General features: G+C 44.8%; 3 protein-coding genes across 7 annotated transcripts in view; 2 read left to right on the top strand and 1 right to left on the bottom strand.

Annotated features, from left to right (window-relative positions):
• ap4e1 (adaptor related protein complex 4 subunit epsilon 1) overlaps window positions 1-3,496 on the top strand; it is a 22,569-nt gene extending 19,073 nt beyond the window's left edge. Inside the window, exons 21-22 of the mRNA XM_029685697.2 lie at window positions 688-851; window positions 1,035-3,496. Of these exons, the coding sequence (XP_029541557.1) occupies window positions 688-851; window positions 1,035-1,207 (337 nt within the window). The 3' untranslated portion in view covers window positions 1,208-3,496. The remainder of the gene's footprint in view (window positions 1-687; window positions 852-1,034) is intronic.
• Window positions 3,497-35,851: 32,355 nt separating this feature from the next.
• On the top strand, window positions 35,852-58,573 carry LOC115144681 (acyl-CoA Delta-6 desaturase-like). 5 transcript variants are annotated; one of them, XM_065002942.1, is made up of 14 exons: window positions 35,854-35,967; window positions 36,688-36,782; window positions 36,882-37,183; window positions 41,078-41,188; window positions 42,666-42,863; window positions 43,093-43,194; window positions 44,909-45,034; window positions 45,568-45,628; window positions 45,737-45,813; window positions 46,451-46,548; window positions 46,710-46,806; window positions 48,133-48,212; window positions 57,065-57,190; window positions 57,414-58,573. In XM_065002942.1, the coding sequence occupies exons 3-14, from the start codon at window positions 36,947-36,949 to the stop codon at window positions 57,463-57,465; spliced, it is 1,365 nt and encodes a 454-aa protein (XP_064859014.1). In that variant the 5' UTR covers window positions 35,854-35,967; window positions 36,688-36,782; window positions 36,882-36,946; the 3' UTR covers window positions 57,466-58,573. The 5 variants fall into 5 exon arrangements, with proteins under 5 accessions (XP_064859017.1, XP_064859014.1, XP_064859013.1 ...); XM_065002941.1 differs by having other exon boundaries at window positions 36,872-37,183; XM_065002944.1 differs by lacking the exon at window positions 36,688-36,782.
• A 1,741-nt stretch (window positions 58,574-60,314) lies between these two features.
• LOC115144680 (aromatase) lies at window positions 60,315-70,484 on the bottom strand. The gene is made up of 9 exons (XM_065002946.1): window positions 70,339-70,484; window positions 69,368-69,518; window positions 68,997-69,151; window positions 67,416-67,592; window positions 66,750-66,864; window positions 66,472-66,586; window positions 66,174-66,370; window positions 65,663-65,945; window positions 60,315-65,425 (listed from the first exon to the last, which is right to left on the bottom strand). The coding sequence occupies exons 1-9, from the start codon at window positions 70,445-70,447 to the stop codon at window positions 65,186-65,188; spliced, it is 1,542 nt and encodes a 513-aa protein (XP_064859018.1). The 5' UTR covers window positions 70,448-70,484; the 3' UTR covers window positions 60,315-65,185.
• Window positions 70,485-71,599: the final 1,115 nt, after the last annotated feature.

The raw sequence follows: 71,599 nt of genomic DNA, 5'->3' as shown, positions 1-71,599 counted from the left end.
ACTCCATCTTCACAGGTCAACTCCTACTTCACAGGTCAACTCTTACTTCACAGGTCAACTCCTGCCCCTGTTTCAGAGGTCAACTCCTGCCCCTGTTTCACAGGTCAACTCTTACTTCACAGGTCAACTCCTGCCCCTGCTTCACAGGTCAACTCCTGCCCCTGCTTCACAGGTCAACTCCTGCCCCTGCTTCACAGGTCAACTCCTTCCCTGCTTCACAGGTCATCTCCTTCCCTGCTTCACAGGTCAACTCCTTCCCCTGCTTCACAGGTCAACTCTTTCCCCTGCTTCACAGGTCAACTCCTTCCCCTGCTTCACAGGTCAACTCCTTCCCCTGCTTCACAGGTCAACTCCTTCCCCTGCTTCACAGGTCAACTCCTTCCCCTGCTTCACAGGTCAACTCCTTCCCCTGCTTCACAGGTCAACTCCTTCCCTGCTTCACAGGTCAACTCCTTCCCCTACTTCACAGGTCAACTCCTTCCCCTACTTCACAGGTCAACTCCCGCTCCTACTTCATAGGCACTATGGCAACAATTCCATCTGGCCTATCATAGGGCAAGATGGAACTACCACACTATTGCTTACATCTCAGATCTACACATAGTGCCTAGTGGGCCTCTGTTAGCCACTACTACTTCCTGTGTGTGCACACTGTTGATAATCTACTTCCTGTTTGTGTTTATGCAGGCCGTTGACTGTGTCCACAGGGGATTATGGGAAAATGTGGTTGTCTTTCTCTCATGACTTGAAGCAGAACCTTCGACTGGTAACAACAGAACACCAAGAACCTCTGACGGCCACACTGGACGCGCTGAAGGGCAAACTACACCTCCACGTTGTGGACATCATAGGTCAGCAGGTGGCACGCTCTCATCTTAATGTTTTAACCCAGCCCTGACCAGTTTAGAAAATCTCATGCCTATCATAATACTGTTATTGTACATCTTACTGTCATACACGGTTGTTAAGGCCACTTCATCATGAAGTAATGAGTAATGGAAGTTTATTACTTTTTCCCTTTCTTTTCCCTTTAGGGTCGGAGGGCATCGTGGCGTGCCGGCTGCTTCAGGGTCCAGGTCAGGGTCAGCCATGTCTGCTTCACTGTCGTGTCCACGCTGACTCTCTGGCCGTGTGGCTGCGCTCCCCTGTCCCTGAGCTGCCTGACTCCCTCCTCTACCACTGTCAGAAAGCCCTGACGGAGACCTGAGCCGGGCCGTGTCTCATTCCAGGAAGTTGTTCCCTTCCCTCTGCCTTCGTTCACCTCACTGATCATTTTTTAAAAAGTTATATGGCAGTGACTAAGGATGTGCTTAGACAGGCAGCCCAATTCTGATTTAAAAAAAATCACTAATTGGTCTAATCCAATCAGCTCTGAAGATCTGATGTGATTGGTCAAAAGACCAATTAGTGGAGAGGGAAAAAAAGAGAATTGGACTGCCTGTCTTTGGTTTACACCTGACCAGTTGTTTGTCTCATCGGTAAAGGAGAGTCGACAAGGACGAAGGGGAGGAAACCACTTTATGGAATGAAGTGCAGCCCTGCGCTCACAGGCCCCCAAGCACCACCACTGAGGGGCCCAACGGAAGTACATAGTATCTCTCATTGAAGCAATCACACAGAGACATACAGTGGAAAGCAGCTGTTGTTATGTGTCCTTGTCTTTGCAGTACAGTGTTTGCTATATATTTTTCTCAACAGTGGTTTTATTTTTATGCTCATGTATTTAATGCGTTTTTAACGGGAACATCTAATTGTTCTTATCGCTTCACATAGCTCTTTGTGAAAACGTGAGCTGTGAACCTCAGAACGAACTAGAAGGAAAGCGTGCTCTGTATTAGACACCCTCTAGAAATAAACACTTATTAAATGAGGAGTTCAGTGGTCTCTCAGTTCTACCAGCTTTGACTTGACTTAATAAGCTTCACTATCTGTGTGAGAAGGAAGCCCAGGAAGTCTAGAAGTCATTGGATTCTTGGCCATGTTTCCCATTTGATCTTTTACCTGATCATTGGTCTCCTTGATTGTTTCCCTCACTCCCTCCTCTCTCCCTCTCGCTCTCTCCCTCTCTATTCTTCCTCTCTCTCTTTCTCCTCTCGCTCTCTCTCTCTCTCTTTCTCTCTCCTCTCGCTCTCTTCCTCCTCTCTCCCGCTCTCTTTCTCCTCTCGCTCTCTCCCTCCTCTCTCCCTCCCTCCTTTCTCCCTCCTCTCTTCCTCTTTCGCCCTCCTCGCTCTCTTCCTCCTCTCTCCCGCTCTCTTTCTCCTCTCGCTCTCTCCCTCCTCTCTCCCTCCCTCCTTTCTCCCTCCTCTCTTCCTCTTTCGCCCTCCTCGCTCTCTTCCTCCTCTCTCCCGCTCTCTTTCTCCTCTCTCTTGTAGCTATGACACTAGTTGAGCTGCTGTCGAATGGCTCACAAAAGCTTCAGTAGTTTAATTACATTCAGAAAGGTGTTATCAAGGCAGAAATGTTTCAGTTTAACAGTACATGTTATACTGAACTGTCATTGTCCTGCATGTTACGTTCTCCAGACGCTGCATCTAATCATTCATGATCTACTAACAGTATGCATTTGATTGATTTCCAATACACAGGCAAGAGCTGAAACCCAGGAGTCATCGATGATTATATTTTTATAACAATGCAGCATTTCAAACTTATTTATTAGATATTCTTATAGAATATATTTGGTTATCTTGTAAAATACAAGATAAAAGAGCTTTAAGTCAAAACATTTTTGCTTCATGTGTTCCCCTCAGATATCAGTTAGTTAGTTAGTCTAACGTTAATCTGTTCCACGACACACGTCCTCCTCATGCTTGCTGTGCGCCATAGCCAGGGGACGAAGGTCATCTGTTAGTCTAACGTTAATCTGTTCCACGACACACGTCCTCCTCATGCTTGCTGTGCGCCATAGCCAGGGGACGAAGGTCATCTGTTAGTCTAACGTTAATCTGTTCCACGACACACGTCCTCCTCATGCTTGCTGTGCGCCATAGCCAGGGGACGAAGTACATCTGTTAGTTTTCAATGATATTCAATGTGTGTTCAGATGCAAATTATTTTTTGCCTTTTCGTTTTGTAAAAGCGGATACATTTTTCTGTATGGAACTGAATAATTGTATGTAACTTGAATGCTAACACAAAGATAACCAACCAAAAACACCTTATGTTCTGATGCCAAGGAGACATGTTCATTTTGTGCCTGTAGTACAAAGAGACCAGTGTACTTTAGTGCCTGTCTGCAATTCTGCTTACTTTAGTTAATAAACCTGACATTTTAACCTTTTACTCGTCTATTTAGGTAACCATTCATTACTTTGAACATGCAACACACAGTAACCATGTGAAAAGAAGTTTAAGATTCAAGACTTGTATAAAGAATTGTTTGTATCGTGTGCATAACTACTGTAACCATTTACTCAGTAAAATAGGAATTGTGTATAAATATCTTTGTAAAAACTAGAAATTGTAAGTGTACAATAAAACAAGAGTGTATGCTTCAGCTGTGAACGTATTTTTATTGTAGTGGAAGGACTTTAAAAGTTTTTGAAATGTTTAAAAAACCAACACAAACTAATGTTAAAATGTAGTCTAGTGTAGCAGTAATGTATTACAGATGTAGGATAATAGCCTTTAAACAGGAGAAGTAGTGACTATTCATAGTTGTGGGATAGTAGCCGTTAAACAGTAAAGTAGTGACTGTATCTCTGCGTTACCTGGTTCCGTGTTTGTGTAAAATACTACATGTAGGCCTAATTTAATCAACCAACGACCTTGTTAAGAAAGTGAGAAGCAATCAGTTAATTTCACTCTTACTATCATTGCAACAGGTTGGTGATTGTTGTCATATGCTAAAAATCACACTTCCTGTTTCCCTCAAATTGGCTGGTAAAATCACACTTCCTGTTTCCCTCAAATTGGCTGGTAAAATCACACTTCCTGATTCCCTCAAAATGTTGGCTGGTAAATCGCTTTTAGGAGCTCTGTATGGATAGCATAGAAGTTTCTCATCAACAATATTTCCATGACTTGTTCAACTCGGATTTCTTAACTTCTGGATTTAGACTGACCTCCTGTGGCTATTCTAAAACTGCAGAGTTGCATGTAAGTTTCACGAGAAAGAGCACTAAATACACAAGCCCTCCCTTTACTGTGCTTTGTCATCTTTACTTTCGTAATGGTTCATACCAGTGAATGTATTTAACCTAGAAATAAACGATACAAGCCCAGGTGTTCTGACCACGTTCCCAACCCCCCAGACTTCACACCTTAGGAAACTAAATGGATCTCTGGTGCCACCAGGTGGCCATTACAGGGTACTCCAGTTAATTTGTGGCAGCAGTGCTACCACATATATTTTATGTAAGGTAATAATTTCTGGCAATACAATTATCTCCAAATTTCACAGAATGTGTACTTATTTGATAGGTTATTCTTCCAACTTAGCTCTTAATCTGATTTTATTTATAATTTCCAATTGGCGGCAGGATGACCAGGTGAATTTGGTCGTTGGTTACTGTCAAAAGTGGTTATTTCCACCAATGTTTTTAAAACATCAGCTTTGCTATTTGGTGGAAAGCAAACAGAGCATATTTTGGTGTACGGGGCAGGAGAGGATTTTAAGGTAGATAGGTCAAGTGTTTTATTGGCAAGGGCTGTGCAGGGATTTTAAACTGACTGACTGACTGTTTTAAAACCCTGCATCCAAGAGATGAGGGCTTCACCTGGACCAGTGGTGGCGGCACCAGAGCCTCTCACATCGACTATCTGTTTACCCGGGACTGTCCCCCAACTGATGCTAGAATAACCCCTGCTTTCTTCTCAGATCACGTAATGCTGTACCCTTTCACTGACCTCGGGTGTCACTGTGGGAAGAGGGCCCTGGAAATGGAACTGCACCCTTCTAGAAGACGATAGAGTAGTTAGTCAGTACAGGAAGCAGCTCAGCTAGAGGACTTCTTTAGAGAGATAGGAACCCTTTTAGAAGACGATAGAGTAGTTAGTCAGTACAGGGAGCAGCTCAGCTAGAGGACTTCTTTAGAGAGATAGGAACCCTTTTAGAAGATGATAGAGTAGTTAGTCAGTACAGGGAGCAAGTGTGTGTTTTACATGGAAGATGTTAACATTTTATGCACTAACCTTTTATCTGGCGACAGGCCCCTGGACAGGACTGACTGGCTGACAGGACTGACTGACTGGCTGACTGACTGGCTGACTGGCTGGCTGACTGGCTGACTGGCTGGCTGGTATGGACAAGCCTTTGGGGCGAGACTGAACGGAGGCCCAATTCTTCGGACAGTGGGCAGACCCATACTTGACCAGACTACCACTGACTATTAACATTACTGACATAATGAACAAAAATATCAACGCAACATGTAAAGTGTTGGTCCCATGTTTCATGAGCTGAAATAAAAGATCCCAGAAATGTTCCATACACAGAAAAGCTTATTTCTTTCAAATGTTGTACACAAATGTGTTTACATCCCTGTTAGTGAGCATTTCTCCTTTGCCAAGATAATCCATCTACCTGAAAGATGTGGCACATGAAGAAGCTGATTAAACAGCATGATCATTACACAGGTGCACCTTGTGCTGGGGACAATAAATGACTGCTCTAAAATGTGCAGTTTTGTCACACAACACAATGCCACATATGTCTAAAGTTGTGGGAGTGTGCAATTGGCATCTAGACTGCAGGAAGGTCCACCAGAGCTGTTGCCAGATCATGTAATGTTAGTTTCTCTACCATAACCCGCCTCTAATGTCCTTTTTGAGAATTTGGCAGTACGTCCAACCAGCCTCACAACCACAGACCATGTGTATGGTGTTGTGTGGGCGAGTGGTTTGTAAACAGGGTGCCCCATGGTGGCTGTGGGGTTATGGTGTGGGCGGGGTCATAAGCTACGGACAACAAACACAATTGCATTTTATCGATGCCAATTTGAATGCTCAGAGATACCGTGATGAGATCCTGAGGCCCGTTGTCGTGCTATTCATCCACCCGCCATCATCTTATGTTTCAGCATGATAACGCACGGCCCCGTGTCGCAAGGACCTGTACACAATTCCTGGAAGGTGAAAATGTCCCAGTTCTTCCATGGCCTGCATACCACTAGACATGTAACCCATTGAGTATACTTGGGATGCTCTGGGTCGACATGTGCGATTCCACAGGCCTCAATTTAACAGCCTGATCAATGCAAAGGAGATGTGTCGTGCTGCATGAGGCAAATGGTGGTCACACCAGATACTGACTGGTTTTCTGATCCACACCCCTACCTTTTTTAAAGGTATCTGTGACCAACAGATGCATATCTGTATTCCCAGTCATGTGAAATCCATAGATTAGGGCCTAATGAATTTATTTGACCGATTTTCTTAAATGAACTGTAAATCAGTCAAATCTTTGAAGTTGCTTGTTGCATTTATATTTTTGTTCAGTCTATATGATCCTGTTGCATTTGACTTTTCTAATGTTGTAAACTTAATGTCCCAATCTTAAACTATATTAGCTAGCTGGAAATTGTGCATGTCCTAAAATAAAACTCAGCCAGTTTACACACTCAGAAGACCAGCTGTCTCTCATAGCCTCTAACTGAAATCGGGACAGACCATAATCTCTCACATACTGTAGCCTATCATAATATTAACTCTTGCAAAATTAAGCATTTTTTTTGTAGTAAAATTATACACGAATAGGAGTGGAGAAATACGATAGATTTATTTCTGCATATTGAGAGAAATTAGCGGTTATGGATCGATCAAATAGTAGTATTTAAAGAGTTTTCAGAAGAAGAGACGTCTGTCACCATCAAATCAAATGTTATTTGTCACGTGCGCGGAATACAACAGGTGTAGAACTTACAGTTCAATGCGGAATACAACAGGTGTAGAACTTACAGTTCAATGCTGAATACAACAGGTGTAGAACTTACAGTTAAATGCTGAATACAACAGGTGTAGAACTTACAGTTCAATGCTGAATACAACAGGTGTAGAACTTACAGTTAAATGCTGAATACAACAGGTGTAGAACTTACAGTTCAATGCTGAATACAACAGGTGTAGAACTTACAGTTAAATGCTGAATACAACAGGTGTAGAACTTACAGTTCAATGCTGAATACAACAGGTGTAGAACTTACAGTTCAATGCTGAATACAACAGGTGTAGAACTTACAGTTCAATGCTGAATACAACAGGTGTAGAACTTACAGTTAAATGCTGAATACAACAGGTGTAGAACTTACAGTTCAATGCTGAATACAACAGGTGTAGAACTTACAGTTTAATGCTGAATACAACAGGTGTAGAACTTACAGTTCAATGCTGAATACAACAGGTGTAGAACTTACAGTTAAAAGCTTACAGTATGGTGGTTCCAACTCACCTGCTCCAGATGGTGTATCTGAACACTCACCTGCTCCAGATGGTGTATCTGAACACTCACCTGCTCCAGATGGTATATCTGAACACTCACCTGCTCCAGATGGTATATCTGAACACTCACCTGCTCCAGATGGTATATCTGAACACTCACCTGCTCCAGATGGTATATCTGAACACTCACCTGCTCCAGATGGTATATCTGAACACTCACCTGCTCCAGATGGTGGATTCTGACCACTCACCTGCTCCAGATGGTATATCTGAACACTCACCTGCTCCAGATGGTGGATCTGAACACTCACCTGCTCCAGATGGTATATCTGAACACTCACCTGCTCCAGATGGTGGATCTGACCACTCACCTGCTCCAGATGGTGGATCTGACCACTCACCTGCTCCAGATGGTGGATCTGACCACTCACCTGCTCCAGATGGTGAATCTGACCACTCACCTGCTCCAGATGGTGGATCTGACCACTCACCTGCTCCAGATGGTATATCTGAACACTCACCTGCTCCAGATGGTATATCTGAACACTCACCTGCTCCAGATGGTGGATCTGAACACTCACCTGCTCCAGATGGTTGTTATGAACACTCACCTGCTCCAGATGGTATATCTGAACACTCACCTGCTCCAGATGGTGTATCTGAACACTCACCTGCTCCAGATGGTGGATCTGACCACTCACCTGCTCCAGATGGTGGATCTGACCACTCACCTGCTCCAGATGGTGGATCTGAACACTCACCTGCTCCAGATGGTGGTAATGAACACTCACCTGCTCCAAATGGTATATCTGAACACTCACCTGCTCCAGATGGTGGATCTGAACACTCACCTGCTCCAGATGGTGGTTATGAACACTCACCTGCTCCAGATGGTATATCTGAACACTCACCTGCTCCAGATGGTGTATCTGAACACTCACCTGCTCCAGATGGTGTATCTGAACACTCACCTGCTCCAGATGGGCTGCTTGAGATACCCGGATGTGTTGTGATGTAATGAACAAGACTGGTTACTCGCATCAATGCCTCTGTCTCGTCATTTAACATTCAAACAAGTGCCACCTCTACTAAAAAGATTCTCAGGAGTCTTTTGTGAGAAGGAAAATGGCCAAGAAGAGTGAGGGAGAGGAACCTTGTGGCCATGGCATGTACTTCCATCCTGGAGCCACAGTTTGGCCTCAGCTGGGTTGATCTAAATGTTACCAACAATGGGAATGCAGAAGAATGATCTGAAGAAGACACAAACGGGTATATTCTTTTATCCCATGACTTTATCTCCATTGTAGACTTATTTTGGGCCCTAGAAAATCAAAAACGTTCATCTCGAGTGGACAATCCCTTTAAATGTATTCAGCAGGAAGTCACTAATTTTCAGTAGTTAGACACAGATGCTGGACTCGTCTTCTGGGCTAAAAACAAAAACCGATTCCCACAGGCACACACATTGTCAATGTTGGTCTTGTCATTCCCTGCCTCCTCAGCAGAGATGTTTTTAGCAGAGGGGGGCTCAACATGACACCCCACCGCGCTCGTTTAGGTCATAGAATGGTCACTGCACTTGCGTTTCTAAAATGCAGTCACGCCCTCTTGTAGTTGACCTCTGGAAAGAGCCACAACCCCTCCATTCACGTTACTCAAGCAATTCAAATGATGGGCACGAGATAATGTGTGAGATGCAAACAACTTGGCCGGGTAGGAGATGGCTTCATTGAAACTGGTGATGTGATTTGAAAAGCCAGCAGTATGTATGTACATGTAACAGTATAACTTTAGACCGTCCCCTCGCCCATACCCGGGTGTGAACCAGGGACCCTCTGCACACATCAACAACAGTCACCCACGAAGCATCGTTAATGTGGCCCTTGCAGAGCAAAGGGGAACAACTACTTCAAGGTCTCAGAGCAAGTGACGTCACCGATTGAAACGCTATTTAGCGCACACCGCTAACTAAGCTAGCCGTTTCACATCCGTTACATTACAGTCCTGTGGAATGAATGAAAACATTGGCCTTATGACAAGATATGAGATCAATTATGAGATATGAGATCGGCCTTGTCTCAGGATGGTAAGTTGGTGGTTGAAGATATCCCTCTAGTGGTGTGGGGGCTGTGCTTTGGCAAAGTGGGTGGGGTTATATCCTTCCTGTTTGGCCCTGTCCGGGGGTGTCCTCGGATGGGGCCACAGTGTCTCCTGACCCCTCCTGTCTCAGCCTCCAGTATTTATGCTGCATTAGTTTATGTGTCGGGGGGCTAGGGTCAGTTTGTTATATCTGGAGTACTTCTCCTGTCCTATTCGGTGTCCTGTGTGAATCTAAGTGTGCGTTTTCTAATTCTCTCCTTCTCTCTTTCTTTCTCTCTCTCGGAGGACCTGAGCCCTAGGACCATGCCCCAGGACTACCTGACATGATGACTCCTTGCTGTCCCCAGTCCACCTGGCCATGCTGCTGCTCCAGTTTCAACTGGCCTGGGCCCTAGGACCATGTCCCAGGACTACCTGACATGATGACTCCTTGCTGTCCCCAGTCCACCTGGCCATGCTGCTGCTCCAGTTTCAACTGTTCTGCCTTACTATTATTCAACCATGCTGGTCATTTATGAACATTTGAACATCTTGGCCACGTTCTGTTATAATCTCCACCCGGCACAGCCAGAAGAGGACTGGCCACCCCACATATGCTCTCTCTAATTCTCTCTTTCTTTCTCTCTCTCGGAGGACCTGAGCCCTAGGACCGTGCCCCAGGACTACCTGACATGATGACTCCTTGCTGTCCCCAGTCCACCTGACTGTGCTGCTGCTCCAGTTTCAACTGTTCTGCCTTATTATTATTCGACCATGCTGGTCATTTATGAACATTTGAACATCTTGGTCATGTTCTGTTATAATCTCTACCCGGCACAGCCAGAAGAGGACTGGCCACCCCACATAGCCTGGTTCCTCTCTAGGTTTCTTCCTAGGTTTTGGCCTTTCTAGGGAGTTTTTCCTAGCCACCGTGCTTTTACACCTGCATTGTTTGCTGTTTGGGGTTTTAGGCTGGGTTTCTGTACAGCACTTTGAGATATCAGCTAATGTACGAAGGGCTATATAAATCAATTTGATTTGATTTGATTTGATTTGAATTGAATATTTTGAGTCGGTGTTGAAATAACCGGATTAAATCTTTTTCCACTTGTGTGTTTTATTAATCGTTAATGATAATAGTAGTTCCTTATAAATCTCTTCTCCACTTTTACAATCATCAATGTTTTGAAGTTGTGACAATAAGTATGTCCTGTGAAAGGAAAATATTGGATTTATGATTTGAATATATTACAAATGACATATTAGCTATTTATACCAGTAGTATATACCACAAGCACTGGTTTTCACATTTTATAGCCTACATTGTAGTAGCCATTTTGGCTTGCCTGGCTGTCATTTAATGTGTTGGGTATGTTGTCTGTCTAGGGATGTTTTAACTTGTTTTGTACACGAGAGGGCGCTGTTGGGCCACTGGTCACATGTATATAGGTCTGCGTTCACACAGGCGGACCAATTATGATATGTAATTCCACTCATTGTTCTTTTGACCAATCACATCAGATATATTTCTGTGCTGATCTGATTGGTCAAAAGACCAATTAGTGGGGTAAAAAAATAACAGAATTGGGCTGCTTGTCGAAATGCAGCCTAGGTAGCACAGAAGTCTGGTGTGACTTTTAACCACACATCAGGTGCCAATGGAGTCCTGATGGGGACATGATATGTATGTACTGACACAGGTTGAGAGCAGGGCATGATGCAAGTCAGTCACGAAATGCACTTAAAAAAAAAAATTTGATAAAAGGATTGGCTTCTGTCATTTAGTAAATAATCCAGATTAAGGGGATTTAGTGTCTAACAAATCCATATGTTTTTTGGAAATATTAACAAAGGAATAAGGTTAATTTAGATGTCTAATTATGGTCTTAATATGTTGGTGATCTGAGAATCACAACTACAGCTACAGAGGTGAAGTGGCTACTTTCAGCAAACAAGTAGCAAATTGACACAAGCTACTGGGGAATGCACGCCCGGCAACTTCCTTGTTCTCTTTGACTCCAATAGCTGGACGCAGCTCTGGCCTGGTGGGAGTGTCGCCACCGTGTGGTCTCTCCACAGCTGACTGGCCAGTGCTCTGCTGGGATCTCCTCGTGTTGAGATTGGATCCGGAGGTAGCTGCTCCTTCACCTTCTGTTCTGTCTCCCTCTACGGTGGCTTCTACTTAGGGTTCAGATCTTTAGAGCTGTCCCCCATTGGACCTCAAAGGTGTCTGAGACTCCGGGCCCCTTCATCAGCCACGGTGGATTCTACGGCTGGCTCGGGTCCACCGTGCCCCTCCTCCAATCGGTCATCGAGGGGGTCTCCTAAACCATTTGAGGCGAAAGACTGTCCGGACCTTCTAAGCCGTTTCACGAGCTGTCATCATCGACAGCTATATAATAAGAAACATCTTGGTTCCCAGGGCAAAAACCCTGTACTCTCCTGGAGCACGAGGCTGATGGGGCTGATGCTGTCGTAGTGCATGTGGGGTCAAACAACATTAGGAGGGCTGAAAATTGATTTTAAAGGACTGATTCTAGCTCTGAAAGATTCAAATGATTTCAGTCCCGGTACCATCACTGGGCCGCAGCTTTGAAAGATTCAGCAAGCTACTGGCATTACACACCTGGCTAAAAGACTACTGTAGCTGTGTTGACATATTTTAGATACAAAATACACCTGTATTTCGGGCGTTTCTCCCATTCTTCTCTACAGATCCTCTCAAGCTCTGTCAGGTGGGATGGGGATCATTGCTGCACAGCTGTTTTCAATTGGATTCAGTGGCCCAGCTCCCAACTCTGACTGGGGCACTCAAGGACATTCAGAGACATGTCCCAAAGCCACTCCGGTGTTGTCTTGGCTGTGTGCTTCGGGTCATTGTCCTGTTGGAAGGTGAACCTTCGCCCCAGACCTGAGCGCTCTGGAGCTGGTTTTCATCAAGGAACTCTTTGTATTTTGCTCCGTTCATCTTTCCCCCGATCCTAACTGGTCTCCCAGTCTTTGCCGCTGAAAAACATCACCACGGCATGATGCTGCCACCACCATGCTTCACTGTAGGGAGGGTGGCAGGTTTAATGCAGACATGACGCTTTGCATTCAGGCATTCACCAGACAAGAGAATCTTGTTTTCATGGTCTGAGTATTCTTTAGGTATATTTTGGCAAATTCCAAGCAGGCTGCTATGTGCCTTTTACTGAGGAGTGACTTCCATCTGGTCACTCTACCATAAAGACCTGATGGGTGGTGCTGCAGAGATGGTTGTCCTTCTGGAAGGTTCTCCCATCGGCACAGAGGAACTTTGGAGCTCTGTCAGAGTGACCATCAGGTTCTTGGTCACCTCCCTGACCAAAGCCCTTATCCCCGATGCTCGGTTTGGCCTTGCGGACAGCTCTAGGAAAAGTCTTGGTGGTTCCAAACTTCTTCCATTTAAAAATGATGGAGGCCACTGTGCTCTTGGAGACCTTCAATGCTGCAGACATTTTTTGGTACCCTTCGCCAGATCTGTGCCTTGACACAATCCTGCCTCGAAGCTCTACGGACAATTCCTTCGACCTCATGGCTTGGTTTTTGTTCTGACCTGCACTGTCAACTGTGGGACCTTATATAGACAGGTGTGTGCTTTTCCAAATCATGTCCAATCAATTGAATTTACCACAGGTGGACTCCAATAAAGTTGTAGAAACATCTCAAGGACGATGAACAGAAACAGGATGCACTTTGAGCTTTAATTTCGAGTCTCATATCAAAAGGGTCCGAATACTTATGTAAATAAGGTATTTCTGTTTTTATTTTTTATACATTTACAAACATTTCTAAAAACCTGTTTTTGCTTTGTCATTATGGGGTATTGTGATGTCATTATGGGGTATTGTGTGTAGATTGATGAGGATAAAACAATGTTATCCATTTTAGAATAAGGCTGTAACGTAACAAAATGCTGTAAAAGTGAAGGGGTCTGAGTACTTTCTGAATGCACTGTAAGTAACTTAATTTATGACCCTCTTAACTCCTCTGTGAATCCTACAGCTATTCTATGCAGTAATCATGTGCCTAACCTGAGTTATATGGTTAGCACTGAGGCGGTTTGCCCTATTAGGAAATGCACTGTGTGCAGCTCACCCTGCACTATGAGCTCAAACATAAATATCACTGTCATGCCTACTTTTTGATAAGCCTCCAAGTAAAGCAATAAAAACATTCCCAGAAAAGTGCTAAAAATAGCCCACATGAACATATGTAGCCTAAGAAACAAGGTTCATGAAATCGATAACTTGCTGGCAACAGATAACATTCATATACTGACTATCTCTGAAATCTCCCTTACATAATACCTTTGATGATACATTCGTAGCAATATATGGTTTCAACATCTTCAGAAGAGACAGGAATGCCATTGGTGCAGGTGTTGCCATTTATGTTCAGAGTCTCTCCAACATAATCCAGGTAGAGTCAGGCAATCCGCAGGGCAGCTGTTTAGGCCCTTTACTTTTTTAAATATTTACTAATGACCTGCGACTGGCTAGGAGTAAAGCCTGTGTGTATGTATGCTGATGACTCAACACTATGTACGTCAGCTACCACAGCAATTGTAATCACTGCAACACAACGAGTTACAGTCAGTTTCAGAATGGGTAGCAAGAAATAAGTTAGTCCTAAATATTTAAAAAACTACAGTAAAAGCATTGTATTTGGGGCAAATCATAACCTAAACCTCAACTAAATCTTGTAATGAATAATGTGGAAATTAAGAAAGTTGAAGAGATTAAACTGCTTGGATAACCCTGGATTGTAAACTGTTGATGCAACAGTAGCTAAGATGGGGAGAGGTCTATCCACAATAAAGCGCTGCTCTGCCTTCTTAACAACGCTATCAACAAGGCAGGTCCTACAGGCCCTGGTTTTGTCGCACTTGGACTGAGTGATTGAATTCATCACTTCATGTATTTGTAAGAAGTATTGACATGTTGAATGCACCAAGCTGTCTGTTTTAAAATACTAGCACATAGCTCAGACACCTATTCATACCCTACCAGACAGCAGAGGTCTCGTCACAGTCTCCAATTCCAGAACAAACTATAGAGTACCACAATATGAGCCACAAAACACATAAAACCTAGTGGTCAAACAAGGAAGGACTGTGTTTCGTGTAGGTTTACCCTGGCGAGACGTTTTGATAACCGTGGAAATCTCTCTAGGACTAGGTGACTTTTATCTATATATTCGCTTGAATTGCTGGAGCCCAGGAAGGGTAAGCCTACACGAAACACAGCCCTTATTTTAAGTGTTTCTAAAATCCCCTATGGGAAAAATGATTGGTAGAAAAACAATTGGAACCATTTCCCTGTTTGACTGCTAAGTTTCATGGGTTTTATTACACTTCCATCGTGGGGCTCTATGGGAGGCACACAGTACTACATGGAGCCATATGTAGTACTATTCTACATCAAGTAACAGTAAAATCAGATTTTTTTTTTAACTGATAGACTGTTGTGAAATCTAATGTAATGTTTTTAATTGTATACAACTGCCTTCATTTGTAATGTTTTCAATTGTATATAACTGCCTTAATTTTTGCCAGACCCGAGGAAGAGTAGCTGCTGCCTTGGTAGGAACTAATGGGGATCCATAATAAATACACATAAAAGTGTTAGCTAACTCTGGAACTGACGTTAACGTGAGCTAGCTAATGTCAGTGGGCGGTAGTAAAATTAGCTTACCTTTGTTTCCATCGTCCAGAAATGGTGTGGATTGGTAGCTTAACGTTATATAGTACAACATTCTACTTAAGTTAGTTAACTAACATTAGCCTAACAATAGCCTACAAGTATAACGTAACCTAACATTAAGTTAGCGTATCCTACACAGTTAAATTAAACTAGCTTAAGTCAGCTTAAAACTAGCTAGATAACTCTTATACCTACTATGTTAAACACTATATCAAAACAATATATTTATATATACACTACAAATCCTAATATATACACTTGACAAAAAAACTAAACAGGCTAACATCAGGTAGCTAGCTAACAGCTAATGTTATATTTCTCTATTTCTCCATCTCTCTCTATCTCTCTCTCTCCATCTCTCTCTCCCTCTTTTTCTCTATCTCGCTCTCTTTCTCCATCTCTCTCTCACTCTCTTTCTCCATCTCTCTTTCCCTCTCTTTCTCCATCGCTCTCTCCCTCTCTTTCTCCATTTCTCTCTCTCTCTCCACCCCAGGCCTCTCTTTCTCCATCTCTATCTCCCTCTCTCCATCTCTCTTTCCCTCTCTTTCTCCATCTCTCTCTCCCTCTTTTCTCCATCTTCTCTCTTCTCCATCTCTCTCTCATCTCTCTTTCCCTCTCTTTCTCTCTCTTTCTCCATCTCTCTCTCTCTCTCTCTCTCTCTCCATATTATGTAACGATGTGTAAATGATTAAAGTACAAAAGGGAAAATAAATAAACATGCATTTGGGTTGTATTTACAATGGTGGTTGTTCTTCAATGGTTGCCCTTTTCTAGCTCTCCCTCTCTTTCTCCATCTCTCTCCATCCCTTTCTTTCTCCATCTCTCTCTCCTCTCTCTTTCTCCATTCTCTCTCTCTTTCCCTCTCTTTCTCCATCTCTCTCTCTCTCTCATCTCTCAATTTCTTCTCTCAATTCCATCTCTCTCTCCCTGAACTCTTTCTCCATCTCTCTAAAGTACAAAAGGGAAAATCTCTCTTTCTCATCTCTCTCTCTCTCTCTTTCTCCATCTCTCTCTCCCTCTCTTTCTCCATCTCTTTCTCTCTCTCTCTCCCTCTCTTTCTCCATCTCTCTCTCCCTCTTTCTCCATCTCTCTCTCTCTCATCTCTCTCTCTCTCTTTCTCATCTCTCTCTCCCTCTCTTTCTCCATCTCTCTCTCTCTCCTCTCTCTCCTCTCTCTCTCCATCTCTTCTCCATCTCTCTCTCTTTCTCCATCTCTCTCTCCCTCTCTCTCTCCCTCTCTTTCTCCTCTCTCTCCATCTCTCTTTCTCCATCTCTCTCTCTCTCCATCCATCTCTCTCCCTCTCTTTCTCCATCTCTCTCTCTCTCTCTCTCTCCATCTCTCTCCTCTCTCTCCATCTCTCTATCTCCTTTCTTTCTCCATCTCTCTCTTTCTCCATTTCTCTCTCTCTCTCCCTCTCTTTCTCCATCATCTTTCTCTTTTCCCTCTCTTTCTCCATCTCTCTCTCTCTCTCTCTCTTCTCTCTCTCTCTCCATCTCTCCATCTCTCTCCCTCTCTTTCTCCATCTCTCTCTCTCTCTCTCTCTCCATCTCTCTCTCCCTCTCTTTCTCCATCTCTCTCTCTCTCTCCATCTCTCTATCCCTCTCTTTCTCCATCTCTCTCTCCATCTCTCTTTCTCCATTTCTCCATCTCTCTCATCCTCTCTTTCTCCATCTCTCTCTCTCCCTCTCTTTCTCCTCTATCTCTTCTCCTCTCTCTCTCTCCATCTCTCTTTCCCTCTCTTTCTCCATCATCTCTCTCTCTCTCTCTCTCTCTCCATCTCTCTCTCCCTCTCTTTCTCCATCTCTCTCTCTCTCTTTCTCCATCTCTCTCTTTCTCTCCTCTTCTCTCTCTCTCTCTCTCTCTTTCTCCATCTCCTCTCTCTCCATCTCTCTCTCTTTCTCCATCTCTCTCTCTTTCTCTATCTCTCTCTTTCTCCATCTCTCTCTCCCTCTCTTTCTCCATTTCTCTCTCTCTCTCCCTCTCTTTCTCCATCTCTCTCTCTCTCTCTCTTTCTCCATCTCTCTCTCCCTCTCTTTCTCCATCTCTATCTCTCTCTCTCTTTCTCCATCTCTCTTTCCCTTTCTTTCTCCATCTCTCTCCCTCTCTTTCTCCATCTCTCTCTATCTATCTCTCTCTCTCCCTCTCTCACATCCGGGCCGTGATTGGGAGTCCCATAGGGCAGCGCACAACGGGCCCAGCGTTGTCTGGGTTTGGCCGGTGTAGGCCGTCATTGTAAATAAGAATTAGTTCTTCACTGACTTGCCTAGTTAAATAAAGGTTCAATAAAAAAAAAAATTAAATATTTTTTATATATATATATATAAATACAGCTGCTGAATCCAGAGATATGGCTGGCCACTCAACAAGGATCAGCAGCTGTGGAAAGACTGGACGCTGTTTACCAGGAACAACACAGGGACGTCCTAATTCATCACGGATTTGCTGTCAGGTGGGGAAGTTTCAGGGGTATTGCAAGAGTAGCCCCGTGTTCATTGCCCTTGTTCCCAGTAAACATTATCAGGTGAGAAATGTGTGGAGCAATGTCAACGTCAAGAGGACTCTGAAAGAATCCCATTATCTATGTACACTTGTGGAAATTGGCCTATTCGGATAGGGTTAAATAGAAATGTTCTAGCAGAAGGTACATGAGAAGCATATAAAAATGGTGGCAATTATAAAGGGAACACTTTGGAGAATATGGGGAAATGATCAGACCAAAGGTGAGGTGGAGAATATGGGGAAATGATCACACCAAAGGTGAGGTGGAGAATATGGGGAAATGATCAGACCAAAGGTGAGGTGGAGAATATGGGGAAATGATCAGACCAAAGGTGAGGTGGAGAATATGGGGAAATGATCAGACCAAAGGTGAGGTGGAGAATATGGGGAAATGATCAGACCAAAGGTGAGGTGGAGAATATGGGGAAATGATCAGACCAAAGGTGAGGTTGAGAATATGGGGAAATGATCAGACCAAAGGTGAGGTGGAGAATATGGGGAAATGATCAGACCAAAGGTGAGGACACAACAGTTCACCTGATACAAAACTGAATTCAAACATTACACTGTTGATTTTATGTGCATTCTACATTTACTTTACTTTTTGCAGCATTTGCCAATAAGAAAATCTGAAAATACTCTGGATACATTCAGTAACATAAGAATATTCACAGTAAATTTGGGGTAGGTGCAACAAGACTAAAACAATGACAAAGGGTTGAGTAAAAAGGTCGAACTGTTGTCTTTACTTCGAGGACGTCAAAGCAGTATTTATTAGAATTACTCATCATCTCATCTTTTCCGAACACATCGACTCATCTTGATTTACAGGATTTATCTCAATCAACCAAATATTTGCAAAAGTAGCCCGATTAGCGGGAGGGACGGGTGCATCTTCTTTTTGTTAAATCTATTTTTTAAAGTCTGTATGTTTTATTGGGATCGGAGAGACAGGATTTTAGGCCAATTTAGGTGCTTATCAGTGACCAAATATGCCACTTTTTCAATCTGTATCCAGGATGTGTGTAAAAGATTAACATACCGTGAGACATCTGGCCATTCTTTACACTGTGCACACAACACTTAGGTTAGGAAACAGCATGTGAACAGTCTGGCAGCACAACTTTCTTCTTCTTCTTCAAATATGTATTGTTGGATAGCAACCAACTGAAGGGACGCGTACACCGCCACCTACTGTTCTGGAGTGTGAATTCATTGCACTTTGTGACACATAAAGGGAAGACAAATGTCCTCAACGATGAACCCTACACCCATTAAAACCTCACCACTGTACCAACTAACCCTACACCCATTAAAACCTCACCACTGTACCAACTAACCCTACACCCATTAAAACCTCACCACTATACCAACTAACCATGTACCCATTAAAACCTCACCACTATACCAACGAACCCCACAACCATTAAAACCTCACCACTGTACCAACTAACCCTACACCCATTAAAACCTCACCACTGTACCAACTAACCCCAGACCCATTAAAACCTCACCACTGTACCAACTAACCCCACACCCATTAAAACCTCACCACTGTGCCAACTAACCCCACACCCATTAAAACCTCACCACTGTACCAACTAACCCTACACCCATGAAAACCTCACCACTGTACCAACTAACCCTACACCCGTTAAAACCTCACCACTGTACCAACTAACCATGTACCCATTAAAACCTCACCACTGTACCAACTAACCCTACACCCATTAAAACCTCACCACTGTACCAACTAACCCTACACCCAATAAAACCTCACCACTGTACCAACTAACCCCAGACCCATTAAAACCTCACCACTGTACCAACTAACCATGTACCCATTAAAACCTCACCACTGTACCAACTAACCCTACACCCATTAAAACCTCACCACTGTACCAACTAACCCTACACCCATTAAAACCTCACCACTGTACCAACAAACCCCAGACCCATTAAAACCTCACCACTGTACCAACTAACCCCACACCCATTAAAACCTCACCACTGTGCCAACTAACCCCACACCCATTAAAACCTCACCACTGTACCAACTAACCCTACACCCATGAAAACCTCACCACTGTACCAAATAACCCTACACCCGTTAAAACCTCACCACTGTACCAACTAACCATGTACCCATTAAAACCTCACCACTGTACCAACTAACCCTACACCCATTAAAACCTCACCACTGTACCAACTAACCCTACACCCAATAAAACCTCACCACTGTACCAACTAACCCTACACCCATTAAAACCTCACCACTGTACCAACTAACCCCACACCCATTAAAACCTCACCACTGTACCAACTAACCCCACACCCATTAAAACCTCACCACTGTACCAACTAACCCTACACCCATTAAAACCTCACCACTGTACCAACTAACCCTACACCCATTAAAACCTCACCACTGTACCAACTAACCCTACACCCATTAAAACCTCACCACTGTACCAACTAACCCTTCACCCATTAAAACCTCACCACTGTACCAACTAACCCTACTCCCATTAAAACCTCACCACTGTACCAACTAACCCTACACCCATTAAAACCTCACCACTATACCAACTAACCCCACACCGATTAAAATCTCACCACTATACCAACTAACCATGTACCCATTAAAACCTCACCACTATACCAACTAACCCCACACCCATTAACCTCACCACTATACCAACTAACCATGTACCCATTAAAATCTCACCACTGTACCAACTAACCCCACACCCATTAAAACCTCACCACTGTACCAACTAACCCTACACCCATTAAAACCTCCCCACCATACCAACTAACCCTACACCCATTAAAACCTCCCCACTATACCAACTAACCCTACACCCATTAAAACCTCACCACTGTACCAACTAAACCCACACCCATTAAAACCTCACCACTGTACCAACTAACCCCACACCGATTAAAATCTCACCACTATACCAACTAACCCCACACCGATTAAAACCTCCCCACTATACCAACTAACCCTACACCCATTAAAACCTCACCACTATTCCACTACTTGGCCCAATCTGATTGTACTCCAAGCTGGCAGACTGGGAGGAAGGAACACTATTGTTCAACACACCTTGTAACTAATGCAGTAAAATCTCGTAGACCCAAGTACGTCTACGCAGCTGCCACCACATCTATTTTCTGTGATTTACGTTCCATTTCTGCGGTATAGTTCATAACCAACACTTCTGATCGCCAGCACGATGGGTACCCCTACAAACAGTGGAAGCTGCTGAGGTGAGGACGGCTCATAATAATGTTTGGAACGTAGCAAATGGAATGGCATCAATGTATTTGATACAATTCCACTGATTCCGCTCCAGCCATTACCACGAGCCTGTTCTCCCCAATTGTCACGCCCTGACCATAGAGAGCTGTTTATTCTCTATGTTGGTTAGGTCGGGGTGTGATTAAGGGTGGGTTATCTAGGGGAATTAGATATCTATGTTGGCCTGGTATGGTTCCCAATCAAAGGCAGCTGTTTATCGTTGTCTCTGATTGGGGATCATATTTAGGTAGCTATTTCCCCATTGTGATTTGTGGGATCTTGACTATGTATAGGTGCCTGTGAGCACTATGTTAGCGGCACGTTTCGGTTTGCTATTTAATGTTTTGTTTTGCTGAGAGTTTCACCTAGTAATAAAAAGATGTGGAACCCAGATCATGCTGCGCTTCGGTCCAGTTATTATGATGAACGTGACACCAATGAAGGTGCCACCAACCTCCTGTGCCCTACAGTTAACACACACCCCCCACCCCCACCCCACACACTACACATTCCTTTGTCTCATGCCCTACTGCACACTTCTCACATCTAGGAATTTCCCCTCCTACACACAGCTGCAACATGACAATAAGCTTGGCACCTAAAACACCGTAATGAGCTCGGGACAAAATCTCTGCAAGCACTAAAGATCTACAAGTATTTATGAAATTTCTCCTTCCAGTTATTGATAAACATGTCCCTATTAAGAAACGGACTGTTAGATCTGCCAAGGTGCCATGGATTGATGAGGAACTGGAAAAAAAAGCTGTATGGTTGAGAGAGATGACGCAAAAGGAGTGGCTAATAAATCTGTCTGCACATCTGATTGGCTAACCTACTGTAAATTGCGAAATGATGTGACTAAACTGAACAAAAAATAAGAAGAAACTGTATTATGAATCTAAGATAAATTATATAAAATATGACGGAAGAAATGCTTTGGAGAACTTTTTATTAACTTGCTATATAAGGGGTTCCGGGTCCGCCAAGAGAACCACACAGCACCACCGGGTGAGAGCGAAGGAGACACCGACAGAGACACACAGCACCACCGGGTGAGAGCGAAGGAGACACCGACAGAGACACACAGCACCACCGGGTGAGAGCGAAGGAGACACCGACAGAGACACACAGCACCACCGGGTGAGAGCGAAGGAGACACCGACAGAGACACACAGCACCACCGGGTGAGAGCGAAGGAGACACCGACAGAGACACACAGAGACTCACCCAACCTTCACCAGACTACTGATCCACACCTGCAGCCGGGCTGTCACTTTCAAGGCTCTTTCTCTTGGACTCCTCTTTCCTCTCTCTCTCCATCTGTAATTCATCTGAAATTATGGGCAGAAAGACTCATTCAAAACCATCATTTATTGAATCAGATGACTTATTCATCACCGACCCCTTTGATGTGGCCAATTATTTCAACAATGACTTTATTGACAAAGTGTGCAAACTCGGGCATGAAATGTCCAACAAATATACCTAATTATGTAAGAAAATCAATGTCAATGCACAGTAATACTGTATACAGAGCCACGATAGCATGGAACTCCCTCCCATCTCAAATCACTCAAACAAGCAGCAACATTAGCTTAAAACAACTAATAAAACATCACAGCACAGCACAATGCCTCTGACCTAAATAGCTGTAGCATATCCCTCCCTCACATCTGATGTTTGGGTTAAAGTTCAAGATAAGGGGTTGCCTTGGCAACGGGATATATCAAGGGGCCTGCTCAGAGAAAGCATTCGTAAGCAAAGCCTCAGTAGAGTAGGGAGGTACATGCTCCATATGATATGGTAGTCTGGTCATCTTACTTGATGTTAGTCAGTAGAGCAAAGTGCTATTGAAGTGTATGAAAGTGTATTGTTATTTTGTGTGTGACTGGTGGATGCTTCTGGAGAGTGTGGTGTGGGAAATAAAAATGGAAATGCAAAACAACTCCATAAGAGAACCGGACGAAATTCCATATCAAGGGGACTTTTTTCATGCTATGAATAAGTCCAAAGGCCACACACTATACCTTAGCTAAACCGTTACACTTCACCGTAGCTAACCCTTTAAGGTTGATAGACTGCAAACTGTTACACTAGCTAACTCTTTATGGATGGTAGACTGCAAACTGTTACACTAGCTAACCCTTTACGGATTGTATACTGTAAACCGTTACACTAGCTAACTCTTTACGTGGCAATAGACTGTAAACCGTTACACTAGCTAACTCTTTACAGGTGGAAGACTGCAAACCGTTACACTAGCTAACCCTTTATGGATGGTAGACTGTAAACCGTTACACTAGCTAACCCTTTACAGGTGGAAGACTGTAAACCGTTACACTAGCTAACCCTTTACGTGGCAATAGACTGTAAACCGTTACACTAGCTAACTCTTTACGGATGGTAGACTGTAAACCGTTACACTAGCTAACTCTTTACGGATGGTAGACTGTAAACCGTTACACTAGCTAACTCTTTATGGATGGTAGACTGCAAACCGTTACACTAGCTAACTCTTTATGGATGGTATACTGTAAACCGTTACACTAGCTAACTCTTTATGGATGGTATACTGTAAACCGTTACACTAGCTAACCCTTTACAGGTGGAAGACTGTAAACCGTTACACTAGCTAACCCTTTACGTGGCAATAGACTGTAAACCGTTACACTAGCTAACTCTTTACGGATGGTAGACTGTAAACCGTTACACTAGCTAACTCTTTACGGATGGTAGACTGTAAACCGTTACACTAGCTAACTCTTTACGGATGGTAGACTGTAAACCGTTACACTAGCTAACCCTTTATGGATGGTAGACTGTAAACCGTTACACTAGCTAACCCTTTACGGATGGTAGACTGTAAACCGTTACACTAGCTAACCCTTTATGGATGGTAGACTGTAAACCGTTACACTAGCTAACTCTTTACGGATGGTAGACTGTAAACCGTTACACTAGCTAACCCTTTACGTGGCAATAGACTGTAAACCGTTACACTAGCTAACTCTTTACGGATGGTAGACTGTAAACCGTTACACTAGCTAACTCTTTACGGATGGTAGACTGTAAACCGTTACACTAGCTAACCCTTTACGTGGCAATAGACTGTAAACTGTTACACTAGCTAACTCTTTATGGATGGTAGACTGTAAACCGTTACACTAGCTAACCCTTTATGGATGGTAGACTGTAAACCGTTACACTAGCTAACTCTTTACGGATGGTAGACTGTAAACCGTTACACTAGCTAACTCTTTATGGATGGTAGACTGTAAACCGTTACACTAGCTAACCCTTTACGTGGCAATAGACTGTAAACCGTTACACTAGCTAACTCTTTACGGATGGTATACTGTAAATCGTTACACTAGCTAACCCTTTACGTGGCAATAGACTGTAAATCGTTACACTAGCTAACTCTTTACGTGGCAATAGACTGTAAACCGTTACACTAGCTAACTCTTTACAGGTGGAAGACTGTAAACCGTTACACTAGCTAACTCTTTACGGATGGTAGACTGTAAATCGTTACACTAGCTAACTCTTTACGGATGGTAGACTGTAAACCGTTACACTAGCTAACTCTTTACGGATGGTAGACTGTAAACCGTTACACTAGCTAACCCTTTACGTGGCAATAGACTGTAAACCGTTACACTAGCTAACTCTTTACGGATGGTAGACTGTAAACCGTTACACTAGCTAACTCTTTACGGATGGTAGACTGTAAACCGTTACACTAGCTAACCCTTTACGTGGCAATAGACTGTAAACCGTTACACTAGCTAACTCTTTATGGATGGTAGACTGTAAACCGTTACACTAGCTAACCCTTTATGGATGGTAGACTGTAAACCGTTACACTAGCTAACTCTTTACGGATGGTAGACTGTAAACCGTTACACTAGCTAACTCTTTATGGATGGTAGACTGTAAACCGTTACACTAGCTAACCCTTTACGTGGCAATAGACTGTAAACCGTTACACTAGCTAACTCTTTACGGATGGTATACTGTAAATCGGTACACTAGCTAACTCTTTACGTGGCAATAGACTGTAAACCGTTACACTAGCTAACTCTTTACAGGTGGAAGACTGTAAACCGTTACACTAGCTAACTCTTTACGGATGGTAGACTGTAAATCGTTACACTAGCTAACTCTTTACGGATGGTAGACTGTAAATCGTTACACTAGCTAACTCTTTATGGATGGTAGACTGCAAACCATTACACTAGCTAACCCTTTACGTGGCAATAGACTGTAAACCGTTACACTAGCTAACTCTTTACGGATGGTAGACTGTAAACCGTTACACTAGCTAACTCTTTACGTGGCAATAGACTGTAAACCGTTACACTAGCTAACCCTTTACGTGGCAATAGACTGTAAACCGTTACACTAGCTAACTCTTTACAGGTGGAAGTGTTTTGCAGGTGAGTGAGGACCCAAAAGCGGTTTAACAAAAACAGAGTCCTTTAGGAACAGGAACAGCTGGGGGAAGGAGAGGAAGAGAAGGTAACCTAATACGACCAGCAGAGGGAGACGGAGTGAAGAGAAAGAACAGGAACAAGACATAATATGACAATACATGACAGGAAGACTGCAAACCGTTACACTAGCTAACCCTTTATGGATGGTAGACTGCAAACCGTTACACCAGCTAACTCTTTATGGATGGTAGACTGCAAACCTTTACACTAGCTAAAGCCCTTTACGGATGGTAGACTGCACACCTTTACACTATACCTTAGCTAACCCTTTACGTGGCAATAGACTGTAAACCGTTGTACTAGCTAACTCTTTACGGATGGTATACTGTAACTCAGAAAATGTTTAGTTCAGTTAATTTCTATACAGTAGACAAGACAAAGGACGTAAGTGAAGCCCATCTGATGATAATGATGACTCCAATTCATGTACGTTTTGCCTAAAATATGTTCGCATGCCCTTGCAGCGATGTGTTTCTCCATCTGTGTGTGTTTGTTATTTTGTATTTGAGATCACTGAATGGAATGATCTAGCAGAAAGGGTATTGTTGAACTCGCCCCCCTTGTTTTCAGGAACATGGAGTTAGCAGCCTTGTCGTTATGGTTTATGGCGATTCACCGCAATCAACACTGATCCGGTACAGTAGGGAGTTTCTTCCCCAAATGGAATAATCTCCCAAATGCAAATCCTCCCTCAGATCTAATCAACCTCGATGTGCTTTTATCATAATGAAGTCGAAAGGATTATATGAGCAGGCTACACTGTAAGGTGAGGAAGAGGTAGCCTAGTGGTTAGAGCTGTTGGGCCTGTAACTGAAAAGTTGCTGGGATCGAATCCTCGAGGGGACAAAGTAAAAATCTGTTGTTCTCCCCCTGAACAGGGCAGTTAACCCACTGCTCCCCGGTAGGCTGTCAATATAAGTACAATTTAACGAGGGGCGGAGTCCGGGAAGACGCTTCAGCATTTTCCTACCCATTCCCCGTTTCTTCGTAACAAAAACTGATGAAGCGCAAGCCCATGTTCGTTTCCAACAGGAATTCAGAGATGCCTGTATTTTGGCTCTCACTGAGACATGGTTTAAGAGTAGGGACTTGGACGCTGAGCTTATGATTGACGGTTTTGAGGCACCTATACGCTTGAACTGAGATGCCGAGGTTACTGGTGGAGTATGTGTCTATGTGAATGGTGCAAAGCTCCACCGGTTAGGGAAAGACTTTGCACGAAGGATGTTGAACTGTTATCTGTGTCATTGTGCCCCCACTATCTACCTTGTAAATTTCCTCAAGTATTTGTCACTGTGTTTACGGCCATTTGCATTAGTTAGGGGCGTACTCACTTTTGTTGCCAGCGGTTTAGACATTAATGGCTGTGTGTTGAGTTATTTTGAGGGGACAGCAAATTTACACTGTTATACAAGCTGTACACTCACTACTTTACATTGTAGCAAAGTGTCATTTCTTCAGTGTTGCCACATGAAAAGATATACTCAAATATTTACAAAAATGTGAGGGTTGTACTCATTTGTGTGATATACTGTATACTCTGGACCGATATGGAGATGGTTTCCAAACGTTGTTCCGCGCCTACACATCCCTGATGAGCTGAAATGGACAAATCATACAGACACCGTGGTGAAGAAGGCACAGCAGCGACCCTTCAACCTCAGGAAGCTGAAGAAATGTGTGCTGTCCCCGACAGCCCTCACAGTGTTTTACAGGAGCACCATTGAAGAGCATACTGTCGGGCTGCATCACGGCCTGGTACAGCAACTCCAACTCCGAGGAGGACCGCAAGGCTGTACAGAGGATGGTACGTTCAGCCGAACGCACCATTGGGTGCTCACTGCCTACCCTCCAGGACACCTACATCACAGAGGTGTTGCAGAAATACCAATAAGATCACCAAGAAGCTCAGCCAACTGAGCCACGTCCTGTTCTCCCCACTTCCATCACTCAGACACAGAATTCTAGTATCATCGCAAAAACTCTCAGACTTATCAATAGCTTCTACCCCCCCAGATCATCAGGCTTCACAGCCCCCCCACAGATACTTACCCTGCACCACCCCCACAACGAACATTTATCATGGCTACAGTTGTACATTTGCATATATATATTTTTTAAATGTTGTATATTTATTATCTCATTAACTGGACTGTTGGAGCTCGGAGCATAAGAATGTAACTGTAACCTGCGATTTCATCTGTGCACGTGACCACTAAACTCATCTAATCTAATCTTTAAAAAAAAATAATAATAACACGATCATCAAGGTCCAGGTGGTAGACACTGTCGACAACCCTCACGTATCTTGGCACAGCAACTGATAATAAATTGAACTTTGAGTGTAACTCTGACATATTGTGTAAGAAGTTACCAGAGACGCCCATTTTTCTGGTCTCCAGAAACGGGCAAAATTCCAGGTAGACAGGACCTTGATGACTCTGTTTTACATGTCCTACATAGAGTCTGTCTTAACAGTCTCTTTGATGTGTTGGTATGGCAACCTTTGTGTCGAAGCTATAAAAAAAATGTACTAGCTAGAACAGTGAACGTCGTCAGTAAAGATCACGGGAGTCCAGCAGAGTAGGCCGTCTGACCTGTACAACAAACGAGTGGTGAGGAGAGGTAGAATCCATCCTGTCTGACCTGTACAACAGACGAGTGGTGAGGAGAGGTAGAATCCATCCTGTCTGACCTGTACAACAGACGAGTGGTGAGGAGAGGTAGAATCCATCCTGTCTGGTCTGTAACAACAGACGAGAGGTGAGGAGAGGTAGAATCCATCCTGTCTGGTCTGTAACAACAGACGAGTGGTGAGGAGAGGTAGAATCCATCCTGTCTGGTCTGTAACAACAGACGAGTGGGGAGGAGAGGTAGAATCCATCCTGTCTGGTCTGTAACAACAGACGAGTGGTGAGGAGAGGTAGAATCCATCCTGTCTGGTCTGTACAACAGACGAGTGGTGAGGAGAGGTAGAATCCATCCTGTCTGGTCTGTAACAACAGACGAGTGGTGATCCTGTCTGGTCTGTAACAACAGAGAGTGGTAGAATCCATCCTGTCTGGTCTGTAACAACAGACGAGTGGTGAGGAGAGGTAGAATCCATCCTGTCTGGTCTGTAACAACAGACGAGTGGTGAGGAGAGGTAGAATCCATCCTGTCTGGTATGTAACAACAGACGAGTGGTGAGGAGAGGTAGAATCCATCCTGTCTGATTATGCCCACTGTCACACTCTGACCATTATTTGCGTTGTTTGTTTCTATGTTTTGTTTGGTCAGGGTGTGATATGAGTGGGCATTCTATGTTGCATGTCTAGTTAGTCTGTTTCTATGTGTTTTGGCCTGATATGGTTCTCAATCAGTGGCAGGTGTTTGTCATTGTCTCTGATTGGGAACCATATTTAGGTAGCCTGTTTTGTATTGTGGTTCGTGGGTTATTGTCTATGTGATGTTGCATGTTCGCACTCAGTTTTGATAGCGGTCACGGTCGTGTGTGTGTGTGTGTGTGTGTGTGTGTGTGTGTGTGTGTGTGTGTGTGTGTGTGTGTGTGTGCGCGTGCGTGCGTGCGTGCGTTTGGTGTACGTCGTGTTTTTTTCGTCTATCATTAAAAGGATGTATTCACACCACGCTGCGCTTCGGTCTCCTCAATACGACGATCGTGACACTCACCCTCTACACCAGGGATGGGCAACTTTGATAGTTGGGGCCACCTCATCATGAGGGGCCATAGTTGCTTGTGGGTTGAAATTCCACGTTGTGTATTCTACTAATCTAACTTGCAACAGTAAGTTGAGAACTGACTTAAAGTTTTTATTTTTTTCGTGGGGGGGCCATGACTTCCAGGTCCTACCATCTGGCTCCCGGTTTATATTACCCCACTGTTAAGACTAACAGGCACAAGCTTTTAAATACAGGGAAGAGAAGGAGGTAGGTTAGGGGTGATGATGATGATGATGATGATGATGATGATGATGATGATGGTAATATGTTGTTGACGATTATGGCGTTAACGTTTTTTTTTTTTTAACGTTTTGTTCCCGGGAACATTTATGATATGTTGTTTACGAGATGATGTAAGAATACACAGAGCACTTGAATTTAGGCAATTATGGCTTGCTGTACTTCAGTGCTGCTGCTAATGTCAATCACTGGTAGGTCTACTGTATCTAGTAGTATTGATGTCTGTCAGCCCTATGACTTAGGTGTATTAGCTAGATCATTGTATTTACTATAACTGTGTCTCATTGTGAGCCGTGTGGATTTTAAACATGTTCAATGTTGTTTTTTTTATTTTTATGCTCCTTTTGCTGCAAAACCTGAGACAATAAAGTTGAAACTTGAATGAAAGAAAAAGTCAATTTATGTAGCTACAGTGAAGGAAACTCCACCTGCAGTGGCACGGCTGATAGGATGAAAACTGTGGTTGAAGCCTTTAGCGGGGAGTAAACTCCACCTGTAGTGGCACGGGTGCTAGGATGAAAACTGTGGTTGAAGCCTTTAGCGGGGAGTAAACTCCACCTGTAGTGGCACGGGTGCTAGGATGAAAACTGTGGTTGAAGCCTTTAGCGGGGAGTAAACTCCACCTGTAGTGGCACGGGTGCTAGGATGAAAACTGTGGTTGAAGCCTTAGCGAGGGAGTAAACTCCACCTGCAGTGGCACGGGTGCTAGGATGAAAACTGTGGTTGAAGCCTTTAGCGTGGAGGAATTGTTGCATTTCCATTGTCATTTTTGTTACACTTGCTGCATTCAGTAGCATCTATGAATCACATTATTATGAACAGTATTGAACGGGACAACCAAGGACACGGGTGGTTCCTAATGTGGTGAGATTCTCACGGGTGGTTCCTAATGTGGTGAGATTCTCACGGGTGGTTCCTAATGTGGTGAGATTCTCATGGGTGGTTCCTAATGTGGTGAGATTCTCACGGGTGGTTCCTAATGTGGTGAGATTCTCACGGGTGGTTCCTAATGTGGTGAGATTCTCACGGGTGGTTCCTAATGTGGTGAGATTCTCACGGGTGGTTCCTAATGTGGTGAGATTCTCACGGGTGGTTCCAAATGTGGTGAGATTCTCACGGGTGGTTCCTAATGTGGTGAGATTCTCACGGGTGGTTCCCAATGTGGTGAGATTCTCACGGGTGGTTCCTAATGTGGTGAGATTCTCACGGGTGGTTCCTAACGTGGTGAGATTCTCATGGGTGGTTCCTAATGTGGTGAGATTCTCACGGGTGGTTCCTAATGTGGTGAGATTCTCACGGGTAGTTCCTAATGTGGTGAGATTCTCACGGGTGGTTCCTAATGTGGTGAGATTCTCACGGGTGGTTCCTAATGTGGTGAGATTCTCACGGGTAGTTCCTAATGTGGTGAGATTCTCACGGGTGGTTCCTAATGTGGTGAGATTCTCACGGGTGGTTCCAAATGTGGTGAGATTCTCACGGGTGGTTCCTAATGTGGTGAGATTCTCACAGGTGGTTCCTAATGTGGTGAGATTCTCACGGGTGGTTCCTAATGTGGTGAGATTCTCACGGGTGGTTCCTAATGTGGTGAGATTCTCACGGGTGGTTCCTAATGTGGTGAGATTCTCACGGGTGGTTCCTAATGTGGTGAGATTCTCACGGGTAGTTCCTAATGTGGTGAGATTCTCACGGGTGGTTCCTAATGTGGTGAGATTCTCACGGGTGGTTCCTAATGTGGTGAGATTCTCACGGGTAGTTCCTAATGTGGTGAGATTCTCACGGGTGGTTCCTAATGTGGTGAGATTCTCACGGGTGGTTCCAAATGTGGTGAGATTCTCACGGGTGGTTCCTAATGTGGTGAGATTCTCACAGGTGGTTCCTAATGTGGTGAGATTCTCACGGGTGGTTCCTAATGTGGTGAGATTCTCACGGGTGGTTCCTAATGTGGTGAGATTCTCACGGGTGGTTCCTAATGTGGTGAGATTCTCACGGGTGGTTCCAAATGTGGTGAGATTCTCACGGGTGGTTCCTAATGTGGTGAGATTCTCACGGGTGGTTCCTAATGTGGTGAGATTCTCACGGGTGGTTCCTAATGTGGTGAGATTCTCACGGGTGGTTCCAAATGTGGTGAGATTCTCACGGGTGGTTCCTAATGTGGTGAGATTCTCACGGGTGGTTCCCAATGTGGTGAGATTCTCACGGGTGGTTCCTAATGTGGTGAGATTCTCACGGGTGGTTCCTAACGTGGTGAGATTCTCATGGGTGGTTCCTAATGTGGTGAGATTCTCACGGGTGGTTCCTAATGTGGTGAGATTCTCACGGGTGGTTCCTAATGTGGTGAGATTCTCACAGGTGGTTCCTAATGTGGTGAGATTCTCACGGGTGGTTCCTAATGTGGTGAGATTCTCACGGGTGTAAACAGAACAGCTGGTTGTGAGAGATTAGCATCAGAACCTGCAATTGTAGATGTTCACATTGAGTACACATTGCATGAATTGCTAAGGCATAAGAATATGAGAATTGTCTATTCTTATTGTAAATATACAGTGCCTTGCGAAAGTATTCGGCCCCCTTGAACTTTGCGACCTTTTGCCACATTTCAGGCTTCAAACATAAAGATATAAAACTGTATTTTTTTGTGAAGAATCAACAACAAGTGGGACACAATCATGAAGTGGAACGACATTTATTGGATATTTCAAACTTTTTTAACAAATCAAAAACTGAAAAATTGGGCGTGCAAAATTATTCAGCCCCCTTAAGTTAATACTTTGTAGCGCCACCTTTTGCTGCGATTACAGCTGTAAGTCGCTTGGGGTATGTCTCTATCAGTTTTGCACATCGAGAGACTGACATTTTTTCCCATTCCTCCTTGCAAAACAGCTCGAGCTCAGTGAGGTTGGATGGAGAGCATTTGTGAACAGCAGTTTTCAGTTCATTCCACAGATTCTCGATTGGATTCAAGTCTGGACTTTGACTTGGCCATTCTAACACCTGGATATGTTTATTTTTGAACCATTCCATTGTAGATTTTGCTTTATGTTTTGGATCATTGTCTTGTTGGAAGACAAATCTCCGTCCCAGTCTCAGGTCTTTTGCAGACTCCATCAGGTTTTCTTCCAGAATGGTCCTGTATTTGGCTCCATCCATCTTCCCATCAATTTTAACCATCTTCCCTGTCCCTGCTGAAGAAAAGCAGGCCCAAACCATGATGCTGCCACCACCATGTTTGACAGTGGGGATGGTGTGTTCAGGGTGATGAGCTGTGTTGCTTTTACGCCAAACATAACGTTTTGCATTGTTGCCAAAAAGTTCAATTTTGGTTTCATCTGACCAGAGCACCTTCTTCCACATGTTTGGTGTGTCTCCCAGGTGGCTTGGGGCAAACTTTAAACAACACTTTTTATGGATATCTTTAAGAAATGGCTTTCTTCTTGCCACTCTTCCATAAAGGCCAGATTTGTGCAATATATGACTGATTGTTGTCCTATGGACAGAGTCTCCCACCTCAGCTGTATATCTCTGCAGTTCATCCAGAGTGATCATGGGCCTCTTGGCTGCATCTCTGATCAGTCTTCTCCTTGTATGAGCTGAAAGTTTAGAGGGACGGCCAGGTCTTGGTAGATTTGCAGTGGTCTGATACTCCTTCCATTTCAATATTATCGCTTGCACAGTGCTCATTGGGATGTTTAAAGCTTGGGAAATCTTTTTGTATCCAAATCCGGCTTTAAACTTCTTCACAACAGTATCTCGGACCTGCCTGGTGTGTTCCTTGTTCTTCATGATGCTCTCTGCGCTTTTAACGGACCTCTGAGACTATCACAGTGCAGGTGCATTTATACGGAGACTTGATTACACACAGGTGGATTGTATTTATCATCATTAGTCATTTAGGTCAACATTGGATCATTCAGAGATCCTCACTGAACTTCTGGAGAGAGTTTGCTGCACTGAAAGTAAAGGGGCTGAATAATTTTGCACGCCCAATTTTTCAGTTTTTGATTTGTTAAAAAAGTTTGAAATATCCAATAAATGTCGTTCCACTTCATGATTGTGTCCCACTTGTTGTTGATTCTTCACAAAAAAATACAGTCTTATATCTTTATGTTTGAAGCCTGAAATGTGGCAAAAGGTTGCAAAGTTCAAGGGGGCCGAATACTTTCGCAAGGCACTGTACAGGACCATTCTGGAAGAAAACCTGATGGAGTCTGCAAAAGACCTGAGACTGGGACGGAGATTTGTCTTCCAACAAGACAATGATCCAAAACATAAAGCAAAATCTACAATGGAATGGTTCAAAAATAAACATATCCAGGTGTTAGAATGGCCAAGTCAAAGTCCAGACATGAATCCAATCGAGAATCTGTGGAAAGAACTGAAAACTGCTGTTCACAAATGCTCTCCATCCAACCTCACTGAGCTCGAGCTGTTTTGCAAGGAGGAATTGGAAAAAATGTCAGTCTCTCAGATGTGCAAAACGGATAGAGACATACCCCAAGCGACTTACAGCAGTAATCGCAGCAAAAGGTGGCGCTACAAAGTATTAACTTAAGGGGGCTGAATAATTTAGCACGCCCAATTTTTCAGTTTTTGATTTGTTAAAAAAGTTTGAAATATCCAATAAATGTCGTTCCACTTCATGATTGTGTCCCACTTGTTGTTGATTCTTCACAAAAAAATACAGTTTTATATCTTTATGTTTGAAGCCTGAAATGTGGCAAAAGGTCGCAAAGTTCAAGGGGGCCGAATACTTTCGCAAGGCACTGTATGTAGTTCTGTGCCTGTCTATTAATGTTCTGTATTATTTCATTTTATTTTGTTCTGTCCTTCTCCATCTCTTCAAAGACTCAATCACAGACACTCTTACTGACAGTTGTAGCTGTTTCGTGTGATATATAGTTGTCTCTATGAGAAGAGAATTATGTTCTCCAGGCACATCACCCAATTAAATTATATTACTCTCAGTCTGCAAACCAGAATTGGTGAGATCCTGGTCGAATGAAACAGACGGAGGCCCAGCTAAATGGTCAAAAAGGTTTATTCACGGAACTTTCGGAAGTCAAGAATACAAAACAATTCATTTTATACTGACTTCTCACGCCCACACATACATACAAACATATGCACACACACACATACACACAAACATACACACACACACATGTCCTGCTACACACACTGTCTGTCTCAATTCCCAGCCGACAGAGATAGTGAACTTGTTCTTGAGACATACTCCCCGTTCTCTCCCAAATCTCTATTCAGGTCAGCACCAAGCTCAGACAGTCTGTGTTTAAAATACCATAAAGACATATTGTTTCACCCTAATTCTGACTAGAACTACACATTTATTGATTATGATTTTATACATTCTAATCAATTCCATACAATTATATGTTTCAGGGCGGATTATTCTAATCATTCAATTAACAGACAATCCTCACCTATCACTCTACCTTCTTGCCCTTTGTGCTGTTGTCTTGTGCCCAATAATGTTTGTACCATGTTTTGTGCTGCTACCATGTTGTGGTGCTGCCATGTTGTGTTACTACCATGTTGTGCTGATGCCATGTTGTGCTGCTGCCATGTTGTGTTACTACCATGTTGTGGTGCTGCCATGTTGTGATGCTACCATGTTGTTGTCTTGTTGTGCTGCTGCCATGTTGTGTTACTACCGTGTTGTGCTGCTGCCATGTTGTGATGCTACCATGTTGTTGTCTTGTTGTGCTGCTGCCATGTTGTGGTGCTGCCGTGTTGTGTTCCTACCGTGTTGTGGTGCTACCATGTTGTTGTCACGTTGTGTCGCTAACACGCTGTGTTGTCATGTGTTGCTGCCATGCTATGTCGTTGTCTTAGGTCTCTCTTTATGTAGTGTTGTGGTGTCTCTCTTGTCGTGATGTATGCTTTGTCCTATATTTTTATTTTATTTCTTTTTAATCCTAGCCCTCATCTCCACAGGAGGCTTTTTGGTAGGCCATCAATGTAAATACGAATTTGTTCTTAAATTGACTTGCCTAATTAAATAAAGGTTAAAATATGTATTATGTCATGTTTTATGTTTTGTATAAACCCCAGGAAGACCCCTAACAAAATACTACATACTAAAGCATCAAGGGGGCTGTTCTTTCTTCTTCTTGAGACAACGTGTAGACACGCACTTAGCCGATGTGTCAGGGGTGGGGCCCTGGAGTGCATCCAAGCGTTCTGATTGGTTGAAATTTGTGGCTGATTGACAGACCCGAAGGGCTTTTTTTAACCAATTGCAGATATGCCAGGGGTCTATTGAAATAATCCCATTGGACTAGAGACCCTCGAATGATCGGCTTGATATTGCATAGTGAACGAGCGGGTGAATGACTGATTGAGCTATAGGGCGTTATGGAACGAGAGATAAGCCTACCTTAATGGCCGACTGATGATTTGATTGGATAAATGACGAGACTGGTGATCAGAATGAAGTTCATGTATTTTTATGAATAAGAAGGAACGAGAAGTCAAGAACGTGAGGATTGGACATCTGGGAATATTGGTGAGTGCGTCTATTCTATTCATTCTGTATTCGAATCATCATTGTATAATTGCGTTCTATTGTTGATAGTAATATAGCCATATTTAATGTAATGTAATCTAGGTATTTATTTTAGGGCTGACACACCAATAGACTACTCGATTTTATAATTTGATAGTCTACATGTCTATCATTATATACAGACATTAAAATTAAACACTCAATGGTTTGTACTGTGTCATATAAATCTCGGCAAACATGTGCGGAACGGAAGAGGAGTCCATACCCAAACAATGGCGCATCTCTGTTTTCTTTGTAATTTATTGATGCGAACATTCCAATGCTCTTTGTCTCTATTCTAATAAAGTGTTACAAATAAACATCGCGGTACATTGCATCGATGCTTAACATATTAGAATAGAAACTCCACACAGAATGCTCAGATATTAGTCATTCGATATTTTCACCAAATTTAATTGAGAACATCTCTCTACCCTCTGGCAGAAGAATCGCAGGTTAGCGTTTTTTTTGTTGTTGTCATGACTCATGTTCTGGAGGCAGCTCTGCAGGATGGTCACTAGCTGGCACAGCACAAAGGCATCAAATATAACCCTAACCTTAACCACATTGAGAATCCTAACCTTAACCACATTGAGAATCCTAACCTTAAATTAAGACCAAAAAGTGCATTTTTGTTTTCATGATTTTTTACAATATAGCCTATTTTCACTTACTTTGCAGCTGGCCCATCAAGCAGAAATCTCCCAGTTCTGCCTCTAGGACAAGACTCATCCCAATAAACATCAAACTGTGGAAGAGTCACACCATTTCACCACGTAGGTGTGACTTGACTCAGATAGCATGATCTGATTCTGATTGCATTCCCTGACTTCCTCTCTGTACGTTGCATTTGACTGGTCCTCAGTGTGTTTCAGTTGGACAGACTGGACAGAGCGCAGCCGACACAGCGACGGTGTGAGTGGAGCAGAGAGAACCGAGGATGGGGGGCGGAGGTCAGCAGACGGAGTCAAGCGAGCCGGCCAAGGGTGACGGGGTTGGGCCTGATGGAGGGCGAGGTGGCAGTGCAGTCTACACCTGGGAAGAGGTTCAGAGGCACTGCCACAGAAGCGACCAGTGGTTGGTCATCGACAGGAAGGTCTATAATATTACCCAGTGGGCGAAGAGACACCCGGGGGGCATCAGGGTCATCAGTCACTTTGCTGGAGAAGATGCCACGGTCAGTAGCCTAACTATGGAAGTTGTTGGTGAAATGTTCTCAAGTTATTCCAGTGTGACTGTTGATCTTCATCCAGGCCTATGCACATTTTTTTGTAATGTTTGTAATGTTGTACATTTAGACACGTTTAGTAGCCTGTCATTGTATGACAGGTCCAGGACCGGATTAAGAAATCACAGCTCTGACTGACAAACTGAGATCAATCTGCTCTTGAATTCAAACAAACAATAGCCCAGGCCAATGAAGCAACTCACAGATTGTACAATATTTGGAGGATACTGTATATATATATATATATATATATATATATATATATATATATATATATATATATATATATATATATATATATATATACACATACACAGTTGAAGTCGGACGTTTACATACACCTTAGCCAAATACATTTAAACTAATTTTTTCACAATTCCTGACATTTAATCTGAGTTTAAAAAAATCCCCGTTTTAGGTCAGTTAGGATCACCACTTTATTTTAATTTATTTGAAATGTCAGAATAATAGAGTGAATGATTTATTTCAGCTATTATTTATTTAATCACATTCCCAGTGGGTCAGAAGTTTACATACACTCAATTAGTATTTGATAGCATTGCCTTGAAATTGTTTAACTTAGAACAAATGTTTCGGGTAGCCTTCCACAAGCTTCCCACAATAAGTTGGGTGAATTTTGGCCCATTCCTCCTGACAGAGCTGGTGTAACTGAGTCAGGTTTGTAGGCCTCCTTGCTCGCACATGCTTCTTCAGTTCTGCCCACAAATTTTCAATAGGATTGATGTCAGGGCTTTGTGATGGCCACTCCAATACCACACCTGCTCGCCTGTTCAGCATCACTACTCTGGACGGCTCTGACTTAGAATACGTGGACAACTACAAATACCTAGGTGTCTGGTTAGACTGTAAACTCTCCTTCCAGACTCACACTAAGCATCTCCAATCCAAAATTAAATCTAGAATCGGCTTCCTATATCGTAACAAAGCATCCTTCACTCACGCTGCCAAACATACCCTCGCAAAACTGACCATCCTACCGATCCTCGACTTCGGTGATGTCATCTATAAAATAGCCTCCAACACTCTACTCAACAAACTGGATGCAGTCTATCACAGTGCCATCCGTTTTGTCACCAAAGCCCCATACACTACCCACCATTGCGACCTGTACGCTCTCGTTGGTTGGCCCTCGCTTCATACTCATCGCCAAACCCCCTACAGGTTATCTACAAGTCTCTGCTAGGTAAAGCCCCGCCTTATCTCAGCTCACTGGTCACCATAGCATCACCCACTCGTAGCACGCGCTTCAGCAGGTATATCTCACTGGTCACCCCCAAAGCCAATTCCTCCTTTGGTCGTCTTTCCTTCCAGTTCTCTGCTGCCAATGACTGGAACAAACTGCAAAAATCTCTGAAGCTGGAGACTCATATCTCCCTCACTAGCTTTAAGCACCAGCTGTCAGAGCAGCTCACAGATCACTGCACCTGTACATAGCCCATCTGTAAACAGCCCATCTATCTACCTCATCCACATACTGTTAGTTATTTATTTATTTTGCTCCTTTGCACCCCAGTATCTTTACTTGCACATTCATCTCTCTTGCCGATCTACCATTCCAGTGTTTAATCGCCATATTGTAGTTACTTCGCCAACATGGCCTATTTATTGCCTTAACTCCCTTATCTTACCTCATTTGCACTCACTGTATATAGACTTTTTGTTTTCTTTTTTCTACTGTATTATTGACTGTATGTTTTGTTTATTCCATGTGTAACTCTGTGTTGTATGTGTCAAATTGCTATGCTTTATCTTGGCCAGGTCGCAGTTGCAAATGAGAACTTGTTCTCAACTTGTTCTCAACTAGTCTACCTAGTTAAATAAAGGTGAAATTAAAAAATTACAAAAATTGACGTCAATTAGTCTAACAGAAGCTTCTAAAGCCATGATATCATTTTCTGGAATTTTCCAAGCTGTTTAAAGGCACAGTCAACTTCTGACCCACTGCAATTGTGATACAGTGAATTATAATGAAATAATCTGTCTGTAAACAATTGTTGGAAAAATGACTTGTGTCGTGCACAAAGTAGATGTTCTAACCGACCTACCAAAACTATAGTTTATTTACAAGAAATTTGTGGAGTGGTTGAAAAACAAGTTTTAATGACTCCAACCTAAGTGTATGTAAACTTCCGACCTCAACTGTGTGTGTGTATATATATATATATATATATATATATATACAGTGGGGCAAAAAAGTATTTAGTCAGCCACCAATTGTGCAAGTTCTCCCACTTAAAAAGATGATAGAGGCCTGTAATTTTCATCATAGGTACACTTCAACTATGACAGACAAAATGAGAAAAAAAATCCAGAAAATCACATTTTAGGATTTTTTATGAATTTATTTGCAAATTATGGTGGAAAATAAGTATTTGGTCAATAACAAAAATGTATCTCAATACTTTGTTATATACCCTTTGTTAATATATATACCAAGTAAAATGTCCAGTGGCACACTGACTCGCCTAATGATGAAGATGAAGCCATAGGTTACTCACGGTGATGGCCGACGCGCTTGTTGTCGCAGTAGCCTATCTCAAGATGAGCTATGAGAAACAGTGTTGATGTGTGCAACAAAACAAACATTGTTTCTATTAGTTCTTCAGCCTGTCTAGTCTTCTGTTTTTCAGTGAGAGCCATTTGCTTTCCAAACTGTACATTTTTTTACCCCCGCGATTGTATTTTGAAATTGGCAAAAACGCAAACTGATAGCTGCAACCAATCATAGAAATATGATCCATAGATGGCAGTTTCCGGTCAAGTCAGGACTGGCATCCATTGCTAGTGTAGCCATGAGTTTAACTGTCAAATTGCCAGGGTAAGAGGTTCCAAGACCACTTCTATGGATTATATGTCTATGGCCACAACACAACAAGCTGTATATATGGTGCACATGCTGCCCAAACTGCGGCCAAACCAGACTGTAGGTAACGGCCAAAATAAAGCAAACACTTACGTTAACGAGGGATGCAAAGTATATGTTATGGTGTGGGGTGCATTTTCCTGGCATGGTTTAGGTCCACTTGTAGAAGCAATGCCAAGGCGCATTGAAGCTGTTCTGGCAGCTCGTGGTGGCCCAACTTACTTTAAGAGACTTTATGTTGGTGTTTCCTTTATTTTGGCAGTTACCTTTATGTGCTTGTGATAAAACTTAATCCACAGTTATTTTTAATAAACTGTTGATCCCCTGTGGCGAAATTATGCTCTCTGGTATATTTTGAAATTTGAGAGATTTGATTGGATAAAAAATGATATAAAGAAAACGCTATTTTTTAAATTATTTTTTTGCCTCTTGGACTCCCTATGGGCTTGGGCCCCTGACAATTGACCAGCCACATTTATTTTTTTCTTAATCAGTTCAAGGCCAATCAAGGCAGGGCCTCACAAGTTACTCACGTGGGCCCTCTACCTTCTCTCCTTCCACCATTTGACCATTGGCAGAGTAGCAGCAGGCTGTCTACACTCAAATCCTCCTGTGGTTGCAGGTTGCAGTGAAGAAAAGACTACATATATAATATACTATATATATATATATATATATTTTTTTTTTTGCTTCTTCTTGGGTCCCCCACGTCGGGCCTGGGCACAGGGGCTTCAGCCCCAGTAAACCCCTGTTAGTAGATCGTACATTGTGACTGTATTACATATTAGACTTGTTGTTAGGGGATTGTACATTGTTGAATCCTAAAATCGTGATCACCTCTTAACTAATCTCACAGTAATTGTTTTAAATATTTGTTTTATTACCTGAGAGACATAAGAAGGACATTTGTATGTATTTATATTAAGCAATATAGATGAATCTATATCTCTGATTTGTAGGATGCATTTGTCGCATTCCATCCCGATCCTAATTTTGTCAGGAAGTTTCTGAAGCCGTTGCTGATTGGAGAGCTGGCACCGACAGAGCCCAGCCAGGACCATGGGAAAAACGTGAGGAGGCCCATCTTTATCTCTCTCCCTCTACAGCATTACACCCATAACATACATCGTTGTAGGCTACATAATGAAACATAATGTGAAGCCTACAGCATCTCTCCCTCTGACATAGCATCACTCCCACTCTAACATACTGTAGGTTTAGGTAGGGACCCGGGGACCAACGTGAGGCCTGTCTTTCTCTGGCTGATAGGGAATTACATGCATCTCAGACTGAATGCTGTGCAGAATGATCCTTTCTACAATGTGTCAGAGTGTGGTAAGAGCGGGTGTGATGTCTAAATATCTCCATCCACAAGATTTACCTCCTAGAAAAGTAGTCTGTCATCTACTATAACTAGGGCACATTATACCAGCCTGTCTATATGCCCAGATGCCCCTATAACTAGATCACATTATACCAGCCTGTCTATATGCCCAGATGCCCCTATAACTAGATCACATTATACCAGCCTGTCTATATGCCCAGATGCCCCTATAACTAGATCACATTATACCAGCCTGTCTATATGCCCAGATGTCCCTGTAACTAGATCACATTATACCAGCTTGTCTATATTTCCCTATAACTAGGGCACATTATACCAGCCTGTCTATGTGCCCAGATGCCCCTATAACTAGATCACATTGTACCAGCCTGTCTATATGCCCCTATAACTAGATCACATTATACCTGCCTGTCTATGTGCCCAGATGCCCCTATAACTAGATCACATTATACCAGCCTGTCTATGTGCCCAGATGCCCCTATAACTAGATCACATTATAGCAGCCTGTCTATATGCCCCTATAACTAGATCACATTATACCAGCCTGTCTATGTGCCACTATAACTAGATCACATTATACCAGCCTGTCTATGTGCCCAGATGCCCCTATAACTAGATCACATTATACCAGCCTGTCTATATGCCCCTATAACTAGATCACATTATACCAGCCTGTCTATATGTCCAGATATCCCTATAACTAGAACACATTATACCAGCCTGTCTATGTGCCCCTATAACTAGATCACATTATACCAGCCTGTCTATGTGCCCCTATAACTAGATCACATTATACCAGCCTGTCTATGTGCCCCTATAACTAGATCACATTATACCAGCCTGTCTATATGTCCAGATATCCCGTTGCCTGCTGTCTGTTTACCTATTCAGGAGTCATACATCTTTCTGTTACTCATCATTTCTTCTTTTTACATTTTACATTTTAAGTCATTTAGCACTTCTTCTTCTTCTCTTCAGGTTTCTCTTGTCAATTTACACTGTCCTCATCCCCCTCCTGTCCTCCTCCTCCACTCCCTCAATTCATCATCCCTTTCATCATCATCCATCCTCTTGGTTCATCTACTTGGCTCTATCACAGTTGGTCTTTCTGCTATCTCCTCGCCTCCTGAAGTCAAGGACAGATTAATTGAGATAGACTTCATACGCCTGTATTGATTATTGATCACCTCTAACCCATACAGGCAGTACTGGTGCAGGACTTCCAGGCCCTGCGTGACCGTGTGGAGAAGGAGGGTCTCCTCCGTGCCCGCCCCCTCTTCTTCAGCCTCTACCTGGGCCACATCCTGCTACTAGAGGCCCTGGCTTTGGGCCTGCTCTGGGTCTGGGGGACCAGCTGGAGCCTCACACTGCTCTGTTCCCTCATGCTGGCCACGTCTCAGGTACCATTACAGTATTATTAGGGAGTACAAGAAGATATTTTACAGGCATAGGGATCTAAGGTTAGGGTTAGGTTTAGGATTAAGGTTAGAATTAGAGGATTAGGTTTGGGGTTAGGATTAAGTTTAGGGGTGGTGAGGTTAGGTTATGGTGAGGATTTATGTTAGCCATAGGGTTACCAATCCACCTTTCAGACACTGTTCAAATTCTGCCTTTCTTTCTCCCTCTCAGTCCCAGGCTGGCTGGCTGCAGCATGACTACGGCCACCTGTCAGTCTGCAAGACATCCAGCTGGAATCACGTACTGCACAAGTTTGTCATTGGACACCTAAAGGTAGGCTACTGGACAATGGTTGGACATTGGACACTGTGCTATCTAACCTCCAAACGAGCTTCAATGCCATACAACACTACTTCCGTGGCCTCCAACTGCTCTTAAACGCTAGTAAAACCAAATGCATGCTTTTCAACCGATCGCTGCCTGCACCCGCATGCCCGACTAGCATCACCACCCTGGATGGTTCCGACCTTGAATATGTGGACATCTATAAGTACCTAGGTGTCTGGCTAGACTGCAAACTCTCCTTCCAGACTCATATCAAACATCTCCAATCGAAAATCAAATCAAGAGTCGGCTTTCTATTCCGCAACAAAGCCTCCTTCACTCACGCCGCCAAGCTTACCCTATTAAAACTGACTATCCTACCGATCCTCGACTTCGGCGATGTCATCTACAAAATGGCTTCCAACACTCTACTCAGCAGACTGGATGCAGTCTATCACAGTGCCATCCGTTTTGTCACTAAAGCACCTTATACCACCCACCACTGCGACTTGTATGCTCTAGTCGGCTGGCCCTCGCTACATATTCGTCGCCAGACCCACTGGCTCCAGGTCATCTACAAGTCCATGCTAGGTAAAGCTCCGCCGTATCTCAGTTCACTGGTCACGATGGCAACACCCATCCGTAGCACGCGCTCCAGCAGGTGTATCTCACTGATCATCCCTAAAGCAAACACCTCATTTGGCCGCCTTTCGTTCCAGTACTCTGCTGCCTGTGACTGGAACGAATTGCAAAAATCGCTGTTGGAGAAAAAAGTGATAAAAGTTGGAGACTTTTATCACCCTCACCAACTTCAAACATCAGCTATCTGAGCAGCTAACCGATCGCTGCAGCTGTACATAGTCTATTGGTAAATAGCCCACCCATTTTCACCTACCTCATCCCCATACTGTTTTTATTTATTTACTTTTCTGCTCTTTTGCACACCAATATCTCTACCTGTACATGACCATCTGATCATTTATCACTCCAGTGTTAATCTGCAAAATTGTAATTATTCGCCTACCTCCTCATGCCTTTTGCACACATTGTATATAGACTCCCCCCTTTTTTTCTACTGTGTTATTGACTTGTTAATTGTTTACTCCATGTGTAACTCTGTGTTGTCTGTTCACACTGCTATGCTTTATCTTGGCCAGGTCGCAGTTGCAAATGAGAACTTGTTCTCAACTAGCCTACCTGGTTAAATAAAGGTGTTCTCAACTAGCCTACCTGGTTAAATAAAGGTGTTCTCAACTAGCCTACCTGGTTAAATAAAGGTGTTCTCAACTAGCCTACCTGGTTAAATAAAGGTGTTCTCAACTAGCCTACCTGGTTAAATAAAGGTGTTCTCAACTAGCCTACCTGGTTAAATAAAGGTGAAAAAAAATAAAAATAATTTAAAAAATTGACAATACTGTTTCTTTAGGCTGATCTTCTGCTACTCTTTGGAAAAGTTAACCGGACACAGTTTAAACCTAGTTCTAGACTGAAAACCATTCTCAATGGATAATCAGCTTTGAAAGTACATTTTACTCCAGGACTATGCTAAATCTTTGTTCAGGAAACTGTCCTTTTCACTTTCCTACATTCACCAGAGCAGTGTTACATTTCCAAGTTCACTGCTATACATTAGCCTTATTTCGTGTAGTGTCCAACAGGTGTAAGTTACAGTAAGTGTAATTGTGTGTATCATTAATAAGTAACAGTAGCTGTGTGTTTCCAGGGTGCCTCTGCTAACTGGTGGAACCATCGTCACTTCCAGCACCACGCTAAGCCCAACGTGTTTAGTAAAGATCCTGATGTCAACTCACTGCATGTCTTCGTCCTGGGAGACAAACAGCCTGTAGAGGTAGTTATCACTATAATATATTTGTGTATGTGATCCTTGCAGGAACTGAACCAACAACCTTAGTGCTCTATGACCCATCTGACGTCATGTCATATTTGCATAATAATCCAAATATTCATGAAATATGCAAATATCCATGTAATAGTTCATTAATTTAGTGTAATATTCATGTAATATTCAAATATCCATGTAATAGTTCATTAATTTAATGTAATATTCATGAAATAACCATGTAATAATAGCCATGTAATATTGAAATATCCATGTAATAGTTCATTAATTTAGTGTAATATTCATGTAATATTCAAATATCCATGTAATAGTTCATTAATTTAATGTAATATTCATGAAATAACCATGTAATATTATTAATGTAGTATTTAAATATCCATGTAATAGCTCATTAAATTAATGTAATATTCATGAAATAACCGTGTAATAATATCCATGTAACGGTTTGTCTCAGTCGTGTTAAAACGGTATTCGTGTTTCTGTGTAAGATCCATCTGACTCCTTGTCTCTGTCTATTGCAGTATGGTATAAAGAAGTTGAAGTACATGCCCTACCATCACCAACACCAGTACTTCTTCCTCAGTAAGTTGCTGAACACGTTTCATGGATTTCTGTATAGAATCACATCAACTTCCATTGAACACATAAAAGCAATGTATGTAATACCAATCTTTTCCTTCTGTCTCTCAGTTGGACCTCCACTAGTTATTCCAGTGTTTTTCACCATCCAGATATTCCAGACCATGTTTTCACAACGGAACTGGGTGGTGAGATATCATACCAATTAAATTTAGACTTAATCCTCTTCCTTCCTATGTGGAACCTAAGGCTTCCATGAGAGAGAGAGGGAGAGAGGGAGAGACACCTGTAATTATATGATTATGCGAACACCTGGGGGCACTAAATCCTTGTTCGTTGCTCACTAAAGCTAGCGAGCATAATACCACTAACACTGACTGTACCATCAGAAATGTCTAGCTTCCTAATCAACAGTGATAATTGTTGCTTTGCTAGGAACCCCAGATGTATAATGTCTGTGTAGGAACCCCAGATGTATAATGTCTGTGTAGGAACCCCAGATGTATAATGTCTGTGTAGGAACCCCAGATGTATAATGTCTGTGTAGGAACCCCAGATGTATAATGTCTGTGTAGGAACCCCAGATGTATAATGTCTGTGTAGGAACCCCAGATGTATAATGTCTGTGTAGGAACCCCAGATGTATAATGTCTGTGTAGGAACCCCAGATGTATAATGTCTGTGTAGGAACCCCAGATGTATAATGTCTGTGTAGGAACCCCAGATGTATAATGTCTGTGTAGGAACCCCAGATGTATAATGTCTGTGTAGGAACCCCAGATGTATAATGTCTGTCCGTAATACCAATCTTTGTCTCCTGTGAAGGATCTGGCGTGGTCGTTGACTTTCTACCTTCGCTTCTTCTGCTGTTACTATCCCTTCTTTGGTTTCTTTGGCTCAGTAGCATTGATCAGCTTCGTCAGGTAAAGTATGAACTGAGAGGGAGCTCAAAGATTAACTCATTCATTCGTTGTATTCAAACTATCTACAGTATTAGAAAACAACACAATGCTGTGCTTGATGTAATAATGTAATATAATATTGTGGCTGAATAATTATATTGTGAATATTGTACTGTATATAGGTTTTTGGAAAGCCACTGGTTTGTATGGGTGACCCAGATGAATCACCTTCCTATGGAGATAGATCACGAGAGACACCAGGACTGGCTCACCATGCAGGTAACATGTCATTACTAGATAACTGGGTCTTGTCTTGGAGTAGGAGGGCCGATCTAGGAATCAGGTCCCCCCCTGTCCATACATTCCTATTCATTATCATCTTAAAAGATTAAACTGATCCTAGAACAGCACTCCTACACTGAAGCTTAGTGAATACAGGCCCCTGTGTGTTTTTTGGGGTTGTGCCATCTGCATTTGTATTTATTATGGATCCCCATTAGTTCCTGCCAAGGCAGAAGCTACTCTTCCTGGGGTTTATTATGGATCCCCATTAGTTCCTTTCAAGGTAGCAGCTACTCTTCCTGGGGTTTATTATGGATCCCCATTAGTTCCTGCCAAGGCAGCAGCTACTCTTCCTGGGGTTTATTATGGATCCCCATTAGTTCCTGCCAACGCAGCAGCTATTCATCCTGGGGTTTATTATGGATCCCCATTAGTTCCTGCCAACGCAGCAGCTACTCTTCTTGGGGTTTATTATGGATCCCCATTAGTTCCTGCCAACGCAGCAGCTACTCTTCTTGGGGTTTATTATGGATCCCCATTAGTTCCTGCCAAGGGAGCAGCTACTCTTCCTGGGGTTTATTATGGATCCCCATTAGTTCCTGCCAAGGCAGCAGCTACTCTTCCTGGGGTTTATTATGGATCCCCATTAGTTCCTGCCAAGGCAGCAGCTACTCTTCCTGGGGTTTATTATGGATCCCCATTAGTTCCTGCCAAGGCAGCAGCTACTCTTCCTGGGGTTTATTATGGATCCCCATTAGTTCCTGCCAAGGCAGCAGCTACTCTTCCTGGGGTTTATTATGGATCCCCATTAGTTCCTGCCAAGGCAGCAGCTACTCTTCCTGGGGTTTATTATGGATCCCCATTAGTTCCTGCCAAGGCAGCAGCTACTCTTCCTGGGGTTTATTATGGATCCCCATTAGTTCCTGCCAAGGCAGCAGCTACTCTTCCTGGGGTTTATTATGGATCCCCATTAGTTCCTGCCAAGGCAGCAGCTACTCTTCCTGGGGTTTATTATGGATCCCCATTAGTTCCTGCCAACGCAGCAGCTACTCTTCCTGGGGTTTATTATGGATCCCCATTAGTTCCTGCCAACGCAGCAGCTACTCTTCCTGGGGTTTATTATGGATCCCCATTAGTTCCTGCTAACGCAGCAGATACTCTTCCTGGGGTCCAGCAACATTAATACAGTTATGTACCTTTTCAAATATTACATGACATTATATTTCATAACACTTTTTACCCAAATCATTTAGTGTTCCCTCATGCCACTTCTGTAGTTCTCCAGCAGAGGGAGCTGTAACGTGTCTCTTTCTCTGGTCTTAGTTGAGTGCTACTTGCAACATTGAACAGTCAACCTTCAACGACTGGTTCAGTGGACACCTCAACTTTCAGATTGAACACCAGTAAGTGAAACAAATATCCCACTTTACTGTTGTCTGTCAAACAGTATATACTGTGTTTATATGGTCATTTATAAAGTCATTCAGATACTAAAGTAGGTTATAGTTTAGGCAGTATTCAGCTTTATTTGATCTTAAATATAACTTAAGTTGTTTGTACTAATTACTTGTACTAATGAATTATGAATAGTGTTGAGGTACAACATTTATACAATCTTACTCAGAAACTGAGGTTTCTCTGAGAAACTCTGATACCCTTTACTCTCTCTCTCTCCCCTCTTTCTGCCGCTTTCTTTCTCTACCCCCACTCTCTCTCTGCCTCTCTTTCTCTACCCCCACTCTCTCTCTGCCTCTCTTTCTCTACCCCTACTCTCTCTCTGTGCCTCTCTTTCTCTACCCCCACTCTCTCTCTGCCTCTCTTTCTCTACCCCCACTCTCTCTCTGCCTCTCTTTCTCTACCCCCACTCTCTCTCTGCCACTCTCTTTCTCTACCCCCACTCTCTCTGCCACTCTCTTTCTCTACCCCCACTCTCTCTGCCACTCTCTTTCTCTACCCCCACTCTCTCTCTGCCTCTCTTTCTATACCCCCACTCTCTCTCTGCCTCTCTTTCTCTACCCCCACTCTCTCTGCTTCTCTTTCTCTACCCCACTCTCTCTCTGCCTCTCTTTCTCTACCCCCACTCTCTCTCTGCCACTCTCTTTCTCTACCCCTACTCTCTCTCTGCCTCTCTTTCTCTACCCCCACTCTCTCTCTGCCTCTCTTTCTCTACCCCCACTCTCTCTCTGCCTCTCTTTCTCTACCCCACTCTCTCTCTGCCTCTCTTTCTCTACCCCCACTCTCTCTCTGCCGCTTTCTTTCTCTACCCCCACTCTCTCTCTGCCGCTTTCTTTCTCTACCCCCACTCTCTGCCGCTTTCTTTCTCTACCCCCACTCTCTGCCACTTTCTTTCTCTACCCCCACTCTCTCTCTCTGCCACTTTCTTTCTCTACCCCACTCTCTCTCTCTGCCTCTCTTTCTCTACCCCCACTCTCTTTCTCTACCCCCACTCTCTCTATGTGCCTCTCTTTCTCTACCCCCACTCTCTCTGCCTCTCTTTCTCTACCCCCACTCTCTCTCTGCCTCTCTTTCTCTACCCCTACTCTCTCTCTGCCTCTCTTTCTTTACCCCCACTCTCTCTCTGCCTCTCTTTCTCTACCCCCACTCTCTGCTTCTCTTTCTCTACCCCCACTCTCTCTCTCTGCCTCCCTTTCTCTACCCCCACTCTCTCTCTTTCTCTACCCCTACTCTCTCTCTGCCTCTCTTTCTCTACCCCCACTCTCTCTCTGCCTCCCTTTCTCTACCCCCACTCTCTCTCTGCCGCTTTCTTTCTCTACCCCACTCTCTCTCTCTGCTTTCTTTTTCTACCCCCACTCTCTCTTTGCCGCTTTCTTTTTCTACCCCCACTCTCTCTTTGCCGCTTTCTTTTTCTACCCCACTCTCTCTTTGCCGCTTTCTTTTTCTACCCCCACTCTCTCTTTGCCGCTTTCTTTTTCTACCCCCACTCTCTCTCTGCCTCTCTTTCTCTACCCCTACTCTCTCTCTGCCTCTCTTTCTTTACCCCCACTCTCTCTCTGCCTCTCTTTCTTTACCCCCACTCTCTCTCTGCCTCTCTTTCTCTACCCCAACTCTCTCTCTGCCTCTCTTTCTCTACCCCCACTCTCTGCTTCTCTTTCTCTACCCCACTCTCTCTCTCTGCCTCCCTTTCTCTACCCCCACTCTCTCTCTTTCTCTACCCCTACTCTCTCTCTGCCTCTCTTTCTCTACCCCCACTCTCTCTCTGCCTCCCTTTCTCTACCCCCACTCTCTCTCTGCCGCTTTCTTTCTCTACCCCCACTCTCTCTCTGCCGCTTTCTTTTTCTACCCCCACTCTCTCTTTGCCGCTTTCTTTTTCTACCCCCACTCTCTCTTTGCCGCTTTCTTTTTCTACCCCCACTCTCTCTTTGCCGCTTTCTTTCTCTACCCCCACTCTCTCTCTCTGCCACTTTCTTTCTCTACCCCCACTCTCTCTCTCTGCCACTTTCTTTCTCTACCCCACTCTCTCTCTGCCTCTCTTTCTCTACCCCTACTCTCTCTCTGCCTCTCTTTCTCTACCCCTACTCTCTCTCTGCCTCTCTTTCTCTACCCCCACTCTCTCTCTGCCTCCCTTTCTCTACCCCCACTCTCTCTCTGCCGCTTTCTTTCTCTACCCCCACTCTCTCTCTGCCGCTTTCTTTTTCTACCCCCACTCTCTCTTTGCCGCTTTCTTTTTCTACCCCCACTCTCTCTTTGCCGCTTTCTTTTTCTACCCCCACTCTCTCTTTGCCGCTTTCTTTTTCTACCCCCACTCTCTCTTTGCCGCTTTCTTTTTCTACCCCCACTCTCTCTCTGCCTCTCTTTCTCTACCCCTACTCTCTCTCTGCCTCTCTTTCTTTACCCCCACTCTCTCTCTGCCTCTCTTTCTCTACCCCAACTCTCTCTCTGCCTCTCTTTCTCTACCCCCACTCTCTGCTTCTCTTTCTCTACCCCCACTCTCTCTCTCTGCCTCCCTTTCTCTACCCCCACTCTCTCTCTTTCTCTACCCCTACTCTCTCTCTGCCTCTCTTTCTCTACCCCCACTCTCTCTCTGCCTCCCTTTCTCTACCCCACTCTCTCTCTGCCGCTTTCTTTCTCTACCCCCACTCTCTCTTTGCCGCTTTCTTTTTCTACCCCCACTCTCTCTTTGCCGCTTTCTTTTTCTACCCCCACTCTCTCTTTGCCGCTTTCTTTCTCTACCCCCACTCTCTCTCTCTGCCACTTTCTTTCTCTACCCCCCTCTCTCTCTCTGCCACTTTCTTTCTCTACCCCCACTCTCTCTCTGCCTCTCTTTCTCTACCCCTACTCTCTCTCTGCCTCTCTTTCTCTACCCCTACTCTCTCTCTGCCTCTCTTTCTCTACCCCCACTCTCTCTCTGCCTCTCTTTCTCTACCCCCACTCTCTCTCTGCCTCTCTTTCTCTACCCCCACTCTCTCTCTGCCGCTTTCTTTCTCTACCCCCACTCTCTCTCTGCCGCTTTCTTTCTCTACCCCCACTCTCTCTCTGCCGCTTTCTTTCTCTACCCCCACTCTCTCTCTGCCGCTTTCTTTCTCTACCCCCACTCTCTCTCTCTGCCGCTTTCTTTCTCTACCCCCACTCTCTCTCTCTGCTTTCTTTCTCTACCCCCACTCTCTCTCTCTGCCACTTTCTTTCTCTACCCCCACTCTCTCTCTCTGCCTCTCTTTCTCTACCCCCACTCTCTTTCTCTACCCCCACTCTCTCTATGTGCCTCTCTTTCTCTACCCCACTCTCTCTCTCTGCCTCTCTTTCTCTACCCCACTCTCTCTCTCTGCCTCTCTTTCTCTACCCCCACTCTCTCTCTGCCTCTCTTTCTCTACCCCTACTCTCTCTCTGCCTCTCTTTCTCTACCCCTACTCTCTCTCTGCCTCTCTTTCTCTACCCCCACTCTCTCTCTGCCTCTCTTTCTCTACCCCCACTCTCTCTCTGCCTCTCTTTCTCTACCCCCACTCTCTCTCTGCCGCTTTCTTTCTCTACCCCCACTCTCTCTCTGCCGCTTTCTTTCTCTACCCCCACTCTCTGCCACTTTCTTTCTCTACCCCACTCTCTCTCTGCCACTTTCTTTCTCTACCCCCACTCTCTCTCTGCCTCTCTTTCTCTACCCCCACTCTCTTTCTCTACCCCCACTCTCTCTATGTGCCTCTCTTTCTCTACCCCCACTCTCTCTCTGCCTCTCTTTCTCTACCCCACTCTCTCTCTGCCTCTCTTTCTCTACCCCCACTCTCTCTCTGCCTCTCTTTCTCTACCCCAACTCTCTCTCTGCCTCTCTTTCTCTACCCCCACTCTCTGCTTCTCTTTCTCTACCCCCACTCTCTCTCTCTGCCTCCTTTCTCTACCCCCACTCTCTGCTTCTCTTTCTCTACCCCACTCTCTCTCTGCCTCTCTTTCTCTACCCCCACTCTCTCTCTGCCTCTCTTTCTCTACCCCTACTCTCTCTCTGCCTCTCTTTCTCTACCCCCACTCTCTCTCTGCCTCCCTTTCTCTACCCCCACTCTCTCTCTGCCTCTCTTTCTCTACCCCTACTCTCTCTCTGCCTCTCTTTCTCTACCCCCACTCTCTCTCTGCCTCCCTTTCTCTACCCCCACTCTCTCTCTGCCGCTTTCTTTCTCTACCCCACTCTCTCTCTGCCGCTTTCTTTTTCTACCCCACTCTCTCTCTGCCGCTTTCTTTTTCTACCCCCACTCTCTCTCTGCCGCTTTCTTTCTCTACCCCCACTCTCTCTCTGCCGCTTTCTTTCTCTACCCCCACTCTCTCTCTGCCGCTTTCTTTCTCTACCCCACTCTCTCTCTCTGCCGCTTTCTTTCTCTACCCCCACTCTCTCTCTCTGCCACTTTCTTTCTCTACCCCCACTCTCTCTCTCTGCCACTTTCTTTCTCTACCCCCACTCTCTCTCTGCCACTTTCTTTCTCTACCCCCACTCTCTCTCTGCCTCTCTTTCTCTACCCCTACTCTCTCTCTGCCCCTCTTTCTCTACCCCCACTCTCTCTCTGACTCTCTTTCTCTACCCCCACTCTCTCTCTGACTCTCTTTCTCTACCCCCACTCTCTCTCTGCCGCTTTCTTTCTCTACCCCACTCTCTCTCTGCCGCTTTCTTTCTCTACCCCCACTCTCTCTCTGCCTCTCTTTCTCTACCCCCACTCTCTCTCTGCCTCTCTTTCTCTACCCCCACTCTCTCTCTGCCGCTTTCTTTCTCTACCCCCACTCTCTGCCACTTTCTTTCTCTACCCCACTCTCTCTCTCTGCCACTTTCTTTCTCTACCCCCACTCTCTCTCTGCCTCTCTTTCTCTACCCCTACTCTCTCTCTGCCCCTCTTTCTCTACCCCCACTCTCTCTCTGACTCTCTTTCTCTACCCCCACTCTCTCTCTGACTCTCTTTCTCTACCCCCACTCTCTCTCTGCCGCTTTCTTTCTCTACCCCCACTCTCTCTCTGCCGCTTTCTTTCTCTACCCCACTCTCTCTCTGCCTCTCTTTCTCTACCCCACTCTCTCTCTGCCGCTTTCTTTCTCTACCCCCACTCTCTGCCACTTTCTTTCTCTACCCCCACTCTCTCTCTCTGCCACTTTCTTTCTCTACCCCCACTCTCTCTCTGCCACTTTCTTTCTCTACCCCACTCTCTCTCTCTGCCTCTCTTTCTCTACCCCTACTCTCTCTCTGCCTCTCTTTCTCTACCCCACTCTCTCTCTGCCTCTCCCCCCCTCTTTTTGCCGCTTTCTTTCTCTACCCTCTGCCTCTCTTTCTCTACCCCCACTCTCTCTCTCTGCCACTTTCTTTCTCTACCCCCTCTCTCTCTCTGCCGCTTTCTTTCTCTACCCCCACTCTCTCTCTCTCTGCCACTTTCTTTCTCTACCCCCACTCCCTCTCTCTGCCACTTTCTTTCTCTACCCCCACTCTCTCTCTCTCTGCCACTTTCTTTCTCTACCCCCACTCTCTCTCTGTGCCTCTCTTTCTCTACCCCCACTCTCTCTCTGCCTCTCTTTCTCTACCCCCACTCTCTCTCTGCCTCCCTTTCTCTACCCCCACTCTCTCTCTCTGCCTCTCTTTCTCTACCCCTACTCTCTCTCTGCCTCTCTTTCTCTACCCCCACTCTCTCTCTGCCTCCCTTTCTCTACCCCCACTCTCTCTCTGCCGCTTTCTTTCTCTACCCCCACTCTCTCTCTGCCGCTTTCTTTTTCTACCCCCACTCTCTCTCTGCCGCTTTCTTTCTCTACCCCCACTCTCTCTCTGCCTCTCTTTCTCTACCCGCACTCTCTCTCTGCCGCTTTCTTTCTCTACCCCCACTCTCTCTCTCTGCCACTTTCTTTCTCTACCCCCACTCTCTCTCTGCCACTTTCTTTCTCTACCCCCACTCTCTCTCTCTGCCACTTTCTTTCTCTACCCCACTCTCTCTCTGCCACTTTCTTTCTCTACCCCACTCTCTCTCTGTGCCTCTCTTTCTCTACCCCCACTCTCTCTCTGCCTCTCTTTCTCTACCCCCACTCTCTCTCTGCCTCCCTTTCTCTACCCCTACTCTCTCTCTGCCTCTCTTTCTCTACCCCCACTCTCTCTCTGCCTCCCTTTCTCTACCCCCACTCTCTCTCTGCCGCTTTCTTTCTCTACCCCCACTCTCTCTCTGCCGCTTTCTTTTTCTACCCCCACTCTCTCTCTGCCGCTTTCTTTCTCTACCCCCACTCTCTCTCTGCCTCTCTTTCTCTACCCGCACTCTCTCTCTGCCGCTTTCTTTCTCTACCCCCACTCTCTCTCTCTGCCACTTTCTTTCTCTACCCCCCACTCTCTCTCTCTGCCACTTTCTTTCTCTACCCCCCTCTCTCTCTCTGCCACTTTCTTTCTCTACCCCCACTCTCTCTCTGCCACTTTCTTTCTCTACCCCACTCTCTCTCTGCCACTTTATTTCTCTACCCCCACTCTCTCTCTGCCTCCCTTTCTCTACCCCTACTCTCTCTCTGCCTCTCTTTCTCTACCCCCACTCTCTCTCTGCCTCCCTTTCTCTACCCCACTCTCTCTCTGCCGCTTTCTTTCTCTACCCCCCACTCTCTCTCTGCCGCTTTCTTTTTCTACCCCCACTCTCTCTCTGCCGCTTTCTTTCTCTACCCCCACTCTCTCTCTGCCTCTCTTTCTCTACCCGCACTCTCTCTCTGCCACTTTCTTTCTCTACCCCCACTCTCTCTCTCTGCCACTTTCTTTCTCTACCCCCACTCTCTCTCTGCCACTTTCTTTCTCTACCCCCACTCTCTCTCTCTGCCACTTTCTTTCTCTACCCCCACTCTCTCTCTGCCACTTTCTTTCTCTACCCCACTCTCTCTCTGTGCCTCTCTTTCTCTACCCCCACTCTCTCTCTGCCTCTCTTTCTCTACCCCCACTCTCTCTCTGCCTCCCTTTCTCTACCCCTACTCTCTCTCTGCCTCTCTTTCTCTACCCCCACTCTCTCTCTGCCTCCCTTTCTCTACCCCCACTCTCTCTCTGCCGCTTTCTTTCTCTACCCCCACTCTCTCTCTGCCGCTTTCTTTTTCTACCCCCACTCTCTCTCTGCCGCTTTCTTTCTCTACCCCACTCTCTCTCTGCCTCTCTTTCTCTACCCGCACTCTCTCTCTGCCACTTTCTTTCTCTACCCCCACTCTCTCTCTCTGCCACTTTCTTTCTCTACCCCACTCTCTCTCTCTGCCACTTTCTTTCTCTACCCCCACTCTCTCTGCCACTTTCTTTCTCTACCCCACTCTCTCTCTGCCACTTTCTTTCTCTACCCCCACTCTCTCTCTGCCACTTTATTTCTCTACCCCCACTCTCTCTCTGCCTCTCTTTCTCTACCCCTACTCTCTCTCTGCCTCTCTTTCTCTACCCCTACTCTCTCTCTGCCTCTCTTTCCCCCCCCCCTCTTTCTGCCGCTTTATTTCTCTACCCCTACTCTCTCTCTGCCTCTCTTTCTCTACCCCCACTCTCTCTCTCTCTGCCACTTTCTTTCTCTACCCCCACTCCCTCTCTCTGCCACTTTCTTTCTCTACCCCCACTCTCTCTCTCTGCCACTTTCTTTCTCTACCCCACTCTCTCTCTCTGCCACTTTCTTTCTCTACCCCCACTCCCTCTCTCTGCCACTTTCTTTCTCTACCCCCACTCCCTATCTCTTTGCCACTTTCTTTCTCTACCCCCACTCTCTATCTCTCTGCCACTTTCTTTCTCTACCCCCACTCTCTATCTCTCTGCCACTTTCTTTCTCTACCCCCACTCTCTCTCTCTGCCACTTTCTTTCTCTACCCCCACTCCCTCTCTCTGCCACTTTCTTTCTCTACCCCCACTCCCTATCTCTTTGCCACTTTCTTTCTCTACCCCCACTCTCTATCTCTCTGCCACTTTCTTTCTCTACCCCCACTCTCTATCTCTCTGCCACTTTCTTTCTCTACCCCCACTCTCTATCTCTCTGCCACTTTCTTTCTCTACCCCCACTCTCTCTCTCTGCCACTTTCTTTCTCTACCCCACTCTCTCTCTCTGCCACTTTCTTTCTCTACCCCCACTCTCTCTCTCTGCCACTTTCTTTCTCTACCCCCACTCTCTCTCTCTGCCACTTTCTTTCTCTACCCCCACTCTCTCTCTGCCACTTTCTTTCTCTACCCCCACTTTCTTTCTCTACCCCCACTCTCTCTCTCTCTGCCACTTTCTTTCTCTACCCCCACTCTCTCTCTCTCTGCCACTTTCTTTCTCTACCCCCACTCTCTCTCTCTCTGCCACTTTCTTTCTCTACCCCCACTCTCTCTCTCTGCCACTTTCTTTCTCTACCCCCACTCTCTCTCTCTGCCACTTTCTTTCTCTACCCCCACTCTCTCTCTGCCACTTTCTTTCTCTACCCCCACTCTCTCTCTGCCACTTTCTTTCTCTACCCCCACTCTCTCTCTCTGCCTCTCTTTCTCTACCCCCACTCTCACTCTGTGCCTCTCTTTCTCTACCCCCACTCTCTCTCTCTCTGCCACTTTCTTTCTCTACCCCCACTCTCTCTCTCTCTGCCACTTTCTTTCTCTACCCCACTCTCTCTCTCTCTGCCACTTTCTTTCTCTACCCCCACTCTCTCTCTCTGCCACTTTCTTTTCTCCCCCACTCTCTCTCTGCCACTTTCTTTCTCTACCCCCACTCTCTCTCTGCCACTTTCTTTCTCTACCCCCACTCTCTCTCTCTGCCTCTCTTTCTCTACCCCCACTCTCTTTCTGCCTCTCTTTCTCTACCCCCACTCTCTTTCTGCCTCTCTTTCTCTGTCTCCCAGTCTGTTTCCTACCATGCCCCGTCACAACTACCACATGGTGGCTCCTCTGGTTCGTGCTTTGTGTGAGAAACATGGACTTCCCTATCAGGTCAAGACTTTGCAGAAAGCCATCATTGATGTTGTCGGGTAAGTGGTAACATCACATATACCACTACTTATCCACGGGTATGCAATAGTTGCAGACAAATAGCTACTCAGTTTAAAAAAATAAAAAATAAACATGTTTTAATGAATACTTGTAATAGTGCTATTCCTCTGGGAATAGATTGTACATTCTAAGGTGATACCTGCTGCTCTCAGTCTCCTATGTGATTTACCTGGTTCTTTATCCACCTCTGTTCTTCTCCAGGTCACTGAAGAAGTCAGGGGATCTGTGGCTGGATGCGTATCTCCATAAATAAATCCCTTCCTGACTCAACGACCTGCGAACAGAGATAGTTTCCCCAGACGTTTGTGTCAGATGCTGTATTTTGGTGTGACGTAATTGTTTTAATCGTTTTTGGGACCCCAGGAAGAATAGCTGCTGCCTAATGGGGGGTCCAAAGCAACACATCAGGGTTTATATTAGGGCTTTCAGAGTTAATTAGTTAACTGAAGTTAACTTTTTTTAAATTTTAGTGCATACATTTTATTTTTATCGTGATTAATCGCTTAATCGTCTGAATGTGTTGAATACACTGAAAATATCCAAAACACATCATGTATACAACTAAAATATAATGCCATGTAAAAATAAATTGAGGTTAAATAAAGTTTGCTTTCTCAGTTTACCTAATTTTGCTAACATAGAAAACTTTTTGGTATGAAAAATCTTAAATTACAGCTCACGTTGAGCAAATTATCAAATCCTGCTATTTAACTCGATTGAAAAAAATGTAATTGTTTGATAGCCTTAGTTCATGTACATCATTGGTAGGGCTTCTTTTTTTTGTGGTGGTTTTCTTTTATGGTATTTCAAGCATTATCCACTGGGCTTGCTGCAGGCAGAAAATCCTAGGGAATGCTCTTTAATTGACACAAGCTGTCTCCAATCATTCAATGTCTGGTTGTATGTGAGTGTTTTGGGGGGGGGGGGGTCTCTTAAACTAGGTGAGGCGCAGCATACGAAACGGGGAGGCGCAGCATACGAAACGGGGAGGCGCAGCATACGAAACGGGGAGGCGCAGCATACGAAACGGGGAGGCGCAGCATACGAAACGGGGAGGCGCAGCATACGAAACGGGGAGGCGCAGCATACGAAACGGGGAGGCGCAGCATACGAAACGTAATCGCACTAAGCCTATTCATTTAGCATGGACGACTATGTGTAGATCAGTGATTTTTTTTTTACACCTCACTTTGCTGATCCCCTCTAACATACTCTGTACCTGATCATCGGAGGTTTAGAAAACATTTCGTATTATTAACAACAATTAGAACAGTTAAAAGGGAGAGATTATGAATTCAACAAGAAAATGTAAAACCATAATATAGTTTTAAAAAAGAGCGGCGCCAATACACTGGTGGGACGCTTTGAAGATGACAACAAAATATTCTGCAGAATCTGCAATTTAGCATTTAGATTATAATACGGTAAGACAAGATACACAGCCTTCTGAAAGAAAATAAACACCTTACGCTTTCTCAGAAGTATGCTTCTATGCAAGACATTTTAGCTAGACAGCGGGTGGTGACGGATATAGTGAAACGGTCTCATCCTTACAGAACAAAGTATTTGTTGTCTGTTCTTAACATATGGGTATGATAGTCTACATTTTCTGATATAAAAATGCCTATTTTCATTTGCTACAGAAATAACCTAACTTTGCTAACTCTATGACCTCAGTATTTGAAGAGATATGCTTTTCACAGCTTAATAAAGAGCTCATGAAAGCCCAGGTAGGGTACTGGGGGGGGGGGTGGTAACTTAAACAATGTCTAATTCTGACATGCAAAATAAATGTTTGGAAAACAAATTGGTACGTGGATGAAGGTCATGCTTAGGCAAATAAACTATAAATGGCTACGATTTACACTTTTTTTTTGTTTGTTATTTCATGGAATGTATTCATACATTTTTGCAAATGTATAAAATATTAAACTGAAATATATTTAAATACAGTACAAAGTTTGGACACACCTACACATTAAAGGGTTCTCCTGCATTATAGAATAATAGTGAAGACATCAAAACTATGAAATAACACATGGAATCATGTAGTAACCAGAAAAGTGTTAAGCAAATCATAATATATTTTATATTTGAGATTCTTCAAAGACGCTACCCTTTGCCTTGATGACAGCTTTGCACACTCTTTGAATTCTCTCAACCAGCTTCATGAGGTAGTCACCTGGAATGCATTTCAATTAACAGGTGTGCCTTGTTAAAAGTTTATTTGTGGAATTTATTTCCTTCTTAATGCCAATCAGTTGAGCCAATCAGTTGGTATACAAAAGGTAGCCCTATTTGTTAAAATACCAAGTCCATATTATGGCAAAACAGCTCAAATAAGCAAAGAGAAATGACAGTCCATCATTACTTTAAGAGATGAAGGTCAGTCAATACAGAACATTTCCAGAACTTTGAAAGTTTCTTTAAGTGCTGTCGCAAAAATCATCAAGCGCTATGATGAACTGGATCTCATGAGGACCACCACAGGAAAGGAGGACCCAGAGTTAAGTCTGCTGCAAAGGATAAGCTCATTGAGGCATGAGACCCAGTATTTATTATATATATTTTTTACCTTTATTTAACTAGGCAGGTCAGTTCAGAACAAATTCTTATTTTCAATGACGGCCTAGGAACAGTGGGTTAACTGCCTGTTCAGGGGCAGAACGACAGATTTTTACCTTGTCAGCTCGGGGATTTGAACTTGCAACCTTGCTAGTCCAATGCTCTAACCACTAGTCTACCTGCTGCCCCGTGAGTATGAGGAAAAGGGTGACTACTTTGTAAAATCTGAAATTTTAAATATATTTTGATTTGTTTAACACTTTTTTTTGGTTACTACATGATTCCATATGTGTTATTTCATAGTTTTGATGTCTTCACTATTATCCTACAATGTAGAAAATAGTACAAATAAAGAAAAACCTTGAATGAGTAGGTGTGTCCAAACTTTTGACGTAGTGCTACTGTACGTAGTGCTCTAGTATAGGTATTCAGACACAAGACAGTATGTCCCATTTCTGCTACCACCATTAACCATATCAAACCATATCAATTAACCATATCAAAAGAGGTTTAAGATTCAAGACCTGAGGATAACAATTGTTTTACAAAGATATTTATTACACAATTGTAATTTTATTGAGTAAATGTTTACAGTAGTTATGCACATGATACAAACTATTCTTTATACACTTTTAATGACATGGTTTTAAAAACAACTAGAAATTGTAATTTTACAACAAGAAAATAAGTAGAAAAATGCACAGACTAGTGTTGAAAATGTAGTCTAGTGTAGCAATACTGTATTATAGTTGTGGGATAGTAGCCTTTAAACAGAAAAAGTATTGACTATAGCCCAGCAGTAGTAGTACCTGATCCCATATCTGTACATTGTACAGTCTTGGTAACTCATGTATTTACATGTATATGGTCAGTGCTAGATGTGTCTCAGCTGTTGTGATCAAGTGGCCAGTAAAATGTGTGATCATTCTGGGCATGGTCAGGCTGTGTTCATCCTCCACCTGTCAGGTCAGTGTGGTTGGCGTTGGTTGTGGTGAGGTCAGTTTGGTCAGTGTTGGTTGTGGTCAGATTATTGATGGTTGTGGTCAGTCCTGGTTATGGTCAGAGGTAAAAGTCAGTGTTGGTTGTGGTCATTCTCCTCCACCGACCAGGTCAGTGGATATGGTCAGTGGTGGCTGGTTGCGGTCAGTGGAGGTTGGTTGTGGCCAACGGAGGCCGGTTGTGGTCAGTGGTGGCTGGTTATGATCAGTGAAGGCCGGTTGTGGTCAGTGGAGGCCGCTTGTGGTCAGTGGAGGCCGGCTGTGGTCAGTGGGGGCTGGTTGTGGTCAGTGATGGCTGGTTGTGGTCAGTGGAGGCTGGTTGTGGCCAACGGAGGCCGGTTGTGGTCAGTGGTGGCTGGTTATGATCAGTGAAGGCCGGTTGTGGTCAGTGGGGGCCGCTTGTGGTCAGTGGAGGCCGGCTGTGGTCAGTGGGGGATGGTTGTCGTCAGTGGTGGCTGGTTGTGGTCAGTGGAGGCTGGTGGCTGGCTGTGGTCAGTGGTGACCGGTTGTGGTCAGTGGTGGCTGGTGACTGGTTGTGGTCAGTGGAGGCTGGTGGCTGGTTGTGGTCAGTGGTGGCTGGTTGTGGTTGTGGTCAGTGGTGGCTGGTGACTGGTTGTGGTCAGTGGTGACTGGTTGTGGTCAGTGGTAACTGGCCGGTTGTGGTCAGTGGTGATTGGTTGTGGTCAGTGGTGACTGGTTGTGGTCAGTGGTGGCTGGTTGTGGTCAGTGGTGGCTGGTTGTGGTCAGTGGAGGCTGGTTGTGGTCAGTGGTGGCTGGTTGTGGTCAGTGGAGGCTGGTGGCTGGCTGTGGTCAGTGGTGACCGGTTGTGGTCAGTGGTGGCTGGTGACTGGTTGTGGTCAGTGGAGGCTGGTGGCTGGTTGTGGTCAGTGGTGGCTGGTTGTGGTCAGTGGTGGCTGGTTGTGGTCAGTGGAGGCTGGTTGTGGTCAGTGGTGGCTGGTTGTGGTCAGTGGAGGCTGGTGGCTGGCTGTGGTCAGTGGTGACCGGTTGTGGTCAGTGGTGGCTGGTGACTGGTTGTGGTCAGTGGAGGCTGGTGGCTGGTTGTGGTCAGTGGTGGCTGGTTGTGGTCAGTGGTGGCTGGTTGTGGTTGTGGTCAGTGGTGGCTGGTGACTGGTTGTGGTCAGTGGTGGCTGGTTGTGGTCAGTGGAGGCTGGTTGTGGTCAGTGGAGGCTGGTTGTGGTCAGTGGAGGCTGGTTCTAGGTCAGTGGAGGCTGGTTGTGGTCAGTGGTAACTGGCCGGTTGTGGTCAGTGGTGATTGGTTGTGGTCAGTGGTGACTGGTTATGGTCAGTGGTGGCTGGTTGTGGTCAGTGGAGGCTGGTTGTGGTCAGTGGAGGCTGGTTCTAGGTCAGTGGAGGCTGGTTGTGATCAGTGGTAACTGGCCGGTTGTGGTCAGTGGTGGCTGGTTGTGGTGGCTGGTTGTGGTCAGTGGTGGCTGGTTGTGGTCAGTGGTGGCTGGTTGTGGTCAGTGGCGGCTGGTTGTGGTCAGTGGCGGCTGGTTGTGGTCAGTGGTGGCTGGTTGTGGTCAGTGGTGACTGGTTGTGGTCAGTGGCGGCTAGTTGTGGTCAGTGGAGGCTGGTTGTGGTGGCTGGTCGTGGTCAGTGGTGACCAGTTGTGGTCAGTGGTGGCTGGTGACCGGTTGTGGTCAGTGGAGGCTGGTTGTGGTCAGTGGAGGCTGGTTGTGGTCAGTGGAGGCTGATTGTGGTCAGTGGTGACCGGTTGTGGTCAGTGGAGGCTGGTTGTGGTCAGTGGAGGCTGGTTCTAGGTCAGTGGAGGCTGGTTATGGTCAGTGGTAACTGGCCGGTTGTGGTCAGTGGCGGCTGGTTGTGGTCAGTGGAGGCTGGTGACTGGTTGTGGTCAGTGGTGGCTGGTGGCTGGTTGTGGTCAGTGGAGGCTGATTGTGGTCAGTGGAGGCTGGTGACTGGTTGTGGTCAGTGGTGGCTGGTTGTGGTCAGTGGTGGCTGGTTGTGGTCAGTGGAGGCTGGTTGTGGTCAGTGGTGGCTGGTGGATGGTTGTGGTTAGTGTTGACCGGTTGTGGTCAGTGGAGGCTGGTTGTGGTCAGTGGTGGCTGGTTGTGGTCAGTGGTGGCTGGTTGTGGTCAGTGGTGCCTGGTTGTGGTCAGTGGTGCCTGGTTGTGGTCAGTGGAGGCTGGTTGTGGTCAGTGGTGGCTGGTGGCTGGCTGTGGTCAGTGGTGACCGGTTGTGGTCAGTGGTGGCTGGTGACTGGTTGTGGTCAGTGGAGGCTGGTGGCTGGTTGTGGTCAGTGGTGGCTGGTTGTGGTCAGTGGTGGCTGGTGACTGGTTGTGGTCAGTGGTGACTGGTTGTGGTCAGTGGTAACTGGCCGGTTGTGGTCAGTGGTGATTGGTTGTGGTCAGTGGTGACTGGTTGTGGTCAGTGGTGGCTGGTTGTGGTCAGTGGTGGCTGGTTGTGGTCAGTGGAGGCTGGTTGTGGTCAGTGATGGCTGGTTGTGGTCAGTGGAGGCTGGTGGCTGGCTGTGGTCAGTGGTGACCGGTTGTGGTCAGTGGTGGCTGGTGACTGGTTGTGGTCAGTGGAGGCTGGTGGCTGGTTGTGGTCAGTGGTGGCTGGTTGTGGTTGTGGTCAGTGGTGGCTGGTGACTGGTTGTGGTCAGTGGTGACTGGTTGTGGTCAGTGGTGGCTGGTTGTGGTCAGTGGAGGCTGGTTGTGGTCAGTGGAGGCTGGTTCTAGGTCAGTGGAGGCTGGTTGTGGTCAGTGGTAACTGGCCGGTTGTGGTCAGTGGTGATTGGTTGTGGTCAGTGGTGACTGGTTATGGTCAGTGGTGGCTGGTTGTGGTCAGTGGAGGCTGGTTGTGGTCAGTGGTAACTGGCCGGTTGTGGTCAGTGGTGGCTGGTTGTGGTGGCTGGTTGTGGTCAGTGGTGGCTGGTTGTGGTCAGTGGTGGCTGGTTGTGGTCAGTGGTGGCTGGTTGTGGTCAGTGGTGGCTGGTTGTGGTCAGTGGTGACTGGTTGTGGTCAGTGGTGGCTAGTTGTGGTCAGTGGAGGCTGGTTGTGGTGGCTGGTCGTGGTCAGTGGTGACCAGTTGTGGTCAGTGGTGGCTGGTGACCGGTTGTGGTCAGTGGAGGCTGGTTGTGGTCAGTGGAGGCTGGTTGTGGTCAGTGGAGGCTGATTGTGGTCAGTGGTGACCGGTTGTGGTCAGTGGAGGCTGGTTGTGGTCAGTGGAGGCTGGTTCTAGGTCAGTGGAGGCTGGTTGTGGTCAGTGGTAACTGGCCGGTTGTGGTCAGTGGCGGCTGGTTGTGGTCAGTGGAGGCTGGTGACTGGTTGTGGTCAGTGGTGGCTGGTGGCTGGTTGTGGTCAGTGGAGGCTGATTGTGGTCAGTGGAGGCTGGTGACTGGTTGTGGTCAGTGGTGGCTGGTTGTGGTCAGTGGTGGCTGGTTGTGGTCATTGGAGGCTGGTTGTGGTCAGTGGTGGCTGGTGGATGGTTGTGGTTAGTGGTGACCGGTTGTGGTCAGTGGAGGCTGGTTGTGGTCAGTGGTGGCTGGTTGTGGTCAGTGGTGCCTGGTTGTGGTCAGTGGTGCCTGGTTGTGGTCAGTGGTGCCTGGTTGTGGTCAGTGGAGGCTGGTTGTGGTCAGTGGTGGCTGGTGGCTGGTTGTGGTTAGTGGTGACCCGTTGTGGTCAGTGGAGGCTGGTTGTGGTCAGTGGAGGCTGGTTCTAGGTCAGTGGTGACTGGTTGTGGTCAGTGGTGGCTGGTTGTGGTCAGTGGTGCCTGGTTGTGGTCAGTGGTGCCTGGTTGTGGTCAGTGGTGCCTGGTTGTGGTCAGTGGAGGCTGGTTGTGGTCAGTGGAGGCTGGTTCTAGGTCAGTGGTGACTGGTTGTGGTCAGTGGTGGCTGGTTGTGGTCAGTGGAGGCTGGTTGTGGTCAGTGGAGGCTGGTTGTGGTCAGTGGTGGCTGGTTGTGGTCAGTGGAGGCTGCTTGTGTCATTCTGGGTATGACCCTCATGGTCAGGTTGTGTTCATGTTCATTCTTAACAGGTTGCTGTGGATCAGGACAGGTTATATTGGTTGTAGTGGTCAGTAGTGGCTGTGATCAGTAGTGGTGGTTGTGGTCAGTAGTGGTGGTGGTGGTCAGTAGTGGTTGTGGTCAGTAGTGGTTGTGGTCAGTAGTGGTGGTTGTGGTCAGTAGTGGTGGTGGTGGTCAGTAGTGGTTGTGGTCAATAGTGGCTGTGGTCAATAGTGGTTGTGGTCAGTAGTGGTTGTGGTCAGTAGTGGTTGTGGTCAGTAGTGGTTGTGGTCAGTAGTGGTGGTTGTGGTCAGTAGTGGTGGTTGTGGTCAGTAGTGGTTGTGGTCAATAGTGGTTGTGGTCAATAGTGGTTGTGGTCAGTAGTGGTTGTGGTCAGTAGTGGTTGTGGTCAGTAGTGGTTGTGGTTAGGTTATGGTCATCTGTCTTGGTATGAACCTCATTGCCAGACTGTGTTCATCCTCCACGGGTTGCTGTGACAGGTTGTTTGTCTGCCTGATGCTGCTCAGTGTGTTGCCATGACGAGGACACACCGTGTACCGCGACAACAGCGTCACCAGGACAGCCTTCATCATCATCATGGCAATGTGTTTACCCACACAGGAGCGGGGGCCACAGCCGAATGGCTGGAAGAAACGACTGGGCACCTGATGGAAAAAAGGAGAGGTCAACCATAGCCTGGTACCAGATCGGTTTGTGCTGTCTTATGGTCGTTATAATGTTCGGCATGAATCAATGGAGTTGGCAAGACGACACAAACAGATCTGGAACCAGGTAAACCACATGCTACTTCTGAATAATTTCACAGACCTGTCCATCAATTATGACAACAGTTTGCAATGCAATGCTTTTAAGCAATTAGGACCACCCCAACTCTCACTTACAGTTTTATCAAAGTTTTCCAAGCTGAATTCATTGGGTTTGGGGAAGAACTCAGTTTTGTGCATGAGCCCTATGTTGAGGATGATGTTGGTTCCCTTGGAAACCTTGGTCCCATCGATGACGTCATCTTCCAGCGCCTTCCTCATGGTGAAGTCTACCACAGGATGGAACCTCATGGATTCATTGATAAAACTCTCCAGCACTCTGAAGTTCTGGAAGTCAACTGTCATTACATCCTTCTCTCCTGTGGATAGAAGTGAACATGAGATTGTCAGCATGGTGTGCCTAAAAGATATAATTTGTCATCCGTGAGATATTTGTCTCAATTATTAGTCAAGGGTGGCTCAGAGAGTAAGAGTATGGTGCCAGCAAGATTGTGGGTCCCGCAGAGATCATTAACATATACTAAAAATAGATGCACTCACTGTACTGTAAATTCCCGTCGCTTTGGATAAAATCATCTGCTATGTGGCATATATTATATATTATTAGAAATTCCACCTAACTGTTGACACCCCCTTTATTTGAAAGGTGTGAGCATAGTCACCTATGAGAGTGCTGATCTCCTCTACAATCCTCATCTCCACCTCAGGGTTCTGCTTCAGCAGCATGAGCATGAAGAACAGACTGATGGACAGAGTGTCTGGGGCTGCTATCACCATCTCCAACACACACTGTCTCACGTCGTCCGCCGACAGCTCTCCATGGTTCTGGTCAACACACACACACACCGAGAGAGTGGAAGATTGACAGGTTTCTCTTAGTGACACCCTATACAATGATATGATTTCAATTAATCAGCAGAACAGACCTGGGCGAAGATGAGTTCTGAGGTGAAGTCAATATCATCATCCAGTTTTTCAGCTTCACTGATAATTCTTCTTTTGGTTTCGATAAGGCTTTCCATCACGTCCTGTAGCTCCTTGCTAGAGACGAGACGTCAAAACACTTGATTAAACTTACACACCTTCTACAAAACTACTACACACCTTCATTTACGCAACCCCCCCCCCCCCCCCGACGAGTGACCATCACCAGTGACCGTCACCAGTGACCACATAGAGACTTTAAGTGCATGTGTGAACTTACGCTGCTTGTTGATGCCTCTTGTACATCCATCCACATTTGAAGAAGATATCAGGCTTGATCAGAACCGTTTGCCAGGTGTCAAAGTAGTGTTGAATCTTCAATAGCAGCTCTTTCTCTGAGTTACATAAAGTACAAGGCACACAGTCAAAGCTTGGCATAATTCAATGTGTTAAGGATGTCCATTTACATTACATTGACAGTAGTGAGTCGTTTAGCAGACTCTTATCCAGAGCTACTAACAGTAGTGAGTCGTTTAACAGACTCTTACCCAGAGCTACTTACAGTAGTGAGTCATTTAACATACTCTCTTATCCTGAGCCACTAACAGTTAATGTATTCATCTTAAGATAGCCAGGTGGGACAACCACATATCACAGTCATAGTATGTACACTTTTCCTGAATAAAGTAGCTATCAGCAAAGTCAGAGCTAGTAAAGGGGTGGGAGGGATTGATGTGAGAAGGGGGGTATTATTTAAGTTACTCTTTGAAGAGGTAGGGTTTCAGATGTTTCTGGAAGATGGGCAGGGACTCTGCTGTCCTAGCTTCAGGGGGAAGCTGATTCCACCATTGGGGTGCCAGGACAGAGAACAGACGTCCCCACATGCATGCAGGCACACCCACACAGACAAACCCCTCCCCCCGCACACACGCACCCTGCCACTGACCATTGAGAGGCACCCTGAGGAACAGTTTGTTAGAAATGTCCACTACGATGCATCTCAGCAGGTTGAGAACATCTACGTGTCCAGAGGGGTCAGTCATCTCCTGCAGACGCTCCAGGTGCCTGTCTGTTGCACTCACACAGATCCCTACTGTCCGCTGCAGACCAGGCCCTGTCAGAGCTGACACACACAACACCAAGGATGGGCTCAATTCCATTTCAATTCAGACAATTCAGGAAGAATTCCATTGAGTGAATTGAAATCACCCTATACAATTAATAAAAATGGGCACCGGACTATTTACATGAAATAGTACCCGCAAAACACCAGGACACACAAAACACCAGGATGCTAGCCTTCTAGGCAGAGTTGCAAAGAAAAATCCATATCTCAGACTGGCCATTAAAAATAAAAGATTAAGATGGGCAAAATAACACAGCCTCTGGACAGAGTAACTGTCTAGAAGGCCAGCATCCTGGAGTTTCCTCTTCACGGTTGACGTTGAGGCTGATGTTTTGCGGGTACTTTTTTAATGAAGCTGCCAGTTGAGGACTTGTGAGGCATCTGTTTCTCAAACTAGACACTCTAATGTACTTGTCCTCTTGCTCAGTTGTGCACTGGGGCCTCCCACTCCTCTTTCAATTCTGGTTAGAGCCAGTTTGCGCTGTTCTGTGACGGGAGTAGTACACAGCGTTGTACGAGATCTTCAGTTTCTTGGCAATTTCTCGCATGTAATAGCCTTCATTTTTCAAAACAAGAAAAGACTGATGATTTTCAGAAGAATGTTATTTGTTTTTTGACATTTTGAGCCTGTAATCGAACCCACAAATGCTGATGCTCCAGATACTCAACTAGCCTAAAGAAGGACAGTTTTATTGCTTCTTTAATCAGAACAACAGTTTTCAGCTGTGCTAACATAATTGTAAAAGGGTTTTCTATTGATAAATTAGCCTTTTAAAATTATAAACTTGGATTAGCTAACACAACGTGCCATTGGAACACAGGAGTGATGGTTGCTGATAATGGGCCTCTGTACTCCTATGTAGATATTACATTTGAAAAAATCTGCTGTTTCCAGCTACAATAGTAAATTACAACATTAACATTACTGTCTACACTGTATTTCTGATCAATTTGATGTTATGTTAATAGACAAAAAATGTGCTTTTCTTTCAAAAACAAGAACATTTCTAAGTGACCCCAAACTTTTGAACGGTAGAGTATCGACTAACCTGTACCACCACACATGAATTCTGTACCGGTACACCCTGTATATAGCGTCATTATTGTTATTTTATTATGTTACTTTGTATTATTTTTTACTTGAGTTTATTTGGTAAATATTTTCTTAACTCTTTCTTGAACTGCATTGTTGGTTAAGGGCTTGTAAGTAAGTATTTCACGGTAAGGTCTGTTGTATTCAGCGCATATGACAAATACAATATGATTTGATTTTAAATGGAATTGATCCCAACCCTGTATCAGACCAGAACATAAATTAATTTGACATCTAGTAAGAGTGAGTCAAATGTTAGTGAGTTAGATAATCATGTAATAAATAAACTTCAAGTCTCTGTCGTTTACCTTTCGCAAAATATGTCCTCATTTTTTTCCAGAGTGGGATGTCACTGTTAAAGATGATACCTCTCCCGTCCATCCCGATACACTGCAGTCCTCGTTTACTGGCGAACCGGGCTGTGTAGTGGGCACTCTTCAGGACATGGTAGACAGCAGAGGACCTGCAGCAAGAGTGAGAGACCAAGAGTGTCATAAATAGAGAGTCTCAAACAAGTAGTGCTGATCTTGGATAAGTTTGTACTTTTTCAATGATAATGAACGGACATCGGAGGTAGAGGATCTTAGATCTCCTCTGAGACGCTTGATGAATATCACCCCCTACCCCCACCGAACTGAATGAGTGGAGTATTTTCCAATTACATTTCAACAGAACTTACTTGCTAAGAATGAGAGTCTCTTCTCCGTTGATCCAGACCCGAACCATACTCCCATATCTCTTGTTGTAGTAGTTACAGGCTGTTCCTATCCCACTCCAGATGAACCGAGAGTAGGACAGGATTGGACCCAGACCAGCCCAGAAGAAAGGACCTGCCATAGAGGCACGTACAGTAGAGACGCAGGTTAGTACAGGATTGCTACTTGCCACCGTTTTACAGTAATAACCGTTATATTAGATGAATAGCCAAGGTCTTTCTAGTGAACTATTGGCTATCAACTTTTATATGAGATATTAGAGATACAATTCCAAAATGTATTAAACCTCAAAAGGTTTCATCTTCGATCAAACAAAAAAAAAGACATTATGACATTTCATATTACACAGTGGTGATAGTTGTTAGACGAAGAGAGAGTGGCTGTGTGTGTGTGTGTCCCCGTACATTATGCCATTTCATATTACACAGTGGTGATAGTTGTTAGACGAAGAGAGAGTGGCTGTGTGTGTGTCCCCCCCCGTACATTATGCCATTTCATATTACACAGTGGTGATAGTTGTTAGACGAAGAGAGAGTGGCTGTGTGTGTGTGTGTCCCCCCCCCCCCCCCCGTACATTATGACATTTCATATTACACAGTGGTGATAGTTGTTAGACGAAGAGAGAGTGGCTGTGTGTGTGTGTGTCCCCGTACATTATGACATTTCATATTACACAGTGGTGATAGTTGTTAGACGAAGAGAGAGTGGCTGTGTGTGTGTGTGTCCCCGTACATTATGACATTTCATATTACACAGTGGTGATAGTTGTTAGACGAAGAGAGAGTGGCTGTGTGTGTGTGTCCCCCCCCGTACATTATGACATTTCATATTACACAGTGGTGATAGTTGTTAGACGAAGAGAGAGTGGCTGTGTGTGTGTGTGTGTGTGTCCCCCCCCTCCCCCGTAGACACATTCACACATCATTGGTCTTACCTGGTATGTGTGAGGCGTTAGTGAAGCACCAGGCCGTGATGAGCAGGAGACAGAGCAGCAGCAGCAGGACTCCAGACACGCTAGTGTCATCCACTATACGGGTAGCCATTACAGTGAGGAGGTCTGGAGGCTGCTGTGTTATGATGACAGCTGGAGCACTCTGCTATTGATTATTCTCCTTCCAAATTTTATCTCTCTCTCTCTCTCCCCCCCCCCAGGGAAAAAGGTCTTCTGACTTACTTCAAGGAGACTACCTGGTTAAATATTTTAAAAAGTAAAAACATGTCCCACAGATTATAGAGTAGACCTGGTCTCTCAAGTATGACCGTAGGTCTTTCATTTTGATTGAAACAGGCTCACTTAACCTTCAAAAGAAAGCGAACCACCGTATAATTCATCATCTGAAGAAAGAAATAACATCTGCTAACCATGTGTGTATGTGACAAATAAAACATCTGATTTGATTTGCACCTCACCGAAGTAGTTGTCGCTTATCTATTGGGACAGCCGAAGAAAAAAGGCTTCTAAGAGTTTACGGTATATGTATTGAATCACCCTGAATTTCCAGAACCAAATTACACCCAATGTAGTGGACACTTTTTTAAATATTTTTTTTACCAGAACCCTATAGGTCCTGGTTAAAAGTAGTGCACTAAATAGGGAATAGGGCGCTATAGGTCCTGGTTAAAAGTAGTGCACTAAATAGGGAATAGGGTGCTATAGGTCCTGGTTTAAAGTAGTGCACTAAATAGGGAATAGGGTGCTATAGGTCCTGGTTTAAAGTAGTGCACTAAATAGGGAATAGGGTGCTATAGGTCCTGGTTTAAAGTAGTACACTAAATAGGGAATAGGGTGCCATTTGGGACGTAACCAGGAGGATTCAAATTGTCAAAACAAAAGCCTTAAACTCCGTGACAACCCTTGCTCTCTTTTCATCCCCTTTTAAATATTTCTCCTGTCCTTGTCCTATGGGGTTGGTACAACATGTGAACACGGTAACCATAACACAACCAACGAAAGCTTTTTAAGTTGACCAGTTGTACTATTTGCTATGTACAGTTCCAGATGTCTTACCAAGGCTAGAGTTGAGTAAATTAGACATCAAAGATATTAGAACCTTCTGAAACCAGAGGGGAAGGCTGAGGTGTCTGTCATTTTAGCAGAATGTACTAATGCTGTTGTTTCTTTATCTATCGGAGAAACTTGGTCATCTTTGTTCTCGTCATCGTCCCCTCTAGAAGACACGGTTCGTTTGCTGTAA

This window comes from Oncorhynchus nerka, linkage group LG17 (genome assembly GCF_034236695.1).
Source record: "Oncorhynchus nerka isolate Pitt River linkage group LG17, Oner_Uvic_2.0, whole genome shotgun sequence".
NCBI classification, from domain to species: Eukaryota; Metazoa; Chordata; class Actinopteri; order Salmoniformes; family Salmonidae; genus Oncorhynchus; species Oncorhynchus nerka.
This window is presented reverse-complemented; position numbering and strand designations above follow the sequence as displayed.

Bases quoted from the DNA above. Each gene is read 5' to 3' on its own strand.
- LOC115144680 (XM_065002946.1), bottom strand. From the start codon at position 70,447: ATGGCTACCCGTATAGTGGATGACACTAGCGTGTCTGGAGTCCTGCTG. The intron at 69,152-69,367 runs GTAAGTTCTGTT...CTCTTGCTGCAG, and splicing joins GAGACTCTCATTCTTAGCAA to GTCCTCTGCTGTCTACCATG. The intron at 66,865-67,415 runs GTCAGTGGCAGG...TATGTAACTCAG, and splicing joins CCTCAGGGTGCCTCTCAATG to AGAAAGAGCTGCTATTGAAG.
- LOC115144681 (XM_065002944.1), top strand. From the start codon at position 36,947: ATGGGGGGCGGAGGTCAGCAGACGGAGTCAAGCGAGCCGGCCAAGGGT. The intron at 42,864-43,092 runs GTACCATTACAG...TCTCCCTCTCAG, and splicing joins TCATGCTGGCCACGTCTCAG to TCCCAGGCTGGCTGGCTGCA. The intron at 45,814-46,450 runs GTGAGATATCAT...TCTCCTGTGAAG, and splicing joins TTTCACAACGGAACTGGGTG to GATCTGGCGTGGTCGTTGAC.